The sequence below is a fragment of the Molossus molossus genome, unplaced genomic scaffold, assembly GCF_014108415.1.
Source record: "Molossus molossus isolate mMolMol1 unplaced genomic scaffold, mMolMol1.p scaffold_m16_p_1, whole genome shotgun sequence".
In the NCBI taxonomy this organism is placed as follows: Eukaryota; Metazoa; Chordata; class Mammalia; order Chiroptera; family Molossidae; genus Molossus; species Molossus molossus.
This window is the reverse complement of record NW_023425344.1, coordinates 112,445,939-112,518,027: the sequence shown is the minus strand read 5'-3', so window position 1 is coordinate 112,518,027 and position 72,089 is coordinate 112,445,939. Positions and strand designations below refer to the sequence as shown.

The window sequence follows — 72,089 nt, the reverse complement described above, 5'->3', positions numbered from 1 at the left end:
AACAGAAAAAGACAAACATTATATGACTTCACTTATACATGAATACAGAGAACTTTTTGTTGGTTGCCAGATGTGTGGGGCTTGGGAGGAATGGATGAAAAATGTGAAGTGATTAATAAGTACAAATTGGTTGTTAGACTGATGAACCTCAAAGGGAAGTGGGGAGGTGGAGCAGGAAGAGAGAAACCAAATAACTGATTGTAGATTGTGAGTTTATTCTGCACACAGATGGACTCACGCAAAGGTTAACAAGGTTATTCTGCACACAGATGCCTTGGAGTGCTGCTCAACTCTTAAGAACAATTCAGAGCGTGTCCTGCACACAGGCTCGCTCCTCCTTGCCTGCAACAGAAAGGACCAGTTGTACTTAAGAACAGCGCTAACCTTTGAATGGAGGTTGATAAGAACCAGCGGGGTGATAATTAGATTAGTTATCTTGAAAGGAACTGGAACCAAGGCGGCCTATCTCCTTGGCTATAAAAGTAAACTGCTGCAGAACCTTGGGGCTGCAGTCTTGTCTGTCTTTGTGTGTGTTTGTGTTTTTTGTTCATTTCACAGACCCTCACCGCAACAATTGATATGAATATATGCATAATTAATGAACACAGACAATAGTGTAGGGGAAGGCAGGAGGGATATCTGTAATACATTCAACAATAAAGATAAGTTTAAAAATAAAAATAAAATTTATTTTGGAATTAAACAGTTTCAATTTATTTTTGATTACCAAAACAAAGATAGGCTACATTTGAAGGAGACAAAATTTTATATATACTAGTTATAAATTTTTTGAAGGATAGTAAATAATGCTTGTGTTACCTTTTCTGATTTAAAAATAGTGTTTTTCTTATCAAGAGAGGGATGGGGGAATTGTTACAGGACAGGAGGAAGAGGACAACAGACAGGAAAGTTACAACAAGGCCAAACAGTGTGAGCCTGGCCTGCCAATAACAAGCCATTATCTTCCCAGCCAAGGACACTTGAGAGCAAATGGTTAAAAGCTTCCCTATAAAAAGAATGCAGGAGAGAATAAGGGAGTATTTTTTACCTTCTAAAGTTTAGTGACTAAACAAGAAAATTAGCTGATTTTAGGGAAGAGGAAAGAAAAAAAAAAGGCAGTTATATTTTTCTTACTTCCTAAGTAGAAAAGCCAGCAGTCTCAACACTTGACAAGATAAAATTTACAGATGTTTCTCATGAATTCTGGGAAGGCCACAACAAAGTAAAAAGGGACTTTGAAAATTAAGCTGTACCAAAATATTTAGCAGAGGAATTTTGAAACCTATAGGTGGGGGCATATAACACCTCAGATTCCCACGCAACTTGCTCTTCAGATGAGCTGAAAGCCCATCTGTGCTTCATAAGCCAGATGTGTAGATTTGCTCGCTTCTTTAATAGAATTTGTTGGCTTTCATTGCTTTAATCGGTTGGTGTAATCACAATGTAGTCATCTGGAGTTTTCTCATTTAAATTATTTTATAGGAAAAGCCAAGAATCTAGGTTGGGGACAACCCTCTCCCTGACTCAGGGGCTATCCAATAACACCTCTCTGGTATGTTTCAAATTGACAATAATTTTCTTAAAATGAAATGGTATCACATTTTACACCCCCCCAAAAAAAACCCCAACAAATTAAGACAGCATTAATGCATTAATGCAACAAACCTGGAAAAAAGTTTATTATGGTCAAATGACTTATCAATAGAAAATATGTTGCGAGAAAACATTTACAGTAAGCAGATTAATTTGTTCTTTTACACAAATTCAGTTTTTGACAGAGTGTCCAAGTGTGTAATCTCTGAACTATTTCACAAGCTAAATGACACTCTTAGAATACTAAATTAATCACAGATGTGCCGCTATCATGCAGTGTTTATTCCTAACTGTGTCTGGCTTAAAGTAGGTCTTTACTAAACAGGAAGGAAGGAAGGGAGGAAGGAAGGAAGGAAGGAAGGAAGGAAGGAAGGAAGGAAGGAAGGAAGGAAGGAAGGAAGGAAAGAAGGAAGGAAGGAAGGAAGGGGAGAGGGAGAAAGGGAGGGAGAAAAAAAGGAGCAGTTCTCTAGCTCTGTCTGCTTCCACTCTCCCTGAATCTATTACCAAGCTCATTTCCTGAAAAATACAATGTTCACACTTAGCTGAGGGATTTAATTTACATTCCAATGGTTGAGAGAGAGAAACTTGGGTAATGCAACTCTTTTTATTTGAAATACCTACCTAAGTACGGGTTTATCACAAAGTGCAAATTACTTTTTCTAGACTTTTAAAGTAGTGAGAAAAGTGTCTGTTTTCTAATGCTGATATTTATATAAATTGCTTTAAGGTTTATTTAGTGTGATCAGTAATGAGGTAAAAAAAAAAAAACTCTAAAATGAACTTGGATATAAGACACCAAAAACTATTTATCATACAGTTAAAATCTAAACTTGACATGGCATAATATAGACAATATGAAAAGCTGAAAGTGTGAAAATAATACATTTGGAAATAAGAATTGCTGAAATAGGGGTAAAATTGATAAGAAGCTGCAAGTAACCTGGGATATTATCTATGTATAATAGGACATGGCTTATATCAGAAACATAGCAAGCTACTAACTCACTAAAATCTGGAAAACCATAAACTCAGATTATTATGGCATCCATTTCTGATAAAGTCAAGAAGTACAGATTTTGCAGAGCTAAATTTATTTATAGATTCAATGCAATTCCAATCAAAATCCTTGCCATGTAATTGTGGAGCTTGATGAGTTGAGAATAAAAGAGTTTTAGAACCCTTTCTTGCTTTCCTCTCTCTCTTTATAATTATTTTTGTTCAAAGGCATGGGGACAAAAACAGGGAGGTGTGGTGGGCCAGAGTGAGATGTTGGAACCTGAATGAAATGAGGAATGTGTACATCTGGGAGGGCCTCCCTCCACAGTGTTAGAGCTCAAGTCAGAGCATCCTTGGAAGGTGGATGACATAGGATGAGCTATCAAAGACTGAACACGGTCAGGAGGCATCCATGCAGGGGCAGAAAGGTAGCCATCTTCAGCTGTCAGTGTCTGATGGAGGTAAATTATCTGCAGAAGAGGGGGCCTAGAACAAGGTGTCTGAGAAAAGATGGGATGAAGAGGACATACACTTGGAAGAAACAGCAGTAGAGACAACCGAAAGGGAATGTTGGAATCCAAGTGGGAGTGAGGAGATCATGTACATAGGGGCAGAGGCAACAGGACTAGTTACAAACAAGAAGACTGAACCAATAACTAAAGATACTGATGATGAAAGCCCACTTACTGTCAGAAAAGGAGTTAAAAATTGAAAGGAAAAACTAAAATGAACCATGTGGGATTAAATTAAAATGAAAGTATGAACAAGAACTCCAGATTTATAATACATTTTGATACAGAACTACAAATTAATGTATGCGTGCATGTATATTTATGTAATTCCCTGCAGCTCACTGCGGGTGCCTGTGAGCCATGACAACCCCACTAGCAATATGTGCACCCACCACAACTACTGCTGGAATCTTGTTTTCTAAATATCACTTACCCCTAAATGGAATCATGGCTTTTTTAAAAATAATAATGATAATAATAATAATAATAATAATAATAATAATAAAAATAGCTGACTCCAGGGCTGGAGCAGAAAACTACAGGATGAGGTTGGAACATCTTGGGGACAGGTCAAAAAGATATGAAGTCAGTTTGAATTGGCTACCACTGGCCACATTTGGGTGAAATTAAGCACCAAAAAGTAACCTTCTCCTTCTCCCTTATTTGTTTGTTTGTTTGGTGTGTTTGACTTTATGTATGTATCAATGCAGAAGGAAGGACAGAATAAGAATATAATCATTTGGCCACCAACGTAAGAACTGATACAAACAAGAATCATCAATGGATGCTAAATCTACTGGGAAAAGTAACCAGATATTTACAGACACTCAAAGTACCTCCACCCAAAATATTTGTGAAATACAAAAGGTAAATAGTAATTTTACTGTGGACAAACCTGGCAGACACTTTCTAACCACATGACCAAAGTCAACCTCACCAGTCACGAAACCACACATGTGCCTCCAGATCAGCTGCCCTGGGAAGAACTCAGCATCACTGAGTGACGTTCCCACCAAATGGCATCACCTAAGGACACATGAAGAAACTTTATACAAAACTCAACTAAGAGAAAGTCCACAAAACAACTGACTTATGCCCCCTCAAATGTAAATGTCATGAAAAGCAAAGGAGCCTAAAGAAATGTCCCAGATTAAAGGAGACCAAAGAAACAAGACAATTGGATACAACACATCGTCTTGGATTTACTCTGATTTTAAAGGATATTATTGAGACAACAGAAAAAAATCTGAATAAGATCCACGATTCTATATTAATACTGACCCAATTTACATTCTTTGATTTTCATAACTATAATACAGTTAAGTAAGACAATTTCTTTTTCTTAGAAAATGCCCAGTAAAGTATTTAGGAGTAAATAGGCATCATGTCTTCACCTTACAAATGGTTCATATATTATATATAACAAACCTACATTTCTATTCATCTAGGTAATAGAGAAGGAGGGAGAAAAGATAAAGCAAGGATAGTAAAATGTTAAAACTTAGGGAATGACTTCCAGGCATTCTATGTACTATTCTTGTCACTTTTCTATAGGACTGAAACTGCCAATACAGACTATTTCTAAAAAATAATAATAATAAGTTTTTAAAAATGATTTTAACAAATTATAACCCAGTGAATAAAATAAACCATGAATCTATATTGATAAATGAATAAATCAAAAGTTCAATGCAGAAGAAATATTTACATAGTCTACAAATCTTTCCTATAAAACAGCAATTGATTGTAAAGTAAAAAAGGAAACATTACAGAGGAGAAACCCAGCAGATACCACCTTCAGTGACCAACACTAACATCATCAAGACTAGCACCAATCCAAATTGTAGGTCACATCACAGAATACAATTAGAAGAATACAGAATCACGTCTGTGATGCTCTTGCTAAAAATGTATGATCTAAATCTTATCATAAGGAAACGTCAGAAAAATCCACATTGAATGACTCAACATTACTGGAACTTATTCCTCAGAAGTTTCAAGGTCATGAAAGTCAAGGAAAGACTAAGGACCTGTTCCAGACTGAAGGAGACAAATACACAGCACAGCTAAATGGAATTCATGGATCTGAACAGGATTGTTTTGCTATCAGATTCTATAGACAAGTGGCAAAAATCAAAAAGCATATGAGAATGAAATAATAGAATGCATTAGTGTTAATTTTCTGATTGTGAAGGTGGTGTGGGAGGCAAGTGCAATGTACTGACTGGTAGGATAGAAACACTAAAGGAATCAGGGATGTTGGCACAGTGTCAGCAATTTACTCTCAAATGATTAAGGGCAAGAAAGTTCTTTGTACAAAACTTGGGAGTTCCTCTACCTTTAAGACTTTCTGAAAACTATATAAAAAAATCAATCAATCAATAGAAAAGTGGAAAAACCTTAAACAAGTTTTATTGCCCAATGAGAAAAGAATGGCAACTTGGTTGTTTGGGTGTTGAACAACTGGTATTGGAGCAGTTTGATCATTTACAACTCAATAGCTCTGGCTTTCATTTACAAAATCTGCTCAAAACTCAGTCAGATACCAAAAAACCCAGTTTAAAATACTATATAAATTTGCATCACACATGTGACCCCAAAATATTTTTTAAGAAAGATTTCATGACATGTGTTTACTAGAAAAAAATTGTTGTATAGTCCAGTAAATAAATTATAATCATATATATATGAGAGACATTGATGTGAGTGAGACACACTGATGCAACTGAAGGATATGCCCTTGACTGTGAACTGAACTCTTTGGTCTGGACAACACTCTAATCACTGAATCAAATCTACCAGAGCATATATTGTTTCTTCAAACACTCGGTATATTCTTGTTTTGCTTCCAAATATAGTTCGTGAGATGATTTTGACAGATAAATTGATGTTGCAAGATGAGCTTCATGACGTTCATATGCAAATTCAGCCACTTCTGGAAAGAAAAAAAATGCTATTTTTTATCTAAACTACAAATAAGCAAGTGTTAAGAAGAATTAAAACATTTATATACAACTACAGACACAACACAAGAATAATGTAAAATAATTTGCCCCTGGTTGCCCACTGAATTAACTGGTATTGTGGCTAAATATCAGAGCTTCTGGCTTTCTCGTCCTTCGTTCATGTATTCACCACCATGCGCTAAGGTGGGGTGACAAGCACTGGGGTTACCAGAAGAAGCTGACACCATCCTCCCCTGAACCACTGTACACTATAAACTGAGGAAAACAAATGAACATGCAGTTTCCACTCAGAGTCATGTGGACCATGACAAAAATATAATAGGGTACTGGTGGAGCACTCAGAGGGGACATCCCAGTTTTGTGTCAATATTGTGAGTTTTTGGTGGAGGTGACATGAAAATTGATACCTGAAGGACAAATCAAAAGTAGTATGCCAGAAAGAGGAACGAAGCAGATGCCAGGAGAGGAGTGAGGAAGGACACGGTGGGAATGGAAGTCGGCTGGTTTGGCCAGGTCTAGTGCAAAGGGGCAGAGCAGGGTAAGGAGCAAAGACAAGGCTGAGCTATTGGCAAGAACTAAGTGGATTTCAGTGTTTTTATTCCATGTAAAGAAATTTGGAGATTTTCCTGAGGTTCAAAGGTAAAAAGACTACAAAGTCAATGACTGGTGTTTTAGATATCGCCCCTCTGGTGACAGCTATATGAACTGTAACTACTTGACTAAGGATTACTAGGTGCATCTGGTTAGTTGGCCTTCTATCCCCCACGAAAACCTGAGAAGCGGGGAAGCCCAGTTTTCTGGCAGCAGTTTCAGTGTGCAGGCTGACAGAGCCTGGAGAGAAAAGGAAGGAAAAAGCCAGAAATAAAAAAGACATGTGGACTTCTGAGGCTTTTAAAAAGCTATGGAACATGATGAACTGTGGAATAAGTGTATTCTTCCCTATGAATGTCTATGCTGTCACGTTTTTTATTGGCTATGTATAAGAAAATATTTAATGCAGCATCTATTATCCAAAGATGAAAGTGGATGATGTTTATTATTTACAGTTTATTTTAAAACATCAATGATATCTAAATGTAATTAATAACTTTTGGCAACATACCGTCTTTTAGTGCTTCCTCTACTTTTTTGTCAAACTCCTGCCACAAATGAAATAAGTCAAACATTACTTTTAGTGTTTAAGTGAAACAAGAGACATTGTTATAGGAATGATATACAGCTTATAAAATGTGTCCTTTACATAACACTTTTATTAGAGAGTAGACCTAACTTAAGGACTATGTAAATAGAATAATCACACAAATAAAATCAATTCATACTTATTTTAATTTTAAATAATAGAGAACATGCACATGTAATACTACTTAGATTAATCGGATAAAAAGTACAGTTAGCTTTAGTCTACTGAATAAACATAAATTCAGAAAAGTTAAACTTGATCCCATTGGTTCAAAGACAGTAAAACAAGTCATCATATATTTCACTGAATGCATTTCTTTGCCCTTTATAAAAGTTTTTTTTTCTTTTTTTACTTAAATGGATTTTTCTTAAAATTAGCTTTCTATTCTTATACTTTGAGAAAATTAAAATCTTAGCTTTGTTCTATGCTATTAACGTTTCAACCTAAAGTGACAAAATTGGAACTATCATAAGGTCATTTACAAATTTTACTGGCAAAAAATAAGTAAAACTATTTTGCTTTCTGTATTATGATTGAACCATTTCTTTAGTCATATGGACACAACTATTTCAAAAAGTCTTTGATTTGAGGACCAAAAAAATCTATATATAATTCTTTAATTGTAACTTTGTTTCCTTTCTAGAAATTAGGGCTAAATTTGGGACATTCAACTAATTTTAATTATAGTCTACTTATGAAATTGTGGGAATATTTCAAATTGTACTATTGGTGTTTCAATCTAGAGTGTTCTGACTTAAACCTTTCTGATACTCAGTATGTTCTCACTAAATGCCTGAAACAGGGTTCAAAATAGTATACTGAATATAAAATACTGTGGTGATAATGATAATGTGATACCCAATGCCTTTGTAAATTTGAGGCACAAAGACAAATCTGTTAACTAAAGTGTTCTCCAGTATTTTCAGAGGCTGTTTTCCATAACACCTTTTTGACAATAGCATGATAGACAGGTCTTATAGAATGAATAACGTGACAACAAAATTACTAGATAGGCCTTGTAATAACTCAATACGAGGTAAAGGGAAAGGCCTTTATTGAATCAATTGTATGTTGCCATTCATAAAATACATATTATGTAAATGACATTTTTACTCAACTTGAATTAAGAAATGACCCATGTAACATTAATATATTTTCCCAAAAAGCTCTTTTCCTAAATATTTATTTCTGTGATGTTTATGCTTAATTTTAGGTGAGGACTGTGTTCAGATGGTGGAAGTAGCTTGAAGTCCAATCTTAATAAGAACACATCTTACTTTTATTTAATCATACCATTTTTAAAAACATAGAAAGTTGAGAAAATTATACACATAAAAACAATGTATCAGCAACTTTCAGTTCAAAGGATTTGTCACTGGAAGGATTCCCTCAGAACTGGTGGTTCTCTGACTATGTCCCACAGGAGGCTCTTCCCCTGGGGACACCTGCAGGGCTGCAGCGCTTCAGAGGCTCCACCCCTCCTTCCCCTCCGTGGCTCTAGTCACCTCTGTTTATGTAAGACAGTTTCATGCAAAACTAGAAAAAATTCTAGTGTTTGAAAAAATATTTAAGGTATAAAATTCACTGATTTGGTCCAATTCTCTAATTTTACCTAAGAGGCAACAAAGCTCAAAGAGATTGTAGATGGCCTGAGGTCACAAACCAATCAGCTGCAGGCCACCAGCGGGCTTTCAGTCCTCCTACTGAGGCTGGGCTTCCGTCCCAGCTACTCCCTCACATTCAGGATAAGCACATAGGTTTCTAAGTATAACTCAGAGGAAATGAATATGTAAAACTTTGTATATATATATTCACTCATTTAACACTAATTTATTGACCAGCTACCATTTGATTAAAAGTGAGATTACAGGTTGAAATGTTGCATTCTCTTTTCAGAGTAATTTAATAAACACATACAAAGCGCACACACATACTTATTTCCAAATTTAATATATTTTTAGTAACTATTAAAACTTAAGAAAATTTTTTCTTTATTTATTTGAGAGAGAGAGGAATGGAGAGGGAAAGAGAAATAGAAACATTGATGAGTAAGAACATTGATTGGCTGTCTTCTGCATGCCCCCCCCCCATTGGTGATTTGGCCCACAACCTGGACATGTGCCTGACCAGGAATCAAACTGGCAACCTCTGGTAGCATTGGTTGATTCTCAACCACTGAGCCACACTGGAAGGGCAACTATTAAAACTTTTAAGTTAAAATTGATATGATTCTTATATTATTTCTTTTTCAAATCCTCACCAGAGGGTATTTTTTTATTTACCTTCAGATATAGTACAAGGAAGGGAAAGACAGAGAAAGGGAAAAAAGAAGCGAGAGAGAGAGAGAGAGAGAAAGATAGAGAGAGATGTGAGAGAGACACATCGATTAGTTGCCTCATGTACAACCCCAACCTGAGCTGAGACTTAACTGCAACTGAAGTATGTGCCCTTGACCAGAATCACACATGTGACTCTTTGGTTTACAAGCCAATGCTCTAACCACTTAGCCAAACCAGCCAGGGCTCATTTTGAATGTTCTAGAAATAAATGTAATATAATACAATAAAATAAAGCACATTTGCCCATTTACACAATTGAAATTCATCATCCAAATGTAAATAGTTCAGTCTGTGAAGGAAATACAGTGATCAGTTGGTAAATATTAAAAACCTGTATTTTGCTGCAGAAAAAGGAATTAAAGAAAAAATTGTTGATCAAGGAGCTGAAAAGGTAAGTACAGAATAAAATTAATGAAAAAAGAATATGAAGAAACTGAGTAATTATCTGTATTCTTCAAAAGATAAAATGACTATGGGGCTATTGTCTAAGTGGACAAAATAAAGTGAAGACAGGAGGAATTATACCAAGTGTATAACAAACAACAAACGCATTTATTAAACTTGTCTCTGCCTAATGAGAAACTAGCATAACACTGATAGTTTGATTAGGGCTAACATACAGAGTGAAAAGGAACTGCCTTGGTGATGTAAACATGAGGCCTGTTTTTATTGGGGAAGAAACATGACTCAAAATCTCACTGAGACACAGTGCTCTGTCTGCCATGGACAGAGTTAAAGTCTTAGGAACATTAACTGTTTCAGCTCTCATGTCTTTGTATACAAAGATTTGCTAAACTGAAAACACATTTGAGAAATGTAAAAAAGAAAGTTTCTAAAAGTGTCAGAAATGGTACAAATGTCCAAAATTGATTAATGTAAATTTGCGGATTCCTGTTTATGTAACACAGATGTAAGGAACACAGAGGGTCTATCATGCCATGCATTGTGTTAGGAACACAAAAAAATTTGAAATCAGAAAAATTCCATCTGTTATAAAATTTGTCTGGAATAATTTTTAAGTGTTTGGTTAAAATAAATCCCATGTGCCAGAAAATCTAGTCATGTATCTGTTTAAGCTAATTTTAGCATTTTTATTTTATTTTTAAATTTCTAAAAAATATGTTTTTATTGATTTTTTTTAGAGAGAGAGGAAGAGAGATACAGAGAAAGGAATAGAACCATTCATGTGAGAGGAAAATATCTAATCAGCTGCCTCCCACCTACCACATACTGGGGATCAAGTCTGCAACCCAGGCATGTGCCCCAACAAAAAACTGAACTGGGGCCTCCCTGTCCATAGGAACATGCTCAATCGACTGAGCCATGCCAGTCAGGTAATATATGTTTTTATAATATTATCATTAAATAATGCAGTTGAATGAATCTGTAAAATAACACAGTTGAATGAAACTGTAAAATCACTTCTGATGTCTAGGACAAACATCCCAGAATTAAACTAGCAAGGAAAAACTGAGGGTAAATTTAGTGAAACAGACAAGTGTTAATCTACAAGTGGGCAAGGCAACCCTTCATGCAATGGTGGAAAAGGCAACAGATGTAAATATTATGAACCTGGAGAAAACTGAAATCATAGATTAAAGCGATACTTGATTACTCAAAACATTGTCCTTAAGGTAGTAAAACAATGCTGAATAAGAGAGAACTTCACAGGAGGAATATCCAAAATGTTGAAACCTTGCAAATAAAGGGGACTGATGAATTCAAAATTAATGCTAGTTTTAACATTTTACTCTCTAGGTTCATAGCTTAAAAAATCTTTAGAGGCTGTTGATTTGCAATGTCCCACACCAAAACATACCCCTTTCTATCATTTTAGACAGCATGCTGTCACCTCTCATAGAATTAGTTTATGTTTTCCTAGTGGCAATAATGAAATTCCCAGCAACTCTAGAAGGTGCCTTCTTTATGTAAGTTTAATAATTCTGTGAACAAAACTGTATAGTAAATCTTCCCAGGCACTCTGCAGAGATTTTGGTAACCCATCTCTGTATCATGATACTGATTCTTATTAAGTATAGAATGATTTTGTTCCCACCAGGGAATTATGTATACCTTGGAACCAACATTGAGTTTAAAATACATTTTTTTTTTAATTTTTCTGGGAATACTAAAAAATAAACACCTTTTTTATGCCCAACATATTAATGAAAGGGGAAAAAAATCCACATAAATCTTTTCTTTCACTGCCTCTGCATTTACATGTTTTCATCTTCATCTTGTAAATGAGACATTATCTGGTTTTTCTGATGAGAACAAAGAAGAACACTTCAAGTTTGCTTAACAATTCACAGAAGTATTTGACATTCATTTTCTTTTTGTATCCAGTAGTCCAGTTTCACAACATGGAAGCACTCAGACTTCATTTGGCCAAAATACTCTCTGAAAATCTTTAGCTTTACTCTTCTGTGATGTGTTACAATGAACCCAAATAAAAACAAGGATGAAGCCTCAGTCAGCATGGGCCTATGCTAACTTTCTCTGCATTAAGAAAACCATACAAACCTCATCAAAACCACATACCAATGTACACAAATAGAAATAGGTATTTCAGCATGTGACTTCAGCATCACGGCAAAGTGAGACAACTCTTTTGTATCTCCCCTTAAGTCTCCAACTAGTTGGACATCTAGAATCCAACAGAGGTTCCTCTGCTCAGTATAAAGTAGGTCCATGCACCAGTTCCTGGGAAGAGGTCAGATTGGAATGTGGAGCGAGGCCAGGATGGGGGAAGCACAGGGACAGAACCATTGCTGCAGTTCTCCAAGGCCAAGGCTGTACCTGCAGCCCCAGCAAACACAGTAGTGGAGGAGGAGTGTGGGTGCAGCCCCCACACCACAGCCCAGCAGCACTCTGACTGCCCCAAATCAGATCCCTCCCAGCTGCAGTGGTGCTCACACCACAGACCACAGGCAGCAGCAGGGCCAAGTCTTCGGACTCCAGACCATAGCTCAGTGCTGCCAGGGGCCATAGGGACTGGGGCAGCAGCTCAGTGGGCTCACAAACTGGTTCCCTCAACTGACCACACTGCCCTGGCCAGGGTGGTGGTGCCCTGAGACCCAGGTGTCCTGGATACAGCACCAGCACCCATGATCCTGCTCACCCAGGCTGCTATTCTCATGTTCAAAGTTAAGTTTTCCACACCTTGACTCACCCCCATTCTCTCCCCAAGCTTAAGTAGCACAGGTAAGAGAAGACGAAGATAGCACCATCTACTGGAAAGCAAAAGACTTAAATTATCAACCTGCCGAGTTGAAAAAATCAAAACTTTCTGAAGTAAGAAAAGTGTTCAATACTTCCAATGTGCCAGCAGATGAACCACCCATTCAGCAGCATGACCACCACAGTGACACTAACACAGAAAGAAGTGACAATTCTCCAGAAAGAAACCCAAAGTAACAGTAGATTGTGATCTAGATAACAGAAAAATCAAAATAGCAATCACCAAGAAACTCAACAAGATACAAGGAAACTCAAAAGGCAGTTCAATGAGCTCAGGAACCAAAGTAATGAACAGAAGAGTACTTTACCAAAGAGACGAGAACTATAAAGAAACAACCAAACAGCCCTGGCCGGTTTGGCTCAGCAATTAGAGCCTCACCGAGTGGACCAGAGAGACCTAGGTTTGGTTCCCACTAAGGGCATGTACCTTGGTTGCAGTTTGTCCCCAGCCCTGGTTGGGGTCCCATGGGTGGCAACCAGTCAATGAGTCTCACATCTATGTTTCTCTCTTTCTCTTCTGTCCTCTCTCCCTCCAGGTCTATCTGAACATAAATGCAAAAATGTCCTCTGGTGAGGATAAAAAAGAAAAAAGAACCAAACATAAATTCTGGAGGTGAGGAACTCAATAACTGAGATGAAGAAGGGACATATTACTAACAATGACACATGTGACAGCTAGTTGCTATTTCAGAATTCCTGTCATGCTGTTTAGTCATCAGTCATTGAAGTGCAGGCCAAAAGATGCATACACAAGTGACTCATTTTAAAAATTTATATATAAAAATTAAATTAGCCTGGCCCATGTGGCTCAGTGGCTATTCATTGACATATGCAACAAGAGGTCATAAGTTTGATTCCCAGTCAGAGCACATGCCCAGGTTGTGGGCCAAATCTCTAGTGGAGAGCATGTAGAAGGCAGCCAATTGATGTTCTCTTTTACCGATGTTTCTGTCTCTCTCTCCCTCTCCCTTCCTTTCTCTATAAAATTCAATAAAGAAAAAAAAATTTTTAATTAAAATTTAAGCATTTGCTTAATTTAGTTATTTAGGAAATGTCCAATTGCCCAGGAGGACATTTTATAAAAATTGAAATCATAATACTGCAATAAGACAATTGAGCACATTATCTCATGTAAAAAGATAAAGAAAATTATTTCTTGAAGACAAAAATTACTTCTTTTAAGGCTATAGGTTGATTAATGCATACTAAGGATTGATCTCACTTTTATTTAAATAACACACATTTATATATGGTAAGTGTTTAGATGTCAATCATTCATTTACACTTAGGGGTAGAAAAATCGGGGTGTGGCACTACCTCAAAATTGTCATGAACCATCACCAAACTGAAATCCATCAGAAAATAAGCCAAAGCATCTCCAAATATACCATTAGTATTAGGCATTAATATTTAATTTCTAAAATCAAATTGTAAAGCAGCTTTGAAAGAAAATTTAATGTGTGTCACTTCAGTCATACAGATTGATTAAAGTTAATGATAGGTGTCTCTTGAAAAGAGATATCCAGGGACTTAAAAGAATTTGAAAAATTTTTGTCTCCTTTCTATATTAGCACAAATAATTAAGTGTGCACTGGTCAGTTAAGTAACTCAGAATTTTACCAAATTAGACATAAGAATTTTGTCAGAAATCTGAAATTCAGAAGAAAAAAAGAAAATATGACTAACCTTCTTCATTTCTTCCATGGTAGGAAAAATCAACGTACTTGGATTACGTTGTGTACTGGGCATGAAGCTAGTATTAGAGTTAGAATTAGTATTGACAGCACAAGGTGTCTGCAGGACTGGTCTCGTCTGAATGGTGCTGAGTAAATCACAGTACTTCTCTGTCAGCTGGAAGAGTTCAGTACGGACCTGAACCATCTTATTTATAGTCCTGTGATGATTATAAAACAAAAGTGCTTAGTATTCATTTTTCCTTAAGCAGACATGCATTTTTTTTAGTTGGCATAATAGTAAGTGGCATTTCCCCTTAAAAAGCCTTTTAACACCAAAAAAATGTCAAAGCAAACCTACTACATAAGCATAGGTTCTGAATTGATGCAAAGTAGTACTTGTGTTTTTAATGGGGGCTGATTTCTAACTAACAAGTAATTTAAAGCAGGGAGGGAGAGAAATGGCTGTCAGTGATATAGATGGCTTATATGGTAATACCTGCTGTCTTCTGGAAGGACTGTGCTTACAAGATTCTTGAGAATGACCTTGGACATGTTTAGTAAACCAGTTTAGAGATTTTAAAAAAAAGAAGGAAAAAAGATCCCTTCAGAACACTGTCAAGCATTTGCTTTCACCACCCTTGTCCAACACACACACTTATTACCTTGGAGATATTAACCGCCTGACACCAAGGCATCCTGTAGACCCAGAGCAACAGCCTCTGAGGAAGAACAAGACAACCTCGCTGGTGCTCAAAATGGACCAATAGAGCTCCCGAGGCCATCAGCTGAGGACACTGTTACCGAGGCATGGAGGTGGGATTTGCCCTTTCAGTCTTCCCCTCCTCAGATACCTCATTCTTTTTAGCCACTTTGTCAGCGATACTGCCCTTCACCCTCATGTTAATCTTTCCCTAATAAACATACATGCCTTTATGTAGAGTAGAAAAACTATAAAGATAGTTTATCTAAAGCCACCGTGTTGTAATAATAACAAAGACCACAACCAGGAAAGAAAATTTGCCAAGTGCCAGAATGTGTTCGAGTAACTTAATCTTTTGTCTTTCAGTTGTTGTCTTAAATATTTGTAGTTAGGGGAAGGCTGACAAACAATTTTTTAATAATATTGCTGTCTAAAGTATAAAATCCCTAGCTTAAAGACTAGGGTATTAAGTTAACTACATGGGAACATTAAGGGGAAGTAAATAGAGGCACATAACACCAAAAATGAGGAGAGATGCAAACTGTCCTGGAGGAACACCAGAAAGGTAAGTTTATTGACTAACATTGTTTTCCACAGTTATACTTTTTAGTTAATGTTCATGCCCTACTAATCTCATTAACCTAGCTTGATAAAAAGCATGCTTTAGAGGCTAATTAATAAGTTATTTCTCTGGTTCTCCATTTTGACTTACTCATTTAGTTCATTTTCCAATAACCTTCTTTTTTCTGATTCTTCTTGGTACAGTGCCACGTAGTTTTCCATTTTTGTGTTGTTGAAATGTAGAGAACTTTGCATTTTGAGGAGTTCTGACTCCAGTTCTTTATTTCGAAGTTCCAAATGACTTTGTACTGAAAAATTATGTTCTTGAGATTCTCTGTGTATCTAAACCAAATAAAAGGATACATTTTTTTTTTATTCCTCACCCATGGACATTTTTCTACTTATTATCAGATAGAGTGAGAGGGAGGGAGAAAGAAAGAGAGAAACATCGATGTGATAGAGCCACATTGACTGGTTGCCTTCTGCACAACCTGACCAGGGCTGGGTTGGGGATGAATAGCAACTGAGGTATGTGCCCTCGACCAGAATCCAACCCACAACTCATCAACATCAACTGAACTGAATCTGAGTTATAAAGTTGAATCATTCTTCTACTAGTACTCATGTAATCTGATAATTCAAATAATAATAGATTCGGTTTAAGATTTCAAAAGTTATACAATTTTTATATCATACTTTTTCTCTTCTTCCTAATAGTCTTGTTTAAATTAACTGTTGTTAAAAATACAATGATCCTCCAGTAAGAATAATTCTGAAAGATCAATTTAGTGATAATAATGGTGGAAGCTGAAACACTGAAAGAGAAAAAGAAATGCCACCTTCCTGCCAGAAATCTACAATACAAGTTGCTATTAAAGGAAGTAGAGGAAACACAAACACTGTATATATAAATGTAATTACAGTAAAATGAACTAAAGCCCATTTAAGGTCAATAAATTAACCTGCATGAGGGATTTGACTTGCTGTAAATGTTCTGCTGCATCCTGTCTGGCTCTTTTTTCAGCCTGTTTGTAGTGTTCTAGTTCACTGTGTTCTACCATGTTTGTTTTCATATGTCTTCTGAGGTTTATTACTTTTTCATTCAACTTTTTGTTTTCATCCTCTAGCATTTTACATTGCATTTCCATTGCTTTCATAGTTAATAATTCTTGTTGAAGAGATTTATTTTCTTTTTCCAGGTACGGGCAGTTTGAAGACACAGCTTCCAGTTTATCTCTAAGGTAATCATTCTGTGTGAATAAAATAATGTAGGTTGGTTATGAAGGTGTTGACTGAGAACAGTCCAATTCAATACCATTATCAAGTTCTGAAATAAATTTAGTTGTAATAAAAAGTTATCTGTCCTGGAGCAGAGTTCTAAAATGTGGAACAATGAATTCTTCAGAATAAGAACAATGTTAGAACCACCAGGAATCACAAAAATCAATTCTTTTTAAAAGATTCTTACCCAAGGACATTTTTCTTTTTATTATGAGGTAAAATGGGGTGCGGGGGGAGAAACATCAATATGAAAGATACAAACCCAATGGTTTCAATATCTACTTTCTGTTTATTGCTTCTCCCACACCCCCAATAGTCAAATAATGCTAAAATAAATAATGGCTTCTTGGCTAACATCAAATTCATCAAATCCATGGTGCTTCCAGGAATACATTGCCTAAGGATGAAGCTCAGACTTCAAACCCTTAAGACCTCAGGATGATTTCAGGTGGTGCCTCAAATTCCTCTAAGAATCTTCAGAATATACAAAATTTAAAGACATACAGCACAGGCAATATAGAAGGTAAAATAAAATTGAAATAAAATTTAAAAAGGAAAAAAGAAAAATAACTTTAAAGGTATGTTCCAAGAAGCCCAAGGTGAATAGGTCATCTCAAAATGATTTGTATCTACAGCGTTTTCTTGGATATAATGCTAGTGCACACTTAATAGACTACAGTGTAGTGCAAACACAATTTTTATGTGCACAGGAAACCAAAAGTGGTGTGACTCCTTTGTTGTGACACTCACATGATCACGATGGTCTAGAACCAAACCTGCAATATTTCTAAGGTTTGCCTGTAATCTCCTTTAAAGTGGGATCTAATGACTGTTGAGGTTAAATTACTAATGACAAACAATGCTTATGAGAAGAGGCAAATAACTAGGAGAAAGACATAAGCAGTTTTTCTATGACTGCCATCAATTACAAACAGGCAGGTATACATCTTTATAATTTTTCCGTAATTTAGGGGAGTAAGGAGGACTCATGAGAACCATAGATTTGAAGTGTAATAGTTGAAAAACAACTACAAATAGTCAATTTAATAACCAAAATCAGACCTTTTACCAGATTTTAATAAAGTGAAATTCTAAAAGAGATAGGAAGCTTTGAATCTGTATAAATCAACCTAATACTTGATCTCCACTTGCCTTTCTTCAGGGAGGAAACAGGATACATTACAGTTCATTTAAAATCTCAGTAGTGAAACAAGTGTAGCACTGCCCTTTGACACTATTTACAATTTCTCCTCTACCTCACCTCAGGCTTGTTTGTAGGGGAAGGTAACACCATCTCATCTTGATGTTACACCTCACTGTTCCTCTGCAGCACACACTCTAGGTTTGGAATTGTGAAACTTAAATGTGGAAAAAAGGGAACTCTCATGCACTGCAGATTGGTGCAGCCACTGTGGAAAACAGTATGGAGGCTCCAAAAAGAATTAAAAATGCAACTGCCTTATGACTCAGCAATTCCACTTCTGGCTATATAGACAAAGAAACCAAAAGACAAAGTTAAAAGAATATATGCACCCCTACATTCACTGCAGTGTTATTTACAATAGCTAAGCTGTGGGAGCAGCCCAAGTGCCCATCAAGAGAAAAGTGGATAAAGTTGCATGTTACTCGACCATAAAGGAAATGAAATAGCACAATTTGCAACAACATGAATAGGCCTAGAAGGTACTATGCTAAGGGAAATTAGATAAATAAAGACAAATACCACAGGATTTCATAAGGGGCAATAGAAAAGAACAGCAAAAACAACCAGAAACAGACTCATAGATCCAGAGAACAGACTGGTGGTGGCCAGAGGAAAGGGGGGTTGGTGGACTGGGTGAAAAGGTGAAAGGATTGAGAAGTACAGATTGGTAGTTACAAAATAGTCATGGGATGTAAAGTACAGCATAGGGAATATACTCAATAATACTGTAATAACTATGTATGACACAAGGTGGGTACTGGAAATGTCAGAGGAGGAAATACTCTGTAAAGTATATGATTGTCTAACCACTATGCTGAATAGCTGAAATGAATACAAAATAATATTGAGTGTAAACTGTAACTAAAAAAATATTTTAAATAAAAAGAAACCTAAGTAAATGAGAGACTTGTAGCTAGCACTCAACAAAATGACATTTCATAAACCCTCTGAAATTAAACAATAATCTATGTTTACCCAATAAAAAGGTTGAAATGAGTATCCTTCTAAAAAAGGGAACTAAAACTAACTTTATGCAAGCATAAGTTCTCAAAAGTTCAAAAATTTAATATAAGTCTATTCATTCTTGAAAGTACACAAAAAAGCAGCAGAGAATTTTTGAGAGTCTCAGAATTGGAAATGCCTTTTTCCAAATCAACCAAAACCCAGAATGCATAAATAAAAAATTAATAACTCTGCATGCACTTAAAAACTGAGTTTACTGTCTGAATATATAGCTACCCCACAGTGAGAGTATTAACACTGCATGTATTAAAATAAATTAAATTTCCTCTTATTTTTTTTATGAAAATATTCCAAATATATTCAACTTTTCTAATATTTTCATGGTCAGTAACAAAAACTAACTCTACTGATGACTGATAATGTTGGCATTGTTCTAAGCACTTCTATACACAAGAATGAACTTATTTTGTTATCGCAATCTGGAACAGAGAGGTTAAAAGGATAAGCAAGTTCAAGATTTCCCAGGTTTTCAGGTTCCACAATTAGCCTGGCACCAATCCACAGTTGTTCTCCAGTGTGAGCATACAAGCCCAGAAGAAACCTTATATTTCAAAAAACAAATGGAAAATAAGGCACAATTCATAGAGCTTTTCTTAGAAATTCATGAGATAATTTGTTGCTGCAATAACATTTATTTTCTCTTCATGATGTTTAAAGTAAAAAAAAAGTGAAATGGGGGAAAATACAATGAACTATTTTAGTTGGAATAAAACACGTATCAGCGTATTATCACCAAGTACACTTTATGGCATATCACTGTCTTCATAAGCTCCTTGTATTAAAATGGGATACTACTTAGAGAAAACTGTTACTTTTCTCAAAAGTAAATGAATGGCATCTAAAATATAATCTATGAACTGGCTATATTTTTCTCCTTCCCATCAGCAGAAGTAAAAAACCCTCTATTAATATATCAAGGAAATGAAATCATTGCCAATAACTAGAACATCTGTTGTTAGTAGCAGTGCCTTTGAGATCATGGAAACTCATCAATTTCTATCAAAAATATTAAAAGCCTCCCTTTTGGATGAGGCCATTGTGAATGTCACTACTAGACTGTTGCAGACTAATGGATTTGAATTAAGAATACCCAGCTGGTGTGGCTAAGCGGCTGAACATCGGCCCATGCACTAAGACATTGTCAGTTCGATTCCTGGTCGGGGCACATGCCCAGGTTGTGGACCCATTCCCCAGTGAGGGGCATGCAGAAGGCAGCTAGTTGATGTTCTCTCTCATTGATGTTTCTATTACTCTCTCCCTGTCCTTTCTTCTCTCTCTAAAAATCAATAAAAATTTTTTTTTTAAAGAGTATCATTTTATCCAATGGACCAAAATTGCCACCCCTATATCACTCTCTAAACATACACATAAACACACACACACACACACACAAACACACACACACACGCACATAGACATATACTTTTAAAATTATCTATCCACAGTATTGACTTTCTTAATATATATACACACATTCTTGAAAATGACTAAATAAAATACTTTATTTCCTTGTAAGCATTTTCTATCTCTGTTTGTTTGCAAAGGAGATTGATCAGATTTTCATCTTGTAATTTTCTGGCATTCTGTTCTTGAAAAAATTGCCTCTGAGATTTATTTTGCTGTTCTACAATCTAGGGAGACATTTTATTCAGTTTTTGGTCTCATATTATTTTTTAAAATGTCCAAAGCTTAAGAACAGAACCTTTAAAAAACTGTCAAAAGAAAGTAGCCTTTTTAGGCACAAGGGTGTTTATCACACATAAAAAACTTAAATTTTAAGTTAAATAACAGCTAAATTTGAAATAGAAAAAAAAATACAGAATTGTAAAATAAAATTTATTTATGAATATTTCACTAGTTTCATCACAGTCTCAAAAAAATTTAGCTTGTATGTTAACATTTAAAAAGCCAAAATTAACATTTATGTTAATGGTAAGCTCAATTTACTTTTAATTTATTCATTTAGAAAACTTAGAGCATCATGTAGATGCCAAGAATAGTAATAATAATTTGTCATAATGGTCACAGTTATTTTGAATGAGATAACATTTTTTTTGCTTTGTTTTAAACCTAGCAATGTACATTAAACCAAAGGGAGATTACAAATATAAATAAAAAACTATTAGAAATAAAAAATTTTTGCCAAACTTAAATTTACCTGATCTGAATTCTCTAATAAAGTCTTCACTGTCAACTCTAGTGTTTCAACAGTGGTTTCAAGTTCTCTCTTCTTTTCAGTCTCTTTAATAAATTCTTCTTCTTTTTTTATTAACTGCTTCTTAGTGTTTTCAGACAATAGATCAGCTTTTTGTCTTTTCTCTTTTTCTTCTTGTAAGGTTAATCTGCAGTTAAATACACTTATCTTAAAATACATTTTGTTAGAAATAAAAAGTTCATTTTATGATTGGGTTCTACGTATCACATATGTTGGTTTATTATTCTTATAAATATTTCTATGTTCTCCAATTTTTTCCTTTCAAGGTCTCATGTTTTTATTTCTCACATCAATCTCTTCCAAAAGACACACACACACACACACACCTGAAAGGCAGCAATGAGAAAACATTTTCTGGTATGTTTTACTCAGTAGTAACTCTGGTAAATATTGTTGTAATGGATTTTGGAATTATTCATTAAAGGTAGAGTAAAAATTATCCTTCTTTCCACAGACCTTATTACTCTTCCATTATGACATATGATTTAGTTACTAATTAGAATGAGAAGTTGTTGTTTATAAACAATTTTATAAATTCACTAGAAGTACAATTTTAGTTTCCAGAATATTCTAAGTATTCCTAAAAATGATTTCTAGTGGAAGTCAGCATGTGCAGGTTCTCTGACACAAGACATAGCTGAGGCCCACTGTAACACAAAGCTAGTCTAGAAAGTCTAATGTTTGTTCTCCTATACTTTTTATGTTTTTTACTTTTTTGTTGCTGTTGTTGTTTTTGTTCAGATAGAGTGAGAGGGAAAGAGAGAGAGAGAGAGATTGACATGAAAGGGACACATCAAGTGGTTGCCACCCGCACAACTCAACCAGGGCTGGGGACACACTGCAATCAAGATATGTATTTTAGCAGGATATGCCCTTAGTGAGAACCAAACTCGGGTCTCTCTGGACCACAGGCTGATGTTCTAATTGCTGAGCCAAACTGGCCAGGGCTATGTTTCTTCTTTGTAACACTTTCAACTTATCTTGTTCATTATTACCTAATGTATTTCTCTCATATGTGGAATCTAATGAACAAAATAAATTAATAATAAAAATATAAAAAGACTCATAAATGCAAAAAACAGACAGACAGCTATCAGAGGAGAAGGGGACTATGGGGCTTGTTGGATTTTTCCCACGTTCCATTGAAGGGATTTAACCAAAAATAAAACATCATAGACACAAACAACATGGAGGTACCAGATGACTGGGGGAGGCAGAAGGTAAAGAGGGGATAAATGGTGATGAAAAAAGTCTTAATTTGGGGTGGTGAACACACTATAATGTACCTATAAAATTTTATTAACCAACATCACCCCAATAAAACCAATTGTAAAAATCCCTTTTGGAACAAGACAAGATCCATATTCATTAAGTCAATAATATGTGCTTTCAGACCTTGGAATTAATTTGATCTATTTCTAAGAGAATAAACTAATCAATTATCACCTTCTGTCTTATTTTTTATTCTGTAAGACTAAAACTGCATAAACTTTCATAAAAATTTGCTGTTGAGAAAAATGGCCATTTTATACAGTGTTGGTGGGAATGTAGATTAATATGAACTTTCTTGAGAACAATTTAGTAATATAAATCAAAGGAGTTTTTGAAATATTCTACTCTAACCAAATAACACTTTATGAATGAATTTGTTCAGCCTGGCCAGTGTGGCTCAGTGGCTGAGCATCAATCCATGAACTAAAAGATTCCAGGTTTGATTCTTAGTCAGGGCACATGCCTGGGTTGTGGGCCCAATCCCCAGTGGGGTAATGCATGAGGCAGCCAATTGATGTTTTCTCTCATTAATGTTTCTCTCTCTCTTTCCCTCTCCCATCCTCTCTCTCTAAAATCAATAAAGAAAAAATACATAAGAGAATTTATTCATAAAGTACAGCATGAGAAATATGGTCAATAGTATTATAGGGACTATGTACGGTGCCAGGTGGGTACTGGAAGTACCAGGGGGAACACTTTGTAAACTATATGATTCTCTAGCCACTATGTTGTACATCTGAAAGTAAATAAAAATAACAGTACATGTAAACTGTGATTGAACAAGAAAAGAATTAATTCATGGTACTGAAGCAGAAATATAGGAACAGATTTATATAAGAAACATTCCTGGAACCCTTCAATATAATACAGAATGGAAAATAACCAAAATTCAATTTGTTAAATAAATAATGAGGTTTCCACATGTTGGATGGCTATATAATCATTTAAATGATGATTTGAAAGAATTTACATTAACTTATTAGTAGAAGTATGCACTGTTAAGATCTTGGTATGTTATTTTCAAGAATTTCATACTCCACAATACTAAAGAAGTGTTCTTCTTTACAAAATCCCCAAAGGTTAGTTAGCAATTTCAAAACATAGCTGCATATCTGTAGAATAAAATTAAATATTCAAATATTTTTTTAAAACCAAGTTGTTCAATACCTCAAATTGGAGAGTTCTCTTTCCAATTCTACTTTTTGATGCTCTAACTGTGATTTTATTTCTCTTGTTTCTGATAGCTCCCTCTGTAGTTTTCTAACAGTCTTTTTTATTATTTTTACTTCTTTTGTAAGTAATTCACATTGATTTTTCCCATGTTCCATTGATCTTTTAAACAAAAAAGCTGCATCCTGGATTTTATACAAACTATGTGAATCTGCATCAGAGAGACAAAAATAGAAATGAAATATATGAGCACTTTCATGTATAAAGAAGACATGTGTTTTCATACTCATTCACATGCTGAACAAACGTATGTTGAGTACCTTGAGTGTGGAAGACATGAGACTTAGCTTTGCAGATAAAGCAGATAACACTTCTGGCTCTAATTCAGCTTGGAGTTTAGTAGAGGAGAAAGACAAATAAGATAATAAATTCAAATGGATACTATAAGAAAACAGAGCGTTAACCATGGCTGGTTTGGCTCGGTGGTTAGAACGTCAGCCTAAAATCCCCATAAAAAAGAAGATTGCCCAGCTGGATGTAAATGCAAAGTGCAACCATATGCCACCTGTCAGAAATGCACTGTAAATATAAAGACAAGTTTTTAAAAGCACAGAAATATGATATACACCACTAACACCAAACCAAAAGAGCTGAGCTAAAGTGGCTATATTAATATTAAACAAAGTAGATTTCAGAGTAATGAAATAGTATCAGTAATCAGCAAGGTCACTGCATAATGACAAGTCAATAACCAGTATAACAATCCTAAATGATCCTACACTGAATAACCGCTTCAAAATACATGAAGCAAAAACTGATAGAACTGCAAAGAGAAATAGACAAATTCACAATGAATTTCTGAGGTTTCGATACCAGCCAATCAATAAGTGACAGAACAAGTAGCCAGAAAATCATTCAGGATATGGTACACTTGAATACCACCATTCTCTCAAGTACCCATGAAGCAATGAGAAGTAGTAGCTGGATCTTAAACATGATGAGATCTGAATTTTTAAAATATATAATAATTATGGTTGCAATGTAGAGTACAGTGAAAACTATCGTAGCTCTTTGGCTGAGAGCATATGATCGCTCTCATTTTATTTGAACACAAAAAGAATTTCCCAGATAAATAGCTCAACAGTACATCCCCTGTGGTGCAGAACTAGACAAGGTATCCATATATTACTACAGTATACACAAAAGGGCTTTATATCATATATAGTTGCTACCTTTACAATTCTTGCAAAGTTCTCCAATTAGCAATATGAAATTTTTACAGTTGGAGTAAGGATCTGAAACTGTTTCAGTTGACTGAGTTAGGTCATCAAGGTCATCCATGGAATTAATGTTCTCTTTGACCTAAAAATAAATAATACTGTTTTTCAAAGTGTCCCCAAAATATATTTAATATATACTAAATGTACAGTGGTGATAAATATCCACCTTTCCATAAAAGCAAAACCATAGCTATTCTTAAAAGAACTGATTTCAGTAAAAAAGTACCTTTCTCAATAACCAGTGTTTCTAAATTACTTTTTCAAAGTCAATGTCTCTACAAAAACAGAAGGTTTTCTATTTTTTCATTGTATAATGTATTTTTTTACTATAGATAATATTTTTCAAAATATATTTTTTATATTACCTTGTATTCTTCAGAACATATTTCTTCTGAGGTCCTAAAAGAAAAGAACCAAACAATTTCTTTCAGGCAAATATAAACACTTAAAATACAAACAATATCTAAAGCTATTGTTTTTTGTATAAAATCTCTGCATTTATAATTAATTTTCTATAAGAAAAATTTAACAATAAATAAAAAGAATAACTAACAGCCAGCCAGTGTGGCTCAGTGGTTGAGCATCAACCCATGCACCAAGAGGTCACCAGTTTGATTCCTGGTCATGCACATGCCCAGCTTGTGGGCCAAATCCCCAGTGGGGCATGCAGGAGGCAGTTAATTGATGTTCTCTCTCATCGATGTTTCTTGCTCTCTTTTTAGAATCAATGAAAAGAAAAGTTAAAAAAAAAGTGTATGAGAATGTCTTTTTCCTCCCATCTGCCAATTCTGATTGTTATTTTTTAAATAAAATATTCATTATTATGACTTCAAAGTATCTCAGTGTTCATTAATTTTTATTTTTCTTATTACCAGGCAAGATTCAATCTCCCTAGTAAAAATATAAAACTTGTTAATTATAAACATTAGCTCAAATTTGAATTTGTTTTGTAAAAAAATTACAGTAACCTACTGTTGAATATTGCCAGAGGCTTACCTATCAGAATTGTCATTTTCCATAAAAGCAAATGGCTGGTTATCAGTTTGTTTACAATCTCTTGGCTTAATTAATCCATGGCCGTCTTCACCAGCAGCTTGATGTATCTTTTTGGTTACTTCCATTTTACTAACGTTCTGTTTCTTTCTTTCTTCTTCAATCTTTGATGAAAGTTTGATATTAAAAATAATGTTATTACTTTATTCATTAAAAAGAACTGTAGTGTTTTTGTTCATTTTATCATTTGGCTCTTAGTTTAATTGCCATAACTTTAATTAATAAAAATATTTTTGTATTTTCTTTAATTTTATTATAACAGGTTATTGAATTTGTTGTAAATTCTGCTTCATTTTCTTTTCGGGAAAGAAGAATTTGTCAAGATTTCGAAAAGGGTCTTCTTAATTTTGTGCTCTTATTCACAGCACATTGGCTCTTTGCTACCTCACATTCCCTGGACCCATCCACATTGGTCCAGCAGAGTCAGAGACATAAAAAGACCGATGCTGAATACGTTTTCCCCTGTCTTCCCACCTGGGTTTTGCATTCCACAGCCATAGCCAGAGGATGCAACACTGTACTTCAGAAACAAATAGGGAGCTTTCTTCTCTACGCACAAAGCTATCCATTCCCCTGCTGCCTTTACAATTTATTTTTTCTTTAAGATTTTTGAGGGTATCAAAAAAGTGATGGAATTCATAAAATATATAAACCAAATTTAACCACAACACAGGAGCAGAATGAAACTAATGAACTGTCAGTTACTGTAGAATTGTGAAGAATGAGTAATGCTGCCCAAATTGTTTGTACAATACCTGTATAATTTTATAGCTAGAAGATATAAAAGTAATTATTTACTTTAGCCCTGTATTTACTGATAATAGAAATAAAACCAAGGTTAAATTATCTGTCCAAAGTTCTAAAGATGTATCACTAGCATTTATGGCACCAAAAGAGATGGTACATTCTATAATGCTGAGTCAGATAAATGAACAGAAAATCCATCCATCAGATAAATTTAGTATGACTTTGGGAAAATAATTTAATGCTTTAGGTAATGGGAGGGCTCATATACTTTTTCTTTTAAAGGAGAATAGTATCTCCAATTTTTCTATCTTTGAGTCAATGCACCTAAAAACTCAGTTTTCTTCTTTAGAGATAACTACTGATTTTATTGCAAATAATTTATGCAACCTATATGATAAAAATTCTGCATATCAAAATTTAAAATGCTTTTGCTTTTAGAAGTTATTCCATGTTTAATTTTTTTTAATTTTTAGTTACAGTTTACATTTAATATTAATTTTGCTGTGCAGTATAATGGTTAGGCATTCATATATTTACAAAGTGATCCCTCTGCTATCTCAAGTAACCCCTGGCATCACATATATTTATTACTATACTATTGACTATATTCTTTGTGTTGCACTTTACATCCCCATGACTATTTTGTGACTCCCAATTTGTACTTCTTAATGCCTTGACCTTCTTTCCCCAGTCCCCTAAACTTTCTTTCCTCTGGCCACCATCAATCTGATCTCTGTTGTCTATGAGTCTGTTTTAACTTTGTCTATTTTGCTCTGGAGAATGCATTGGACCCATCATCCTGACTTCATGTTCCCTGCCATGCTACCTTACATCCTGCAAAAAAGTTAGCTACCTTGGTCCATGGTGAAGACTTTCTAGAAAGTCTCTTGAGAAGGTCCAAGAAGACATAGGGAGTGTTAGGGGGCTCTGGCTTGGGGTCATGGGTCATTTTTTCCTTGCAGGTTGGAGTGAGGCTACCATTCCTGTGCACAGAGCTCTAGTAATATGACAAAATCTTGGTCTTTTTGGGACTGATGAAGTCTGTTTCCCATACCCTCATGATTTCATGAAGCCCCACCTCACCACAAAGGTCCATGCATACCTGGTTGGTGGTGCCAGGCATTGGTGTAAACTGGAACTGCTGACAAGTGGCCTCACACCCAGCAATAAAGCCAAATTTGAATCTATATCAATGTGGTGAACATCACTTGCACCTACCTGATGACTCACTGAAAACTTACCTCAGGCAACTTGCATACAGCCAGAAGGTTTTTCAGAGACTGATCCCAACACATACCAGCAGGTGGAGGTGGCTCTCTGAGTGACTTGGGCCTTTTGCTCGCCTGTCTTTAAGCTCAGTGTTGGTGGAAGGAGGTGTTGATGTGCAGCTTGGATCTTCTTAGGCACATCCAGGCCCAACAGAAGCAGCCACAAACACTAGATCATCTTATAGCTCCACACAGGTAGCCCAGGGCCAGTAAAAGGCAGTGCCTGAAATTGACTTGCACCAGAGTTGATCCCAAGAGGCTTCATAATCAACACACCAAGTTGGAGTCTTCAGAGTATTACACAATTAGCTTTACAAGCAGAACACTCAAATGGAGATCTTGGAATGCACCAGACCATGGTTGTCTGAATTGCCCAACGTGGGGTTAGTCTACATGTGCAGTAGCTGGTGCACTATGGTAGGAGTCAATGCTCATAGCCAGACAGCCGAAGGGTAAACTGCATCCATGAACAAGTCAACAACAATCACTTTTCTACAAAAGGATTGCTCACATAACATACACTAGTGACATGTCGTGTGTGTGATCAGAAAGTCTGTGCCACTGAGCCTCACAAGACACCTACTACATAAAGCCATCCTAAAAAGGCTGGAAGGCATAGCAGATCTACCTAACACACAGAAATAAGTACAATGAGGCAGCCAAAATGAGGAGACAAAGAAACATGCATCAAATAAAAAATATAGGAGAAAACTCCAGAAATGAAATAAATGTCAAGGAGGCAAGATATCTATGAGATATAGAGTTCAAGAGAATGGTTATAAGGATGCACAAGGAACATAGTGAGAATTTCATCAAATAGATAGCAAGCATAAAAAACTACAAAAAAAAAAAAAACACAGAAGTAAAGAACACAATAAATGAATTAAATACCCTAGAAGAAATCAAGAACAGATTAGATGTAGCAGAGAATCAAATTATTGATTTAGAAGACAAAGTAGTAGAAAACTCCCAATTAAAGAAGCAAAAAGAGAAAAGAATTGTTTTTTTTAAGAGTGTCAGTTTAAGGGACTTCTGGGATAAGCATGAAGCATAGCAACATCCACATCATAAAGGTACCAGAAGAAGAACAGAGAGAGCAAAAAAAATTATAAACTCATTTGAAGTAAGAATGGCTGAAAAGTTTCCTAACCTGTTGAGGAGAAAAAACACATAAAAGCAGCACAGAGTCCCCCCAAAAATGAACCCAAAGAGACCTACATCATAATTGCAGTGGCAAAGACTGAAAACAAAGAGGGGATCTCAAAAGCAGCAAGAGAAATACAGATAGTTGCCAATAAGAGAACTCCTATAAGACTGTCAGATACCGTCTCAACAAAAACATTTCAGGCCAGAAAAGAATTGGCACAAATATCTAAAGTGATAAAAAAATAAAAAATAAAAAGCCTATAATCAAAACTACTCTACCCAGCAGGGCCATCAGAAAGGCAAGCTAAAGGAGTTCAATTACCAACAAACACATATTACAATAAATGTTAAAGGGACTTTTATAGATAGAAAAAGAAAAAGTGGGAGACAGAAAACTTAATCATAAAATATAAAATGGCATAAGTGTGTACCAATCAATAATCACTTTAAAAGTAAATGGCTTATGTCCTTGCTGGTTTTGCTCAGTGATTAGAGCATCAGCCCCCAAAGAGTGACAAGTTCAATTCTAGTCAAGGGCATCTACCTTGGTTGAGGTTTGGTTTCTGGCCCTGATTGGGTCCTGCAGGAAGCAACCAGTCAGTGTGTTTCTCTTACATTGATGTTTCTCTCTGTTTCTATCCCTCCCACTCTATCTGAATATATATGGAAAAATATATATACTTGGGGGAGGATTTAAATAAAACAAGTAAATGTCTAAACCATCCAATTAAAAGACATAGGTAGATGAATGGATAAAAAAATAAGACCTCTACATGTGCTGTGTACAAAAGACCATCTCAGAATGAAAAATACACACAGATGAAAAGAAAAGCAATAAAAAATAGTATTTCATGCATATGCAAACAAACAAACAAAGCCAGTATAGCAATATTTATATAAGACAAAGGAATTTTAAAACAAGAGAAAAAGAATGTCATTACATAGTGATATTAGGATCAATCCAACAAGAGAAAATAACCCTGTAAACATTTATTCACCCAACATAGGAGCCCCAATATATAAGGCAAATATTAAAACAATCATAATAAAAGATTTTACTACCACATTGACATCAATGGATTAATCTTCCAAAAAAAAATTAAAAACAATAAACTTCAATACGTTTAATACCTGGTAAAATGTGATATTTTGTGATAAAATGTATAAAATTTGATATTTCAGAGCATTTCAGAGAATTTATTTGGTATTTTCAAAGCATTATACCCCAAAACTGCAGGATACACATATTTTTAAGTGTATATAGAACATTTTCCAGGATAGACCACATGTTAGGCCATAACACAAACCTGAATAAATTTACAAACTTAAATAATTTCACATATCTTCTCCAACAACAATGGTATTAAACTAGAAATCAATGACAAAAAATACCTGAAAAAAACACAAACGCATGGAGACTAAATAACATGCTACTAAATAATGAGTGAGTTAACAGTAAGATCAAGAAAAAATCAAAAGACATCTTGAGAGAAATGAAAATGAGAACATGACAACTTAATAAATGTATGAAACACAGCAAAAGCAGTTTTAAGAGGAAAACTCATGGCAATATAAGCCTACCTCAAGAAACCAGATAAATCTCAAATTAACCATCTAAACTTTCACCAGATGACATGTTTTAAATGAACCCAATTGGATTATCTTAAAATGTGTACCATGATCTTTATTTGATCATTTTATGTATTGATTATTATGAGTGTTCTTTTTTTTTTTTTTTTTTTTTTTTTAGTGAGTACAGTTCACCAACATAAGATTAATCATTTTAAACTAAAAAATTCAGTAGCATTTGGTACATTTATAATACTGTGTAATGATCATCTGTCTCTAGTTCCAAAACGTTCCATCACCCTAAAAGGCAACCCCATTCTCATGATAAAGTCATTCCTTCTTCCTTCTACCAGTTTCTGGCATCTACTAATCTGATATGTATCTCTACAGATTCACTTATTCTCACATTTTCATATAAAAGAGATTATACAATAACAAAAATAGATATTTTCTGTTACAAACAAAGCAATGACAGGTAGACCAGTACTAAATTTTAAGAGTAAGTGCTACACAAAACTAAATTAAGAACAGGAAAATTAATTTCACAAGGGAGTGCTTTACCTTGAAACCTTTGTCATTTGATGTATGCCTTTAAAGTAAAAATAGTAACAAAAATGAGTGAGTTTATTTCTTTAATAAAGCAACAAAACATTTAATCGAAACATCAACCAACTGCATATTAAATAAAATTTCCTGATATAATTAAAATTTGGGCTGTTTAATAAAAACTTTTAGTTATCTATTTCTGCTTCTACTCCCAACCTGTGAACTATTTAATGAAAACACACTTTAAGATGCTACGAGAAAGTGACAGCCAAAATATTTGCACAGCTTGAAATTAACTAGTTTTCTCAAAAATTCCTAAAGGCTGAAGTGAAAATCCAATTAATGGCAGACATAACATTTGTTACTTGAACTGAAACAACTCTTATCATCTAAATAAATCAAGGGAGAAAGAGACACTGTCCTTTGCCTATCATCTGTCCCTGCTTCAAAAACTAATCTATGGCAGTCTGGTCCTTTAGCATGAAAACCTCTTACTAAGGTGAATCAATGTCTTCCTTTTGCCCTAAAGCTATACAGAAAGTTGCCTGAAATGATTGAAAGTTAAATGTTCAAACATCAAAGAACAAATGTATATGCTGTTTGCAATCCCACTTCCAGATCAGTCCCCTACCAGTAAATCTTCAGCTTATAAAGACACAGACTCCTGAAACAAGGATGTGTTCGAATGACCAAGAGTAGAAACTCTCTATTTTCCTGCTTCTGAAAAACAAGCTACATGAAGTCTCAGTCATCCACTCTGAAATAGGCATGTTACCAGCTATCCAACTCCCACACTAATTTGACAGCTCAGTGCCTCCTATACATGGAAGGTCATCACCTAACTGGGAAAAGAGGTAGAGTTGAGGAGCTACCTGCATTGGGCCATAGATCTATGTAGTTTAGCAATCTTCAGTCCCCTAGGACTCGAGAAGATCTAAGCCCTAGTCTGTAAATTGTGGTTCAGATAGATGATACCACAGACCTGTTTCTGATAAAAAAAATCTTTCCAGTGGCTCAATTTTTTAAACATCTTTCTACAGAAACTTAGAAGTTTGCTAGTTTTTCCAATTTAACAAATAAACAAAAAAGCAGAAACCTCTTCAGTACTTTCTTGAGATCCTAATTTTAATCTACCTTTTCAGACAGCTCCCAACATCCTGTGGTCTTCCTTCTTAGAATTTATTTTTAACTTGCCATAAGCCCCAATATTCTGATCTTTTTCTATAACTCTCATTTCTATCCCAAATCAGTGTTATTCCTCTTAAAACTTTAGGATTCCCCTGCTAAATCCATTCTTATCTCCCCCACTGTGTTCATGTGACCCACTCCTCATTTTTCTATTATTAAAACACTCACACACAAGGTGATCAAAAAGGAAAAGCATTAGGCTTTCAAACCTGAGTTTACATCTCCTTTCCACCACTTACTATATCCAAACGAATCACTTTAATTTGATTTTCAGATTCTTCATGTGAACAACTACTGATTGGGCCAGGATGTTAAACATAGGTTGAAGTACTAGAGAGTATTTTGATTAATTAATTGCTAAGATTCCTCAAACTGTTAAATTCTATGTGCCTCTGATTCTGTCTATATAAATATGGAAAGAATACACAGCTGGAAGAAGTGGAAAAAATAGCACAATGAGAGAAACACCAAAAAAAAATGAAGAGAGAAAAGAGGATTAAAAAAAAAATTTAGAAAAGTCATGGAAGATGGAAAAAGGACTCTAGGAAATACAAAACAAAACAACAACACAATACAATTAGGCAAAGGTACTAGCCTGAAAGGAAAACCAGACTAGAAAGTCAGTTATTGAGAAATCAATTAGCAATATCCTCTAAACAGATGCTGAATTTATTTAACATTAAATGGCCTATACAGAGATATTCTTTACTTATAGATAAGTATTGAAAAGTAAATGTCATTATACCTAAGAAACACTTGTATGACTAGGTCTTGCTTAGATAAAACCTTGGGTTCCATGGCCATAGCTAACTGGGCTGTGGCCTAAAATCTTTGATGGAAAAAACAAGGCATTATTTTTGTCACTGCAATAGTCAAGTATATGAAGACAAATGCTTGGACTAACTGGGCTTCCTAGGAAAACTCTAAATCAGAGTCAACACACAAGTAGAATTGACTTTCTCAGTTGATCTGATTTGCATCTCTATCTCAATTCCATTGCCACACAGGAACTTATCAGTGTATGTTGAGGGACAACAGAATGCATTTGGGAGCCAAGCAGGTTGATGGTCAAATAGAGGTTCAACCACTTGTTAAATATAGCATCATAAATCAATTAAATCACTATCTCTGAATCAGTTGCCTTGGGGTACAGATCTGGCAACAAACAACAACAACAACAACAACAACAAACAGAGAAGTCTGATCTTTACCTGCAGCATTATTGGAATCTTTCTGACAGCTTAGAATGGTTCTAACTAACACCTGCTAGCCAAAAACCCCAAACAAGATGCTCAAAGCTTATTTAGAATGTCTTTTTTTACCACTCCATCTGACTTGTGAAAGAGGATTGTCTCCCTTGGACTCAGGGAACCCTTTAAGTTCTTAAAAAATTCAAGGGTGGGAGAGTATAGGAGATAGCTCCCAGCAAGTACAGATTTTCCTGCTTAATTGAAGACCTCAAGATCCCAAATAACTAGTTAGAAAAATCAGATATAGAACTTTATTTGTACCCCATGCATAGGGGTTGTGCTTGGAATGAAATGGATAAAGTTGGAATCCTCGATGATAAAGACCTTAAAAGCTCTGAGATAAAGAATCAGGCCCATTGCTACTTCTAACTAGCCCTTGCTTGATTTCTGGTTTATGACACAGACTAATTCACTGCCAATCCAAACTGCCTGACCCAGACTATGAAATCTCATCTGTTAAATAAGAAGTAATAATTAAATTGTTTTACACCGCAGTTTAGTGATAACTAACATTTTAATATAAATGCTTACAAATTAAAACCACTAACAAATGAATATTCTTTTGCAGTCCACCCACAGTTATCTTGAAAAAGACATCAGTACCTTGCTGAAGAAGTCTGACACTATTTGTGGTCTTATCATTTACAGCAAGCGTGACAGCTGTTCATATATAGCACAGACAGAATTTTACCATCAGAACTCTAAGCTATTTAATCTGCTAATTTGATATACCAAGTTAATATCCAGTTTGTCTGTGTAGAATTTGCCATTTGCATGCTGAAGTGTTCACCTGTGTAAATTACCCCCAAGGCTAAAATGAATGGACTAAAAGTAAGCCTCTTCTCCCACTTGGGTATTACATAGAAGTTGCTAATTTAAAGTCCTCTAACAGATAAAGACTATGCAGAAGTCACTAATCTGAAGTGACTTTAACTCTGAACTAGGTGAGGATTTAAATGAAGAATTTGTTCTGTTATTCTTAGTCTAACATATTGTACTTTAAAGTCAGCTAGAAGTTAGGTTAAGTACAATCTATTTGGCCGGCTTAAAACAATGATGTTGATAATCATTATGATAATAGTAGTTGTGGTACTCATGCTGATAAGCATGTGCTAGGCACTAAGTTAAATGCTAGATAGTCTTACACATAATCACCCTTGAAGGATAGATTATCTTCCCTTTCATATCAGAAAACACATTTGGAAATGATAAATAATATTCCCAAGGTCACACACCTGGCAAGCAGAAAGCTAGGCATTAAACCCAGTCTCATGTGAGTTAAAAGCCACATTTATTTATCAACTACCTATAACTTGTCTTCATTATAGAAAATATTTAATCAGTTAAAGTTATATTTCTTCCTTCTACCCATACCAATTGAAAAGAACACATGAAAATATACAATACATGAAATAGGAATAACAACTGATAAGCCTACCACAGCCCAGGTCAGGGTCATGCAGTAGGCAAATGTTGATGTGTCTCTCTCACATCGATGTTTCTCTCTTTCTCGCCCCCCTCAACTTCCACTCTATCTAAAACATCAATGGAAAAATATCCTCGAGTGAAGATTAACAAAACAAACAAACAAACAAACAAACAGAAAAGCAACAACACATTCAAAGAACTTATGAGCTCCATTATCTCATAGCAGTTATTCACAGCCACTTAGGAATAACCTAATAACATCAGTACTCATGAAAGAAAGTAATTTAAAGCAAAAGTGATCCAAAAGACAAAATCAACTTGTATTTAACATGCATCTTTTAAGGAAAAAACTATGTACCAAGTAAAAGTTAAAAAACTATAAGAAAGAGTAAGTCATCTATTATATCATAAATTAACAGAGTCTATTCTATATAAAATGAATATAAAATCCCTCCAGCAAATATAAAATCACATGACCAAAAAGACCATATTGCAAATGATATCAGTCAATTTTATAAAGAAATACAAATCCTTCAGCAAACTGTTCTTCCAGTTGCCCATTCAGAATAATTGCTTTTCTACTTAACTGGTGATGTGTTGATATTTTTCACTACCCTCTTCTTATTAATTCAATATTTCTGACTTGAATGATTGTTACCACTCTAGGTCAATACTAAGGTTGAAAAAAAAAGGGAGGGGGGGCAAACAAGTGCACCTGTTCGTCCTTTTCATGTTTTCAAATTCTCTGCCTTTCTTTACTAGAAGTGCCATCATTTGCTCTTTCTGTTCACTTTCAGCAAGTAAAAGTGGTGTGAGATTGTCCTGTGAAGCAGCAAAAACAATTTGTAATTAATACAGTTACATATATCCAAACTAAATTTTAACACTTGTAAGAGATCCTTAGAAGTTAAACGTATAATATAGAAAGTAAATACAAAGCTGCCACTGGCTGCTCCTTTCTTTCTTTTTTTTTTATTTCATTTTATTTTTTTGCTCCTTCTTTTACAATGCCCTCCTCTTCCCCTTCAACAGATCAATTGCAACACTATTCTCCAAAACTCACTTCAAACATTTACAGGACTGGTTCAAAGAATCTTTGTTCCTATCATAGCGTCTCTTGTGGGGTGGGGTACTGTCCTTATTGTCTGGACTGCTGCTTTTCCTTTCTATTTGTGCTCACCCAGCTCCCCCTGCTGGGGCCTGGGTCTCCTCCTCCCACCATGCCCTGCAGTGCCCAGTTTCTAAGCCCCTGCCTGCACAGTAGCCAGCCAACACCATCACTAAACTCCCCCAGGCCTTCAGTACTTTGGGGCTCTGAGCCTATCACCCACTCCCAGGCACCAAGAGGAAGTTCTTCCTCCTGGGGTGGAAGGGTAGCTGGGGGACAGGGCTCTGCCCTTCACATGGTCACCACAGTTCTCCAACCCTCCCTGACTTGGCTTTGGAGCTGTTTCCATGGTGACAGGGCCTGATATATTGTATTCAGTATATATATATAAAATGAGAAAGAACATGCTTGTGGTTAAAATAAAAACATGTATTTCCAGTATTTTGTAAATAAATTGCTTGATCTATACCTTATTTCTTACTTCCATATTCGCATTGCTCAATAGTAGCTTTGCAAGTATAGCTACGCTTTCACCAAGGACAGCATGGTGCAGAGCGCTGTTGCCGTCAATGTCCCTGATGTCTGGGTTAGCCCCACGGTCCAGCAGAGCAGCCACGCACTCCTCCTGCTGGCACTGCACCGCCTGTCAGTATCATGCCAAGAAACAGAATGTCAATTCTAAGATTCAAAGTAAGCATTCCACAAGTTTCACCAATTACTTAGAGTTGAATGAGATATACTCATTCATATTTTTAGTAATTAAATCAAATTTATCTCATCTTGACATAATTGGCTACTGCATACCTTAATTAGAGGTGTTCTGTTATCAAGGTCACAAAGGTCCAGCAGGCATTTGCTGTCCGCAAGGAGACTGACCACTGCCGGATGGCCAAAGACACAGGCCAGATGTAGAGCAGTCCTGCGAAAGGGAGAGGCCTCTTTAAGAACTTCGATCTCAAAACATTCAATTATTTATGTAATTCTAAACATTAAATGTGATCTCCATGCTTTCCAAGCAAATATTTAGTTTCCTCCTGTAAACAGTACAATATTTATTAGTTCTTGTTACTGTCACATTAATAAAGGAACAGCCTATTTGAATAGAGAAAGCCTGGCCTGGGTTTTCAGCTCAACTTGGGTCTGATCCTATTTTAACTCTGTCATGCGTTAGCTATTACTTAGCCTTCCTGTGCCTCAATGTCTTCATAAACAAAATGGGGTCCAAAATGGCAGCAGAGTGAATGGAAGCTACACAGACCATCTCTCAGGACAAACTGGAATTAAAATTAAAATTAAAATTAAGACAAATCCTCAGGGAAAAGCTACCGAAAAGCAGCTTGCAAGGATCATATAACCAAGGACACTGAATCAATCCTGGTAAGATTGTGGAGGCCTGATAGTGGGGCTGGGAGCCCACGGACAGCAGTCATCTTAGCCATGAGCAGTGCCCTAGGGTTAGTTAATTTTCAAGAAACTTTAAGCCAAAGAAAACTCAGGATTCAAATAAATAGGGATGGCTCATTGTGCTTAATATTTAGATTCCTAGATTATATGAAAATCAGATATTTCCAATGATCAAAATTAGTATTTAATACTATTATACATTTTCAAAAGGGCGCATAAAGGTTATCTTTTATTATTTTCCACCTTTAGAAATATTTTTGTTTGAAGGAGAAAAAGCTTTAACTGTGGTGAGGTTCTAATACTTCCATTTTAAATTTCTCATTTTCCCATACTGGGCAACATGAAGATTTTAAGAATGAAAAAGGCCTGAAATATTGATTGAAAAGGTCCTAAGTAGAATATGTCTGCTACATAATAGCCATTCAGGTTATATTTCATGTATAAATGGATGAAAGAATGAGTAAACATAGTGAAAAAGTTCAATATTTGTTTAGAGAAAACTTTTATAAGGTAAAGTGACACTTTTGCAATAGTAATAAATCACTTATATTTGCTCTTTTTTTTTTCTTTATTGATTTGAAAGTGAGAGGAAGAGAGAGGGATCGAGAGATGAAAACATTGATGAGAGAGAACATTGGCCACCTTCTGCCAGCCCCCCGCTGGTGATTTGGCCCACAACCTTGGCATGTGCCCTGACCAGAATCAAACCAGTGACCTTTCAGTGCATAGGTCGATGTTCAACTGCTGAGCCCTTCCAGCAGGCATTAATTTTGTTTTTGTTTTTTTGTTTGTTTGTTTGTTTTATCCTCACTCGAGGACATTTTTGCACATCTCTTCAGACAGAGTGAAAGGGAGGGCGGGACAAAGAGAGAGAGAGAGAGAAACATTGATGTGAGAGAGACACATTGAGTGGTTGCCACCCACTTGACCTTAACCAGACCAGGGACAAACTGCACCTGAGGTACATGAACTTAGCAGGAAGCAAACTTATGACTCTCCAGTTGGTGGGCCAATGCTCTAACCGCTGAGCCAAAATGGCCAGGGCTACAGTGAAAATATTTTACAAGTACATTTTCTTAATAATATTTTCTGATAGAGAGAAGGTTTTTATTTTTTATATTTCTCAATTTACCTCCAGAAATCTTGCTTTTGAAGTCAATGATAACATTGAAAAAAGTATAAATAGACATTTGTGTTTTCTTCTGGTATTTTTCTCATTTTGTATATTTAAACCTTTAATCTGTGGGAGGATAGAAATATAGCTAGTTTTCTCCAAACACTGAACAGGTATTTCTCCACCACTTGTGTGTAATTCACCTTTCCTACAAACATGAAATATCACCAGTATCCAGTTCTAATGTCTTACACATATTTAGGTGTTTGTTCATTATCTTTTCTGTTCCAATCGTTTATCGGTCTTTTCAGCTTAGTAAAGAAATACTTTGTGGAAATTTATAGAACATGTTGATATTTAGAAGGGTAAGCCTTTTTTTTACTATACAAAAATGTTCTTCATTTCATAACAACAATAAAATATTACATGTGTAAGTCAAAATATTAAGCTGTATTTTATTTGGTTTATAACACAAATCATTATAAGAAGAAAATGAGTCTTTAAGAAAATGAATCTTCCTGTTCAAGACCACAGCCATTTTCCCACTTCAAAGTTCCTCTCTGAGGTCCCTCAGTAAAGAACATATGTAGAACTTCCGGTCAAGATGGCAGGTAGGTAAACGCGGTATCGCATCCTCCCACAACCACATCAAAGTTACAACTAAACTACAGAACAACCATCATTCAAAACTGCCTGAAATCAAGCTGAATGAAAGTCGTACAACTACGGAACTAAGAAAAAAAAAGCAGCTATATCCAGACCGGTAGGACAAGCAGCGAGCGGCGTTGGGCGGCGGTGAGACGGGCTGGTCCCACACCCAAGCATGGTGGATAAAAATCAGGAGGCTCCCGCAGCTGGGAAGGTCCTTCCTGAGGACTGAGGGGTCCCCGTCCCACACCAGGTGCCCCGCTCAGGGTTCCAGTGCCAGGAAGAGAAGTCCCCATAACTTCAGGCTGGAAAAACCAGCGGGAACTGAGGCTCAGGGAAGCTGAGGCGGCTGGAGCCCCAGGCAGCTCCTTAAAGGGCCCGCGCACGGACTTATCGGACTCTCTCCCTCTAAGCTCGGAGGGGAGGCAGCTCGATGGGTGCCAGAGACATACAGGGAAGAACTGAGCTGTTTGGCACTGGAGCGAGTGCTGGAGAGGGGGCGTCCTCGGGGACAAACGTGCTGTCAGAGGCCTTTGTTCCTTTGGTGAGCCCTTCCCGGGGGCGGCAGACAGAAGCCATATCTGGGACTCCAGCAACCTGGCTCACACTGGTAGCCCCGCCCTGCTGACTCCCTGAAGCCCAGCCCCGCCCCACCCAACTTTCAAGCCCACCCAAGCTGTTGCCACTTGCTTAACCATAGGATTGGCCGGTCTTGGATCCTGCTTCAGGTTTTTCCTAAATTCTTTCAAACGAGCAGCACCGGGTCTCAGCAAGCCCCATACCTCTCATTAAGTAATACACAGAAACAAACACAGGGAGGCAGCCAAAATGAGGATGCAAAGAAACAGGTCCCAAATGAAAGAACAGAACAAAACCCCAATAAAAGAACTAAGTGAAAGGGAGATAAGCAACCTAACAGATACTGAGTTCAAAATACTGCTTATAAGGATGCTCAATGAACTTAGTGAGAACCTCAGTGAACTTAGGGAGGGCCTCAAGAGCATAAAAAAGGACCAGTTAGAAATCATGGATACACAGCTAGAATTAAAGGAGGCATTAACTGAAATAAAGAATAATTTACACAGCTTCAATAATAGAGTATTTAAATCCAAGGAGCAAACCATCGATTTGGAATATAAGGAAGCAAAAAATCCCCAATCAGAACAGCAAAAAGAAAAAAAAAATCCAAAAAAATGAGGATACTGTAAGGAGCCTCTGGAACAACTTCAAGCGCGCCAACATTCGCATCTTGGGGGTGCCCGAAGGAGAAGAGTGAGAACAAGAAATCGAAAACCTGTTTGAAACAATAATGGCAGAAAACGTTCCTAACTTGGTGAAGGAAATAGACATACAAGTCCAGGAAGCACAGAGAGTCCCAAACAAGATGAACCCCAAGAGGCACACACCAAGACACATCATCATCAAAATGCAAAAGGTTCAAGACAAAGAGAGAATATTAAAAGCAGCAAGAGAAAAGCAGATAATTACCTACAAGGGAGTACCCATAAGGCTGTCAGCTGATTTCTCAAAAGAAACTTTGCAGGCGAGAAGGGAGTGGCAAGAAATATTCAGAGCGATGAAAACCAAGAACCTACAACCAAAATTACTCTATCCTGCAAAGCTGTCATTTAGAATTGATGGACATATAAAAACTTTAGCAGACAAGAAAAAGTTAAAGGAGTTCATCACTACCAAACCGTTATTATATGAAATGATGAAGGGTCTTTTTGAAGAAAAAGAGAAAATGTATGAACAAACAAAATGGCAATGAATACATATCTATCAACAATGGCATCTACAAACAAAATGAACAGGAAGAACAGAAACATTCTCATAGATACAGAGAACATTGTGTTGGTTGCCAGTTGGGAAGGGGGTTGGGGGAATGGGTGAAAAAGGTGAAGGGATTAAGAAGCACAAATTCATTGCTAGACTGACAAACCTCAAAGGGAAAGGGGTTGGGGGGGTGGGAAGAAATAAACCAAAGAACTTACAGTGATACCTCGGTTCTCGAACATAATTCGTTCCAGGAAAACGGTCGAGAACCAAATTGTTCGAGAACCGAAGCAATGAAACCCAATATGAAATAATGGAAACTGGATTAATTCGTTCCAAGCCCCAGAAAATGCCTATTTACTGGCCTAATTTGTATATAATATGTAGAAAAACATAAGTCTCAACAAGAAATAAAAGTGTACAGTATGTCTAAGGGTTAAATTCAGTGTAAAGCGTGACTCTCTTCACAAAGCGTGACTCTCTCTCTGCACTCACACTGATGACGCAAGCAAGGCACGCTGGGCCGAATGAACGCCATTCGGCTCAACTCGGCTCATCTCGGAAGTTCGAGTTCCAAATATTTGTTCGGATTCCAAGACAAAAGTTTCTCGAATCTCCTGGTCGAATACCGATTTGGTCGAAATCCGAGGCGTTCGAGAACCGAGGTATCACTGTATATGCATAACCAATGGACACAGACAATAGTGTGGGAAAAGTTGGGAGGGGGGCGGGAGTGGGGCGGAGGGGGTCAATGGGGGAAAAATGTGGAACATCTGTAATACATTTTACATCCAACAATAAAGATTTGGAAAAAAAAAAAAAAAAGAATATATGTACATCAGTGTATAATGATATAAAGTGATTATTGGATTTTATCCAAAGAAATTTTAGTCCAGAAATTGATCTGTGATGAGAATTATTTCTCTCATTATGCACTTTCCTATAGTATATAACATTACAGTGTAAAAGGTGTACATCAAGCCCTGGCCAGTTTGGCTCAGCAGTTAGAGCATTGGCCCTGTGGAGCAGAGTCACCGGTTTGACTCCAGTCAAGGGCATGTACCTTGGCTGCAGTTTGACTTTGGCCCTGGTCACAGTCATGTGGAAGGCAACTAGTTGACGTGTCCCTCTCATGTTGATGTCTCTCTCTCTCTCTTTCTCTCTCTCTCCAACCCTCTTTCCTACTCTATCTGAAGAGAAATAGAAAAATATCCTCAGGTGAGGATTAAAAAAACAACTGAATATCAAAAATAAAAAGCTGTATATATTTAATTTTGTTTTTACTATTGATATTTAGTTACATCACTTTAAAATGATCAGTAAAGATGTTCTATCAGGGAGTAATGAGTGGGTCCCTAAGTTTCTGTTTTGGCTGCTCATAAAGTTGGCCTGTGTGCTAGATACCACCTGAGGTCTCCAGCACAGGGTGCTTCTGGGCCACTGCAGGAAAGACTGCCTGAAGGAAGGCTGAGCTCCACCCGGCTGAGCCCAGGCAGGTGAGCATGTTTCCCAGGTCCCCCCACTCCCTCCAGGCTGACCCAGGGCCGCAGGCCTCCAGGGCCCTATTACCTGTTCTTCTTGTCTCTGTAATTCACATCATTTCTCCTGGGCAACAGAATCTGCTTTATTTTTTTTATGTTGCCCTCAGTGGCAGCCTTGTGGATCTTCCCTAGATCCTTCCTTCGGATGTGGTATCCGAGCTCTCTGTCTCCAACTCTGCTCCTCTCTATACTGGTGGAGGAGCCTGAGGATGAGGACTCCTGCCTCCTCCAAGTAAATATCTTCTTCATGGCAGAGGCTTAGGGGCTTCAGAGAAGCCTCACCTTCCCCTCTGCTTTTTGCTTTTTATGCCTCTTGAGCACAGCACTCTGTAGATAAGCCAACCACTCCACCACCACAACATCTCAGCAGGGCAGTTCAACAGTTTAGAATCTCTAGGCTCGGAATGTTGGTTACCAAGCAGCGCTGCCTCAGCTGCTGACATCACTGTTCCTGTGCACAGATGCTCACTGGCCAAGGGCACTCAAAGAATATAAATATAAATGCTCTACAAAATATAAAGTGGATTTGGGGTACACATCTGGTAAGAAAGAAGAAAGAAAAATCTAACTTTTTTCTGCAGAATTATTTCAATTTCTTGACACCTTGATATTCTAAGCTAACAGCTGCTAACAGAAAAAAAGACACAAACAAGTTGCTCAAAGCACATCTCACCCACAAAATGTCTGGGCTAATATGTGAGCTCCACACAGGTTTTCCAGTGTGGGAGAAAAATCTGTGGGTGGATAAAGCTAGGAGGCCCGGCTGCCAGAACAGAGTACTGGCAATTGAAATAGTGGCTGAGCCCTGGCTGGCTTGGCTCAGTGGTAAGAGCATTGGCCTGCAACCAATGAGTCACGGGTTCAATTCTGGTCAAGGACATGTACCTTGGTTGTGGTTTGTTCCCAGCCCTGGTCTGGTCATGCAGAAAGCAGTCAGTTTATGCTCACTGGCCATATGTGTTTCTCTCTCCCTCTCTCTTTATCTAATGATAAATGGAAAAATATCCTCGGGTGAGGATTGAAAAAAGAAAAAAAAAAAGTAATAGTGGCTGAGCATACAAGTATATGTATCTAAACTAAAAAAGGTGTTTTCAAGTCCAAGTGTAAATCAACATGAAAACTGTAAATCAACATAAAAACTCAGCAATCTGGATCAGCCCAGGCAACCTGGTAGCAAAGTCTATCATAATGAACTAGGCTACTTGACTCCATTCTGACCAATTGTTCTGGCACATACACACCAGAGAGGTTTCAAAAACCTGGGACTGACACCAGAGGAACCATAAAGATAAGGGGATTAATGATGGCCTTACCCTGACCTCTGTAACAGCTCCTCTTGCCTCCTCATGTACCAGTTTCTTCCTTCCTCTCCTATCAGTTCCTCCCTTGCCCTGACCTCTGTAACAGCTTCTCTCATATCTGTTCTTCCCTTAACAGCATGAAGAGAATGTAGTTTGAGTCTTTATAAGCAGGCAGCAAAGAAGGCTCAGGGTTGTGATTTGGGAAGATTATGTCCCCACAGCCTGCCAGTGAATAAACTGCTCCTTTCATTTACAATTCAGCTGTGCATCTCTGGTTGTCTCTCTGGCTCATTGTAACAATAACTACAAGATCAATTTTTATAGTAACTCATCAGCAATAGACTCAATGAAAACAACAGAATAATTAGAATGTCTTTTGTTACCTCTCCACCTGACTTGTGATCAGGGTTATTTTCCTTGACTCAGAAACCATTTAGGTTCTTGAAAAATTCAATGCGGAGAGTATGAGAGATATGTCCCAGAAAGTACAGATTTTTCTGCTAAAAACTTCAAGACTTCAAATAACTAGTTGGAAAAATCAGAGATACAACTTTATTTGTACCCCATGAATACTTGGAATGAAATAGATAACATGATATGATGATAAAGATCTTAAAAGTTCTGAGATAAAGAATCTGGCCCATTGCTTTTTCTAACTAGTCCAACCGTTTGCTTGCATTCTGATTGATGACACAGACTAACTCAAGGCCATTCTCAAACTGCCTGAACCTAACTATGTAATCTTATCTGTTACAGAAAAAGTAATACGTAAATTATTTTAAACCTCAGTTTAGTGATAACTAGCATTTTTATGTAAACATTCACAAATTAAAACCACTAACCAAAGCATATTCTTCTACAGTCCACCCATAGTTATCTTGAAAAAGACATCAATACCTTGCTGAAGAAGTCTGACTCTGCAGTTTCATCATTTACAGCAAGAATGTGGACTGTTCAAATATAGCAGAGAGAATTTTACCCTCAGAAGTTTAAATTATTTAAACCATTAAGTTGATATGCATTACCTAGTTAATTCCCTGCTTGCCTGTGTAAAATGGGCCATTTACATGCTGAAGTGTTTGTCTGATAGCCTGGGGACTGGCGCCAGGCAACTTGCTCGACCATTACCATGCTTACCCAACCTTAAGCCCCGCCCTGTTTCAGGAACTATTTGCCTTGGGCCTATAGATTATCCCCTGCCCTATTCCAGGAACTGTTTGCCCTGAGCTTATAGACCCACACCCTCTTACACATCAGGCAGATAAAAAAATCGCAGACCCAAGCACTGGGTGGGCTTCTAGGACTCGACCCCCGGAGTCTGTGAACCCGCTCAGAGTGTACCCAATAAAGCCTGATCTGGTTATTTGGCTGTTTGGCTCTCCAGTCTCACCTCATCTTTTCGGCAGCGCCCCAATTCCTTACATTTGGTGCCGAAACTCGGGAGGAGGGTTTTGTGACCCATCCCGGCCTTTTTGGTCGGGACGAGAGTCCCCCTTCTCTCTATGTACTGCCACCCATCTTCTGGATTTGGAATTTCCCTCGACCCAGCACTGGCTCCGGAGCCAGTCTCCAAAATCGTAAATCATTTCACTTTCTTCGCGGTTTTGATCTGTAGCCGGGGCTCGGGTCTCCTGTCCAAAACTTGGCCAAGTCAGGACGCCCCCACCTCTCTGCCAGAGTTCCAGAAACTCTCCGGTCTGAAGCTGCTTCCAGGGACGCCTGAGGCTTCTTCACGACCCCCGTCCATCCGGGGATGAGCATCCAAAAGGGACGCCTTTTGTATGTCCGTTCTCCCGACACTCAAGACCCCTCTAATCTGTTGCAATGGACAATTCCGAATCCAGAATTGACCCTAAGAGCCCCCTCAGGTATTTCCTCAAAAATTTTTCCAAATTGGGATATTCTCAGAGTCTACACAAGAAAAAACTTATCTTCTTGTCCCAGGTTGCCTGGCCTACAATTTTTGCCGGTGCACCAGGAAAGATTCTAAAGTCCTTAATATTCATGCTTTCTGGGACCTCCGTTTCCACCCCGACCTCTGCTCCCATTGCTCCACCCTTCAAATCCTCCTTGCCCAAACTGCTCCAACCCCTCCTAAGGCTTCCTCCATTAAACCCCCTCCTTACACCCTTCCCGATGACCTCCCAGACGATTTAGCCTCCCCTCGGATTTGACCCCCTCCAGAAGAACGATACGCCCCCAACTGCTCCCCCCGAAGATAATCCCCTTAGTTCCCCTGTCACTGCCCACACCCGGTCCCGCTCACCCACAGGGCTCACTGTCCTTGCTCCCTTTCATGAGGTTGCAGGGGCTGAGGGCTTAGTTAGGGGTCCATATTTCTTTCTCTCTACGAGATCTCTCTCAAATCGAAAGACGTCTGGGCTCTTTCTCGGCTGACGCCTCCCTATACATCAGGGAATTCCGATATCTGAGTCAGACATATGATCTGACCTGGCAAGATATTCGGGTTATCTGTACCTCCACCCTAAACCCTGAAAAACACGAATGTATCTTTGCGACGGCTCAACAGCAGGCAGATAGGGATCACGTAGTAGACAATACCGTCCCCCTCGGCAACAAAGCAGTTCCCCAGGACAATCCTGCATGAAACTATCAGGTCGGCCCTGGATCTAATATTCCACGCCAGAACCTCATGCTCCAATACCTTCTTTGGGGTATGGACGCAGTCTCCAACAAGGTAATGAACTATGATAAGATGAGAGAAATCACCCAGCACCTTGACGAAAACCCAGCCCTCTTCCTCAACCAACTTCAGGATGCCCTAATCAAATACACTTGCCTAGACCAGGGGTCCCCAAATGGGGCCACTGTCTTTGCTTCCCACTTCATCTCCCAGTCTGCCCCTGATATCAGAAAGAAACTCAAAAAGGTTGAGAAGGGCCCTGAAACTCCCAACCAAGACCTCATAAAAATGGCCTTTAAGGTTTTTAATGCCTGGGAGGAGATGGCTGAGGTGGCCTGCCAGGCCAGGTTCCAACAGAAGGTAAGCCTCCAAAGCCAGGCTTGGTTGCTGCCCTATGGCCGTCAGGGAACCCGAAAAAACACCAGGCCCCTAAGGGGGGACTCTGCTCACCTCCGGGCGTCTGTTTCAAATGTGGCAAAGCAGGCCACTGGGCCAATGCTTGCCCACAGCCCAGGCTCCCTACTAAGCCTTGCCCCCAATGCAACATGATGGGACACTGGAAGTCAGACCACCCAACCCTGGCTCAGTCCTTGGCACCTCAATGCAGGGGATATGAGAACCAGAATTTCCCAGCATTGGAGCTACTGAGGCTCATGGATGACTGAGGCAGCCCTGGTTCTGTGACTCCGGTTACCCTTGCTGAGCCCAGGGTCATGCTCCAGGTAGCGGGTAAATCTATTTCTTTTTTGATAGACACAAGGGCTACCTACTCTGTCCTCCCCTCCCATTCGGGCCTCACTCTTTCTTCCCAGATTTTGGTTATGGGAATTGATGGATTCCCTACCACCTCCAGACGGACTGCCCCACTTAATTGTATCTTCAAGGGCCATCCATTCTCTCATTCCTTCTTAGTAATGCCTGCCTGTCCAGTTCCACTCTTAGGGAGAGACATCTTATCTAAACTCCATACAACCATCTCTTTCCTCCCCCAGCAGCCGCATATAATAGCATTGCTCTCTGGCCCTACCCAAACTACTACCTCAAACCCCGCCAGCTCTTACCAGCAGCCCACCCTAGGGTATGGGACACGGACATGCCCTCATTGCCTCACACCACACACCCATCCTTGTCAAATTTTAAAAAACCCTCATCTTACCCCCATCACCCTCAGTTTTCCATCTCTCAGGCTCACCGACTAGGACTCCATCCCATTATATCTAAACTCAGAAGCCAGGGCCTCCTCATCCCCACCAACTACAGCTCAGCGGAGTCCCTGGCCTCCCTTCAAAGACAAATAACCTCTCTAGCCCAACTTTCTATGCAGAACCGAAGGGCTCTGGACCTCCTCACAGCAGAACATGGAGGAACCTGTCTATTTCTTGGGGAAGAATGTTGCTATTATATCAACGTATCAGGTTTGGTAGAAACTCGCATTGAAACCCTCCACCAGCTAAGCTCAGAACTTAAAAAACAAAAATTCTCAGCAGACGCCTCCTCCTGGTGGAATTCCTCCATGTACTCCTTACTCTCCCCCTCCTTGGCCCAGTCATCATCATAGGAATTATACTGCTAATTGCCCCCTGTTTTCTCCGCTTCATCCAGGACCAATTTGCACAGCTCACACGGACAATAAAGGTCCACCAAATAATGCTACAACAATACTAGCCCTTGACCAGTCCCTCAGACTCGGACCACGCCGACTTGGGCCCCCTCCCCTGACGTTGCCCTTGTTAAGCAGGAAGTAGCCAGAAAGACAACCTCGCCCCTATTCCTATACCACAGAGTCGAGAATGTCCGATAGCCTGGGGACTGGTGCCAGGCAACTTGCTCAACCATTACCACACTTACCCAACCTTAACCCCCACCCTGTTTCAGGAACTATTTGTCTTGGGCCTATAGATTAACCCCTGCCCTGTTCCAGGAACTGTTTGCCCCAGACTTATAGATTCACACCCTCTTAAGCATCAGGCAGATATAAAAATCGCAGACCCCAGCATTGGGCATGGCTTCTAGGACTCAACCCCCGGAGTCGGTGAACCCGCCCAGAGTATACTCAATAAAGCCTGATCTGGTTATTAGACTGTATGGCTCTCCAGTCTCTTCTCATCTTTTCTGTGGTGACCCGATTCCTTACAGTGTTCACCTTTGTAACTTACCTCCAAGACTAAAATGAAGAAACCAAAAGGAAGCCTCTTGTCTCATTTGGGGACATAGGAGAAGTTGCTAATTTAGTCTGCTAACAGAAAAGAAACTACATTGAGGTCACTAATCTTAAATAGGTGAAGATTTAAATGAGAAATTTTCTGTTTCATTCTTAAATTTATATATTATACTTCAAAGTCAGCTAGAAGTTAGGTAAATAAACCCATTTGATAGGCTGAAAACAATATTGTTAATAATAATTTTGATAATAGTAGTTGTGGTACTCATGCTGATAAGCATGTACTAGGCACTGAATTAAATGCTATATAGTCTTACACATAATCACCCTTGAAGGATAGATTATTATCTTTCTTTTCATATCAGGAAACACATTTGGAAATGATAAGTAATGTTCCCAACACCTGGCAAGCAAGAAAGCTAGGCATTAAACTCAGGCTGGTGAGAATTGAAAGCCCATCTCTGTTTTTTTTATCACTCACTATGACTTGACTTTGTTTAAGCAAATGTTTATTCAGTTAAAGCTATATTTCTTCCTTCTACCCATACCAATTAAAAATAAATACATAGACTTCCAATCAAGATGATAGTGTAGGTAAATGTGGTATCGTCTCATCCCACAACCACATCAAAGTTACAACTAAACTACAAAACAACCATCATTCAAAATTGCCTAAAATCAAGCTGAATGGAAGTCCTACAACTACAAAATTAAAGCAGCAGCCACATGGAGACTGGTAGAAGGGGCAGAGGTGCGATGGGCTGGTCCCACACCCATATGTGGAAGATAAAAATCAGGAGGAAATGGCTGGGAAGGTCTTCTCTGAGGACTGAGGGGTCCCCGTCCCACACCAAACACCCCGCTCAGGCTTCCAGTGCCAGGAAGAGAGGTCCCCATAACTTCTGGCTGGAAAAACCAGTGGGAACTGAGGCTCAGAGAAGCTGATGCAGCTGGAGCCCCAAGCAGATTTTCAAAGGACCTGCACAGGGACTTAATCAGACTCATTCCCTCTAAGCTTGGGGTGAGGCAGCTCTAGGGGCACCAGAGACATACAGGGAAGAACTGAGCTGTTTGACACTGGAGTGAAGGCTGGAGGGGGGTTTTCTCAGGGACAAACATGCTGTCAGAGGCTTTTGTTCCTTTGGTGAGCCCTTCCCTGGGGTGACAGCAACCTGGCTCACACTGGTTGCCCCACCCTGGTGATTCCCTGAGGCCCTGCCCCACCCAACTTTTAGGCCCACCCAAGCTGTTGCCAGTTGTTTTACCAAAGGATTGGCCTGTCTTGGATCCTGCTTCAGTTTTCCTAAATTCTTTCAAGCAAGGAGCATCTGGTCTCAGCTAGCCACATACCTCTCATAAAGTAATACTCAAAAACAAACACAGGGAGGCAACCAAAATGAGGAGACAAAGAAACAGGTCCCACATGAAAGAACAGAACAAAACCATAAGAAAAGAACTAAGTGAAATGGAGATAAGCAACCTAACAGATGCTGAGTTCAAAATACTGCTTATAAGGATGCTCAATGAACTTAGTGAGAACCTCAATGAACTTAGTGAGGGTCTCAAGAGCATAAAAAGGACCAGTCAGAAATTATGGATGCACAGTCAGAAATGATGGATGTACAGTCAGAAATGAAGGAGGCATTAACTGAAATGAAGAATAATTTACACAGATTCAATAGTAGAGTACATAAATCCAAGAAGCAAACCATTGATTTGGAATATAAGGAAGCAAGAAACACCCAATCAGAACAGCAAAAAGAAAAAAGAATCCAAAATATGAGGATAGTGTAAGGAGCCTCTGGAACAACTTCAAGTGTGCCAATATTTGCATCTTGGGGGTGCCAGAAGGAAAAGAGTGAGAACAAGAAATTGAAAACCTGTTTGAAACAATAATGGCAGAAAACTTTCCTAACTTGGTGAAGGAAATAGACATACAAATCCAGGAAGCACAGAGAGTCCCAAACAAGATGAACCCCAAGAGGCCCACACCAAGACACATCATCATCAAAATGCAAAAGGTTCAAGACAAAGATAGAATCTTAAAAGCAGCAAGAGAAAAGCAGTTTGTTACCTACAAGGGAGTTCCCATAAGGCTGTCAGCTGATTTCTCAAAAGAAACTTTGCAGGCGAGAAGGGAGTGGCAAGAAATAGGGTGATGAAAAGCAAGAACCTACAACCAAGATTACTTTATCCTGCAAAGCTGTCATTTAGAATTGATGGCCATATAGAGAGTTTCCCAGACAAGAAAAAGTTAAAGAAGTTCATCACCACCAAACCATTATTATATGAAATGATGAAGGGTCTTTTTGAAGAAAAAGATAAAATATGTGAACAAACAAAATGGCAATGAATACATATCTATCAACAATGGAATCTACAAACAAAATAAACAGGCAGAACAGAAACATTCTCATAGATACAGAGAACATTGTGTTGGTTGCCAGATGGGAGGGGGGTTGGGAAAATGGGTGAAAAGGGTGAAGGAATTAAGAAGTACAAATTCATTACTAGACTGACAAACCTCAAAGGGAAAGGGGTTGGGGGGGTGGGAAGAAATAAACCAAAGAACTTATATGCATAACCAATGGACACAGACAATAGTATGGGAAAAGGCAGAAGAAGGGCAGAAGTGGGGAGGAGGGGGTCAATGGGGGAAAAATGAGGAACATCTGTAATACATTCAACAATAATGATTTTTTTAAAATACATAAAAATATATTAGAAATGAAAAAGGATAAAAAGTGATGAGCCCCACTATCTCATCGTAGTTACTCACAGTCACTTAGGGATAACTTAATAACATCAGTGTTCATCAAAGAAAGCAATTTAAAGCAAAATGTCACCCAGAAGCCAAAAACAATCTCTATTTATGTTTAACATGCATTTTTAAATAAAGCTATGTACGAAGTTAAGATCTAAAAAGACTGTAGGAGAGACTAAGTCCACTATAAAGTAAACTAGACATTAGAGTTTGTGCTATATGAAATGAATATGAAACCCCTCTAGCTAATATACAATTATATGACCAAAAAGAGCAAATTGCAAATGACATCAGTCAGTATTATATATGAATACGAATCCTGCAGTATACTGTTCTTCCAGTTGCTCGGTCAGAATAGTTGCCTTTCTACCTGATGTGTTGATATTTTCTACTATATAATTATAAATGAATCTTCTTATTGTTAACTTAACCTTTCTGACTTGAATGATTGTTACCACTCTAAAACCATACTAAGTTTTAAAAAAACTAAAAAGTACAAAAAACTACCTGTCCATCCAATGGACTTGTGCACATCTATTTAATAAAAATTGCACCATTTGATTTTTGTTTTTAATTTTAGCAAGTGAAAGTGGTGTGAGGTCATTCTGTACAGCAGGATTTCCCTGGTGTCTTGCAGAGCTAGGGGAATTTTAGCCCAAGTCCTGTAAGGCCCCTGGGGACCAGAGAGCAACAGAGGAGGCGAAGGAGCCAGAAATTCAGCAGCCGGCAGCAGCCTCTGGTGGTCGCTCTGTATCAGTGATGATTCCATTAAACAGGTCCTCTGGCTGGGCAGGGGTGAACAGCAGGGTTTGCAAGGCACAGCTGCCAAGGTCCCCAGCCAGGGTGGAGGCAAAAAGGAATGCAAGAAGAGTAGAGCTGAGATCCGCTGGGCACCACACCTTCCTTTAGGCCAGGTTAGAGGTGCGAGCTTAGCCCCTGGGCAGCTCCCTGGAGCTCTTGCAACTGTAAATGGGGATGAGGATCTGGGGGTGCCCAGGGTCTTGTGCGCATAGAGCAGAAAAGCTAGGGCATCAGCCAGCCAGAGGGTGCCTCCCTCATCCTGAGTCTCCTGGGCCCATCAGCCCCCCCAGGTGGATCGGACATCACTGCACACTGGGAAGAAATGGGAAATACCAGGCTGTAGAGCTTAGATGCAGGGCACTGAGAACAAGGGGCCCAATATCATTGCAAGATCATTTCTCTCTGCCTGGTCCCTGAAGACAGGCATTTGGAGGATTTATTGCTCATTTCTGTCCTTCCTTCTTTCCATTTGGTTTTTGTATCTTAATGGTTAATGTTGACTGTTTTTTTGTGTTCTTCCCTATTTATTGTGTAGTTCTAGAGTTGAGTTTTTTAAATCTTCCAAATGAGTGAATCCAATATCAAACTAGGAGTCTGTCCTTGTTGTTTTGAAATCCCGACTCACTGAAGGAGCCACTCCAATTGTTTAAATATTCTATTTTCTGTTTTCCATCGATTTTCTTTCCTAGTTTTTATTTATGACAGTACAAACAAGTCAGAACACTCATTACTTTAAATTTTCCCCCTGACATTCCTGAATTGGTAACAAATATGTTTCTGTGGCCCATCCAGTCAGCCCAGCCTTCTTCCTTTTAGTTCTCAGAGTTTCTTATAGTCTTTTCCAACTTTCTTTTAATAGATGTTCACAAATGATGACTCCACTAGAAATTCCAGATATCTCAACAGTAATGAATATACATGATATAGTGATATTTTGACCTCGTGACCTAATCTTCCAAAGGCTCACCTTCAAATACCATCATATAGGGGGAGCACACACATTCAGCCCACAACCCCAAGTGAGTTGAAAACTTATGTCCATGCAAAAAATCTGCTCATGAACACTTATAGAAGTTTTATTTATATTTGCAAAATATTTAAAATGACAGAGATATCCTTCCATAAGTGAAAGAATAAACAAATTGTGGTACATTCTTACAAAAGAATATTATTTAGTGATAAAAAGAAATGAGCTATCAAACCACAGAAACAAAGATGGATCTCAAGTGTGTTGTTAAATGAAAAAATTTAGCCTATAAAGGCTACAAACTATATGATTCCAATTATATGACATTCTAGAAAAAGCAAAAGTATAGTGATGGTATGAAGATCAGTGTTTACCGTGGGCCTGGGAGGAGAGGAGAATTTAACAGGTGAAGCACAGGTTTTTAAAAGTTTTGCTTTTCAGGGTGGTAAAACATTTCTGTATTATATAATTGTGAATATGTGATGTTGTATTACATAAGATTTTGGGATGAAATGCATACTGTGTTGACAAGAGAATCTAACTTTATTATTAATGTACTAATGACTTTCACCAAAGGTGCTGGGAGTACAAAGTTAGAGATCTTAGTAATTTTGGAAATGAAAAGACTTGGTTAGACTAAAGGCAAAGAAAACTATATAAAACACTGTACTCTAGCTGTTAAAAGCTTTTCCTAAGGAATTACAGTTAATTATGGTGCCACAGTATACATGGATACTGGAATTAAGTAAAGTAAGTAAGTGTCAAATGGTTGAAACCTGATTTCTCACTGGTGGAGAGGGAGCATAGCGATAAGCAATGAGGAGGCTAGAACCGTCTGTGTGGTAATGGATTAGAGTAGGGAAAACAGAATGAGCTCATGTTTAGGTTAATACACATACAAATAGTCACACAGACACACACACACACACACACACACACACACACACAGACTTATATACACTTATATAATCAGTTCCTTGTTTTGTCAGCTGAGAAAGCCTAGAAATATCATCCTGTACCAAGAAGCACACATAGTGCCAGACCTTGGTTTCTGGTACCATTCTCTAAATAAGGAAAACACTGTATTCTAATATGGAAGATATGATTCTGCCACCATGAGTTTGACAGAGACTCTGTGAAGCAATAGTTTCTAAATCATCAAAACATAGTATCATGTTATCATTCATGCCTAAAAGTTAAAAGTTCCAATGGATGTGTAAACTAAAGCAATAGATTTTAATGTTACAAAGTCATTAAAAAATCTTGATTTTTATTGTTTCAGAGTTCCTATTGTAACTAATTTTTAAGACATCAATTATAAAATTTTGGTATATAATGAAATAAAAATATTCATAATTATTTGAAAAGAATAAACAAATACTAATATTGCCTATGCTTTCAATTTCCATAACTGTATGGGGTTGGGTTTCTTTCCTATAATTCAAACCAGCACAATATATTGCAAGAGACGAAACGCAGAATCACATGTAAGATATCAATTCGATATCATTAATCTAGATGTTGAAGTGTTTACAAAAATGTAAAACAATGCCACTTTTCTTACTGCATTTATTTTTGTTTTAGAAAATACAGTGAATTTTCATAAAAATATGTCAACATGTGATGGACTACATGTTAAGACCTAGTCACTCCCACACTTTCAAAATATTAGTTGAATTTAAAAGAATCATTGATAGTTTAGTCCACAAAAGCAAACGCTTGTGGTACACCTACTAATTTTTAAGAATCAAAGTATTCTGAAGACCAGAAAAAACATGAGAACTGCTACATGAAGCTCAAGACACTGAAACGAAGTCCATGAATCCTGGCTAGGTTCTGCCTTTAATAAACTGAGCTGTGTAAATGAGCTCCATGGGAAGTGCAGTGTCTGCGATAAAGCTAGAGCTTTGAAGGTCTTGTTTGTGGTGTGAGTTTGAGTTACATTTGGGATGAAAGGACCAGGGGTAAAACTCAAGAGACATGCTAGGGTCTGTTTAGTCAGGTTTTCTATTGGCTCAATTAGTTTTCTGGTTTTGAAGATTTGATCTTCAATAAGGAATTCATGTATAAATAGAGCTAATGTTAGTACTTCATTTTTCATGATAATTTTTATTAGCATTTAATAAAATACATATAATACAAAAAACATTTTATATATTCTCCAGTAGATACACCCACCAACTTACACCTTTAACATAATCTGATAACTACTTGCACAGGAATTAGTCTAATAGCTTTTCTTCATAAGAAGAGGAAGTAGGTCCAGGCAGGTTTGGCTCAACGGTAGAGCATTTACCCATAGACCAAAGAGTCTCATGTTGGATTCCAGTCAAGGGCACGTGCCTCAATTGCAGTTTGTTTCTGGGCCTGATCAGGGTCATGTAGGAGGCAGCCAGTCAATCTCTCTCTCTCTCTCTCTCCTCTTCCCACTCTCTCTAAGGATATTTGAAAAAATATCCTCGAGTGAGTATTAAAAAAAAATGAAGAGGAAGTAGCACATTATCAGATAAAAATTTAGTAACAGCTTTTACTGAGAGAGCTAGGACTCAATGCTAATGTTGCTATTTAGCAGTATATTGCACTATAAGAAACACTGTCATTTTAAGACTGTGTGTGTGTGTGTGTATTTTATGAGAGGTATTTATAATTTTTGTTTGCATAAAATATAACATGAAAAACCTCAAAGAAAAGAATACTTAGAATGTTAAGCATATTCAAAATAAAGTAAGTATAACTTTCTGGCAAAAGAAATGACAAAAGTTGGAAATTTTCAGTTTTTATCATAATGTTTGTTAAGTTCTCAAACTACTTTATTCTACTCAAATCTTATGTGATAGAAGTCAGCTACTGATGAATAAGCATGAGATGCAAAGAGAAAGGCCTTGACCTAGTAAACTGTTACTAATTTGTTTGATTTGGTTAAACACTGTCACCATCAATAATGGCTATAACAAATTGGGAGGAATAAATGAGCAGCTGAGAAGCCACCATATGTTTATACCACACTCTTAATTAATAATAATCAAGTAATGATGGAATGAGAAAGAATGCAAACGCCTACAGCATTTACATGCCTGTTTACAAAATTGCATCAGGTATAATGGATATTGTTTCACTTGGTCACTGAATTAGCCAAAAGTAGTAAAGGCTAGGGAAAGAAATCACTTCAGTGTTGCCTAACCTGTCCTCATGCAACAAACACATTTATTAAATATTTTTAATATGCAGGCCCAATGGGCCAAAATGGAATTAAAATAAACATAAACTTTACCTATATTTTTTACTCTTGGCCCCAAGACCACAGGATATGGTCATTGTCACGGGGCATTAACTACTGAGAGGCTGTGGATGGTGACAGAGCAATGTTAACAGCACTTCTTGGAACACAGCTTGATTACTTTTGGTCCTCAGTTTTTAGTTGTAGTTCAAACAGGGAAGCTTAGGAATTAGGTTGGTTTCAAAACATCATTTGCACTCAAGCCAGGGGTGAACAGGTTCTGACCAGAGAGTTAGACGTGTTCCTTTTTCTTTCTTTTTATGTTCTCACTTTTAATTTTTTTTTTTATTAATTTTTTTTAAGAGAGAGTGGAAGGGAGTGAGGGAGGAAGGGGGAAGCGGAGGGGGAAAAACATCCATGTGAGAGAGACACATTGATTAGTTGTGTCCCTAACATGCCCTGACTGGAGCCAGGGATCGAACCTGCAACCCAGGTACATGCCCTTGACTGGGAACCAAACCTGTGACCCTTTGGTGTATAAGCTGATGCTCTGAGAAACACTGGCCAGGGCTAGACTTGTTTCTTTTTTCCCTCAGCCTACTCTTCTATTATTAGATGCATATTAGAAAACTATTTCCTTTTGGTTTATTCATCCTAGTGGTCAATGATTAAAAATATCAGCTTTTTCTTGCCTCAACTAGTTTTCTTCTTTTAGCAAAAGACAAATGAAAAAAGAAGCCATTTAACAACTAAAAATTGCAGTGATCTTTAAAATGTTACTTTTACTGTCATTTTACTTTATTATTATAGTACCCACCTTGCATACAACAAATTTGACATTGATCTTCTTTAATCATTTTTATGGTGTGCTAATTAATTAGATTAAAATTTAAATAACTTTCTACTCAAATGTGGTATTGATTTTTCAGACTACCTGAAGTGAGTTTCCAGTACTGAAAAAGAAAAAAAGGTTAAACACATAGTATCAAAGAATATCACTGTCTACTCTCATTAAAACAGGTAAATAAACTATATTTTTAATACCACAAAATGTGCCTTTCAGACAGAAAAATGACTAGCCTCCCTCACCTGAATTTTATCAAGAAATTTAAAACTTTATGACAGATAATATATTATCCAATAAACAAGTTTAAGGGAATAATGTTTAAGCATTAGTTTTCTGAAGCTTCCTTAACAAAGTACTATAGACTAAATGGTTTAAACAGAAACTTATTTTCCCACAGTTCTGGAGGATATATGTCCTAGAGTCTAGCATATAGACTGAGGTATTAGCAGGGTTGCTTTTTTCTAAGGCCCCTCTCCTTGCTTTGTGGATGGCTCTCTTCTCTTTGTGTCTTTTTCACATGGTGTTGGCTCTGTGTCTATAAGTCTGTGTCCAAATTTCCTCTTCTTACAAGGATACCAGTCATACTGGATTAGAGTCCACCCTAATGACCTCTTTCTGACTTAACTTCTTTAGAGATCCTATCTCCAAATGCAATCACAAGTTGAGGTATCAGAAGTTAATACTTCTACAAATCAATTAGTTTGGGAGCAAAATTCAGCCCACAACATATCCTAAAAGATTAAAACACTTTAGTAAATTATTTTTACTTTAAAATATTCTTATCTACAACTAGTTTTAGGCATATGCAAAGAAACAAACAAACAAAAAAACAAACACAACAAAAACACACAGATAAATAGTAATCTCACTCGTGTGAACTGTTACTATGATACACAACCTGGGAGAGAGGTTACTTGTAGATGACAATTAATTTCATGGGATGCACACACATCTGGGGAAGTGAATTTGTTCATGTTATACTATTAATGCTCTGTATTTTATGGTTACTTGTCAATGCAGAATTTCCCCATACACTTGTCTGACCTCCACCCTGTGTGGCTGATGAGGGGTGGTCAATGCCTTGCTTGCTAGGATTCACCTGACTCACCAGTACCGAGGCTGCTCAGCTACATTTACAAATCACAACTTGAACTTTTTCAATTAAGCAATATGACAGCAAAACTATGAATATATCGCTTTGAGAAACAAAAGCAAAAACAAAACTTGCTTAATTCTTATATATTGATATCTTTAACTCCCTTTCTCTCGGATTTTTCCCAAATCTGCCTAAGATTCAGTAAAAACTATTCTAAGTAACATGTTGACCACTAATGATATGCCAGGTACCAAACTAAGTATTTTATTATATTTTAAAAATACAACTTGTGAAAGCAGTGTTTATATTATTTCTTTTATTAAAAAATGAATCTAAAACTTAGAAAGCTACATAATTTTCCAAAGATTGACAGAAAGCAGTAAGTATAAAACTTAATTTAAACCCAGTTAGTCTGACTCCACTTTTTTTCTTTTTTTTTTAATACTACTCTCTACTGTTTAATAATCTTATGAGGTTTGAAATTCTGAGACAAAATTAAAATCTCATCAAAAATTGGAGAAAGCATTCAATTTTAAATATAATGTTTTATTACTATTTTGCTGAGAGGTTTTTTGCATAAAAAATGTTGAACTTTTTCAAAAGTTGTTTTTTGTCTATTGAAATAATCACATTTATTTATTTATTTATTTATTTATTGGATTTTGACATAGTAGATTCTATTGGTTGGTTTTAAAATCCCAATCCCACCTTGCATTCCTCTGATAAATTCCACTGTCAAAACACATTATCAAATTTATATTATTATTTTATCATCATATTCAAATTGCTTGCCTTTTAAAATAAATTTTTGCATCTACATTTGTGAGGAATAGTAATCTAAACATTCTTTTGTTTTTTCTGTCATGTAATGTTTTGTCTGGTTTTGGTATCCAAATAATGCTGGCTTCATGAAATAAATGGAAACTGTTTTTTGTTTTTTGTTTTTTTCTCTAAATGAGTTTGCATACTTTCTTAATATCTGATAGAATTTATCATGGAGGCACTAGACCTGGAGATTACTTGACCATCTTCTCTCTCAACCACTATATTTAACTTGCCTATTTATTCATTTTTCTTGGTAAATTTTTCAAATCTAAGCAATTCAGGAATCCAGTAGTAAAGCTAATTTCAACAAAAGTTTTTTTTCTTAAAAACTACAATGAGTTCCTGAATGCTGTATAGCTCAAACTAATATAATCTATGTCAACTGTATTTTAAAAATTAATGAAAGTAGGCTTCATTTGCTTAAAAAAAACTAGTGGAATATTATCGAATCAAATATCAGTACATAATTAATGGGTTTGCTTTGTGTTGAACCTATTATAATGCTTCACATAAATTTTCTATTTACATTTTTCTTATTCCTTACCTGAGGATACTTCTCCACCCATCATCAGGTTAAGTGGGAGGGAGAGAGAGAGAGTGACAGAGAGAAACATCCATGTTATAGAGCCACATGGATTGGTTGCCTCCTGCACGACCCCGACCAGGGCCGGGAACAAACTGCAACTGAGGTGTGTGCCCTTGACCAGAATCAAACCTGGGACTCATTGGTCCACAGGCTGACACTCTATCAATGAGCCAAACTGGCCAGGGCTGAATTACCTATATAATTATTACATTTACCAAATTAAAAACTTGAACAAAACCATTGCATACTAAGAAGTAGGCTCATTGATTTTAATACGGTGTTTGTTCATTATTTTTATGTGGTTTATACTGTGGAAAATATATATAAGTTTGCATTTTCATGTTAAATCACTTCAGAGCATTTTAACATCAAAGAACACTATTGACAAAAATAGGATCTTTCTTTAGAAATGCATATGCTATTAAACAAAAAAATGCTATTTTCAACATCTTTTATTTTTATTTTTCTTATTTTTTTATCTTTTGAGCTGCTCTGCATCTTATTTTTTTGTTTTTTGAACATCTTTTATTTTGGTAAAAGAATTTCTTCTCAGTTTAAATATTCTCACATAAATTAACTGATATAATATTTAAAATTCAAGCTTATAATTTCTTGTATATTGCTAGAACTAGCTTCCCTGTCAGTAAAAAGTGAGTTGTCAGAATTTCATAAAAATCTGAGTTAAGCAAAAAACAGATAATATTTATTTGTTTCTTGTTCTTTTATGTTTATAAATGTGAGCTAAATACACATATGTTATTAGGGAAATGCAAATTAAAGCAACAATGAGATACCACTACATACTGATGAAAATGGCCAGAGTCCAATACACTGACAACACCAAGTGCTGGAGAGAATGGTAAGCAACAGAAACTCATTCACTGCTGGTGGGCATGCAAAATGGTTCAGCTACCTGGTGGTTTTGTACAAAACCAAACATGCTTGTACCATGCAATCCAACAATCACACTCCTTAGTTTTGATTTACCCAAATAAATAAAAACTTTATGGCCATGCAAAAACCCACACATGGATGTTTGTAGCAGCTTTATTTGTAACTGCCAAAACTTGGAAGTGACCAAAATGTCCTTCAGTAGGTGGTATATCCAGACAATGAAAAATAATTCAGCACTAAAAAAGAGAAGAGTTACTGAGCCATGAAAAGGCATAAAGAAACCTTAAATGCATATTGTTAAGTGAGGGAAGACAATTCTGAAAAACTACATACTGTATGATTCCAATTATATGACATTCTGGAGAAGGCTAAACTATAAAGATGGTAAAGAGATCAGTGGTTGCCAGGGGGTTAGAGGAAGGAAGAAATGAATAGGTGGAGCACAAAGGATTATTCTGGGCAGCGAAACTACTTTGTATGATACCATAATGATGGATACATGTCACTTATACATTTGTCTAAACACATAAAACATATGCCAAGAGTGAACCCTAATGTTAACTATGAACTTTGGCTGACTGTAATGTGTCAAAGTAGGTTCATCAACTGTAACAAGGGTTCCACTCTGGTGAGGGATGTTGATAATGGGGGGCTATGCATATGTGAGGAAAGGGGTATATAAAAAGGAATTCTGTATCGTTGCCTAAATTTTGCTGTAAAGCTAAAACTTCTCTAAAACATAATTATTAATTTTAAGAAAAACAAAACAGCTGAGCCCTGGAATTTAAATAACTGTTTAAAATTATATCTTTCTGAACCTAAGAATTAACCCCAAAACTAAAAATAAATTACATGTTAACTTAAGAGTTCAATTGTACATTACAGCATATCAGATTGTCCATATCAATTTGTCTTTCCTTGTGTCATGAATTGCTCTTTCTTTTAGTTCACATCTCAGTCTTGTCCTTTTGCCAAATTCCTACCATCTTACACCCAGTTATTTATGATCATGCCTGGATCATGCTGTTTTCTTTTTCTGTGAACCATCCCCCCACTCTCATGTCTCCTTTATAGTTTGCATTCTAGGGCCCCAAAGAGATACTGGCAGAAAAGAGTAGATAGTTCAGAATATAAATACTAAACCAGACACTGTTTTTAAAATATCTGAGTCTAACGAAGGAGTTATGATAGAGTAACTAAACTGCAGAATAGGTTTGAAGATGAAGAGTTTTGACCAACATTGTTTTTGGATCTTTTCAGCCAGGGAAGAAAAAATGAGTAGTGCATTTCAATAGAATAAGGACTAAGCTCCTGAGAACTCATCTCCAAGTAAGTGGATTTAAATGCTTACTAAGGCTTATAAAAGGATGTTTGTGGAATGTGAAGTTGCTCATAGATAATTGACATACAGGGGTTTATCAGTATAATATGAAAGTTACATTGGTTTCTCTCATGATAGGTTTTGTACCACAAACTGATAATAGCTAAACACCACAGCTGGGTGAAGTAAGGTCTGGAAGAATGCAGCATGGCCACATGTGCTGTATACGTGTTAATTGCATGGTTCTGATACTAGGCACCTCTCTCAGACACCAGAGGTGTTACTGGACAGCCCTCTGAGTCATGGGAGAGGACTGTCCCCAAATGTTATCTTTGTTCTCTCATATGAATAAATTTATATGAGAAAACTCTAGATGACTGCATTGTGAAAAAAAATTATTAAAGCAATGAAAGCAACCAAATTTTATTAAAGAAGCGAGCAAATCTCTACATCTGGCTTATGAAGCACAGACAGGCTCTCAGCTCATCTGAAGAGCAAGCTGGGAGAGAGTCTGAGGTGTTCTATATCCCTCCTGTGTATAGGTTTCAAAATTCCACCGCTGAATATTTTGGTACAGATTAGTTCTCAAGGTCCATTTTGCTTTGTTGTGGCCTTCCCAGAATTCATGAGAAGCACCTGGCAACTTTTTCTTGTCAAGCATTGAGACTGCTGGCTTTTCCGCTTAGGAAGTAAAAAATAAAACTGGCCTTTTCTGCTTCCCCTTCCCTAAAATGGCTAATTTGTTTAGTGGGTGAGAAAGACTCCCTCCTTCTTTTCTGCATTCTCTCTGTTAGGGAGGTTTTTAACCATTTGCTCTCAAGTGTCCTTGGCTGGGGAAGATAATGGCTTATTTGCTGGCCAGTTGCAAATTGCCTACACTGTTTGGCCTTGTGTTAACTTTTCTGTTTCAGTTTCCCTATTTCTTCTGCCCCAGAATTTCCATAGAATCTTTTCACCCTGTAACGTTTCTATTACCTTGTTCCACTACTAAGTTAAATATTTTTTTTATCTTATCCTAACCCAAGGACATTTTTTTCATATAGAGTGGGAAGGAAAGAGAGGAATAGAGAGAGAGAGTAACATTGACTTCAGCATCATGGCAAAGTGAGACACCCCTGTGAATTTCCCCCAAAATCTACAACTACTCAGAGACCCAGAACCCAACAAAGGTTCCTCTGCTCAGCACACGGAAAGGTCTGCACACAGTACCTTGGAAGGAGGGCCTACTGGACTGTGCAGGAGAGGCAGGCTGCAGGAAGAACAGGGACAGGCTCATCACTGCAGCAAGGCTGAACCTACAGGCCTAGAAAAAACAGTGGCCGTGGAGGAATTAAGGTGCAGCCCGCACACCATGGACCAGTTCCCTCTTCAGCTGCAGTGGTGCTCACACCACAGACCAGTGGCAGCAACAGAGTCAAGTCTCCAGCCTCCTGGCCACAGCTCAGTGCTGCCAGTGGCCATAGGAAATGAGGCAGCAGCTCAGTGGGCTCAGAAACTGGATCCCCTCAACTGGCCACCAACCTGCCACGATAGTGGTGCCCTGAGACCCAGGCCACCCAGATACAGCACCGGCACCCAGCACCCTGCTCACCCAGGCTGCCTCTCCCATGTCCAAAGCTAAGCCTCCCACACTTTGACTCACCCCTCACCCCAAGCTTTAGTAGTACAGGTAAGAGAAGACAAAGATAGCACCATCTACTGGAAAGCAAAAGAAAGACCTAAATTATCAACCTGCTGAGTTGTGAAAATCAAAACCTTCCTAAGTAAGAAAAGTATTCACTACTTTCAATGCACCAGCAGAGGAACGACCCATCCAGCAGCATGACCACCACAGTGACACTAACACAGAAAGAAGTGACAATTCTTATGTCTTCAGGGGGTGGGAGAGGGGTTTCTAACTAACAAGTAATTCAAGGAGGGAGGGAGAGGAATGGCTGTCAGTGATGCAGACAGTTTATCAGGTAATACTTGCTGTCTTCTGGAAGGGCTGTGCTTACATGATTCTTGAGGATGACCTTGGACATATTTACTGAAGCACTTTAGAGATTTTAAAAAGTCCCTCAAAGACATTGTCAAGCATTTGCTTGCACCACCCTTATACAACACACTCAACCTTGGAGATTTTAACCATTTCAAATTGAGGCATAATTCAGAGCAACAGCCTCTGAGGAAGAACAAGATATCCTAGCTGGTGATCCAAGTGAACTGAAACAGCTCCAGAGGCCATCAGCTTATAACACTGTTACCAAGGCACAGGATGGGGGGACCAGCCCCTTCTGTCTTTCACACACCCCATCAGACAAACCACCTTATTATTTTTAGCCACTTTGTCAGGTATAATGCCCTTCACCACCAGGTTAATCTTTCCCTATTTAACATGTACATCTCTATGTGGAGTAGAAAAATTACAAAGGAGAGTGTTCTCAAGGCGCCCTCTAGTGATTATAACAAAGATCACAACCAAGAAAGTAAATTTAGGAAGTGCTAGGTCTAGTACTTAACCCTGTGGGTTTCCATTGTTATCTTCCAAAACATAGTTAAACCAGTTAATATTTGTATTTAGGGTAATTAAAACTAGCAATTTTATAATAATATTGCTGTCTAAATTATAATGCTTCAAAAACACGACTTGCTTTTTTTTATCCTCCCCAAGGACATTTTTTCATTTTTTGTTCAGATAGAGTGCAAGGGAGAGAGAGAAAAAGAGAGATAGAGCGAGAAACATCGACATGAAAGAAACACATCGAGTGGCTGCCTCCCACATGACCCAACCAGGGCCGGGGACAGACTGCAACCGAGGTACGTGCCCCTAGCGGGAACCGAACCTGGGACTCTCTGGACCGCAGGCCTATGCTTTAACCTCTGAGCCAAACCAGCCAGGGCCAAAAACATGACTTAAAGATGAGTAGATCATATAGATTAACTTAAAAAAACATTAAGGGGAGAAAAAATAAAGTCATGTAAAACCAAAAATGGAGTTGAGATGCAAACTGTCCTGAACAAACAGTTTAAAGATAAGTTCATTTACTAACATCATTTTTCAAAATTTCACTACTTAGTGAGCTTCCACTTCCTAACAATCTCATGAATCTGGCTTGATAAAAATTATGCTTTATAAACTAAGCAATGAGGTAAATTTATTTTCTCTGGTGCTATGTTTTGACTTACTTGTTAAGTTTTATTGTCAATGACTTTCTACCCTCTATTTCTTCTAGGTAGAGTTGCTTATATTTTTCCAATTGACAATCTTGGGATGTTTTCATTCTGGAGAGTTCAAATTCCAGTTCTTTAATTCTGAATTTTAACTGACTTATTGAAGTATTATGATTCTCTCTTAATGGCTCCAGATTTTCTTGAGATAGTGCTTGTGTCTAAAGCAAATCAGAGGGATACATTTTGTTGTTTTTTTTTAAATTAATTAATTTATTTTTGTTACAGATGTTTCTCCTCCCCCCCCCCCACTGATTCCCCCTTCCCCTCCCTCTCTGCCCTGTCCCCAGCCCCTTGTTTATGTCTATTGTTCATGCACACATGCACACAAGTTCTGTGGTTTATTCCTCCCCCACCACCTCCCCTTCTGGGGATTGTCAGTCTGCACCCCACTTTCACATCTCTGCGACTACCCAATTCCTCAGACTGTTATGTTCATTATATTCCACAAATAAGTGAGATCATATACTTGTCTTTCTCTGTTTGGTTTGTTCACTTAAGATGATACTTTCCAGGTCCCTCCATGTCATCTCAAAGGATAAAAGAACTTTCTTTCTTATAGCTGCATAGTAAACCATTGTAAATATGTACCACTCCTTTTTTATTTGTTTGTCTACTGATGGACATTTGGGCTATTTCCAGTTCTTAGCTATTGTAAATAGTGCTGCTACAAACATGGGGGTACATATATTCTTTCTGATTGATGTGTCAGGCTTCTTAGGGTATATTCCTAAAAGTAAGATCACTGGGTCAAATGGGAGTTCAATTTTTAATTTTTTGAGGTAACACCATATTGTTTTTCATAGTGGCTGCACCAGTCTGCATTCCCACCAGCAGTGTACTAGAGTCCCCTTTTCTCCACACCCTTGCCAACACTTGTTGTTTGATGATTTGTTGATGGCGGCCATTCTGACAGGTGTGAGGTGATACCTCATTGTTGTTTTAATTTGCATTTTTCTGATGATTAGTGATGTTGAGCATTTCTTCATATGTCTCTTAGCCATTTGTATGTCCTGTTAGGAGAGGTGTTTAGTTCCTATGCCCATTTTTTAATTGGGTTCTTTGTCTTTCTTTTGTTGAGTTGTATGAGCACTCTCTATATATCAAAAAAGTAACCTCTTATCTGATATATCATTGGCAGCTATGCTCTCCCATATGGTAGGTTGCCTTTCCATTTTGGAGGTTGTACTTTTTGCTGTGCAGAAGCTTTTGAGTTTGATGTAGTTCTATGTGTTCATTTTCTCCTTTGTTTCTGTTGCCTTACGTGATGTATCAGTGAAAATTCTGCTGTGTATAATGTCTGAAACTTTATTGCCTACAGTTTCTCCAAAAATTTTTATGAATTCATGAGTCACATTTAAGTTTTTCATCCATTTTGAGTTTATTTTTGTGTATGGTGTAAGTTGATGGTCTAGTTTCATTTATTTTGCATGTAGCTGTCTAATTTTCCCAACACCATTTATTTAAAAAGCTGTCTTTACTCCACTGTATGCTCTTGCCACCTTTACCAAATATTAATTGAGCATATTGCCTTGGGTCCATTTCTGGGTTCTCTGTTCTGTTCCACTGATCTATATGCCTGTTCTTGTGCCAGTACCAAGCTGTTTTGATTAGAGTGGCTTTGTAGTATAACCTGAAATCTGGTAATGTGATCCCTTCTACTTTGTTCTTCTTTTTCAAGATTGCTGTGGGTATTTGAGGTTTTTTTTTTGGTTCCATATAAATTTTTTAAGTATTTGTTCTAGTTCTGTGAAGTATGTCATTGGTATTTTGATGGGGATGGCATTGAATCTATAGATTGCTATGGATAGTATGGACATTTTATTTTATTTTTATTTTTTTTTATCCTCACCCAAGGACATTTTTTTCCATTTTTTGTTCAGATAGAGTGGGAGGGAGAGAGAGGAAGAGAGAGAAGAGAGAAACATCGACATGAAGGGACACATCGAGTGGCTGCCACCCGCACAACCAACCAGGGCCGGGGACAAACTGCAACCGAGGTACGTGCCCTTAGCGGGAACCGAACCCGGGTCTCTTTGTACCGCAGGCCGACGCTCCAACTGCTGAGCCAAACCGGCCAGGGCAGTATGGACATTTTAATGATGTTAATTCTTCCAATCCATGAACAAGGTATGTGCTTCCACTTTTTTATATCTTCCTCTATTTCTTTTTTCAAGACCTGTAGTTTCTGCAAATAACTCCTTTATTTTTTTGGTTAAGCTTATTCCTAGGTATCTTAATTTTTTGCTGCAATGGTAAATGGAATTGTTTTCTTAGTTTCTCCTTCTATGAGTTCATCATTGGTGTATAAGAATGCCATCGATTTCTTTACGTTAATTTTGTATCCCACTACTTTGCCAAATTCATTAAGTCTAGTAAATTTTTGATGGAGTCTTTGGGGTTTTCTATGCATAGTATCATGTCATCTGCAAATAATAACAGTTTCACTTCCTCCTTTACAATTTAGATCCCTTTTATTGTTTCTTCCTGTCTGATTGCTGTGGCTAAAATTTCCAGTACTCTGTTAAATAAGAGTGGCAAAAGTGGGCATCTTTGCCTTGTTCCTGTTCTGTTAATTTTTGCCCATCGAGTATGATGTTGGCTGTAGGTCTTGCATATATGGCCTTTATTATATCAAAATATGACCCCTCTATTCCCACATTGCTTAGCGTTTTTATCAGAAATGGATGCTGGATTTTGTCGAAGGCTTTTTTGGCATCTATTGATATGATCATGTGGTTTTTGTTCTTCATTTTACTTATGTGGTGTATAACATTAATTGATTTATGAATATTTTACCAGCCTTGCATCCCTGGGATGAATCCCACTTGGTCATGGTGGATAATTTTTTTTGGTTTATTGCTGGGTCCAATTTGCCAGTATTTTGCTCAGGATTTTGGCATCTATGTTCATCAGGGATATTGGCCTGTAGTTTTCTTTCTTTGTAGTGTCTTTTTCTGGTTTTGGAGTTAGAATTATGTTGGCTTCATAAACTGAGTTTGGAAGTCTTCCTTCTTCTTGCATTTTTTGAAATAGTTTGAGGAGAATGGGTGTTAGTTCTTCTTTGAATGTTTGGTAAAACTCCCCCGTGAAGCCATCCAGGCCTGGGCTTTTGTTTGCTGAGAAAGTCTTGATTACATCTTCAATTTTTTCTGTTGTTATTGGTCTGTTCAAGTTTTTTATCTCTTCCTGGTCCAGTTTTGGGAGACTACAAGTTTCTAGAAATTTGTACATTTTGCTTAGATTGTCAAATTTGTTGCCATATAATTGTTCATAGTAGTTGTATTCATATTGTTCCTAGTCTTTTATATTTCTCTGGTGTCAGTTGTTACTTCTCCTCTTTTATTTCTGATTTTGTGTATTTGGGTTCTCTCCCTTTGTTTCTTGGTGAGTCTAGCTAAAGGTCCATCAATCTTGTTTATCTTTTAAAAAAAACAGGTCTTTCTTTTATTGATCCTTTGAATTGTTTTTTTGGACTCTGTCATTTATTTTGCTCTGATCTTTACTATTTCCTTCCTTCTACTTGCTCTGGAGTTTTTGTTTGTTGGTTTGCTAGCTCTCTAGTTGCATGGGTCAGTGCTTAACCACTAAGCCACACTGGCTGGACCAGTTATTTTGTTTTTAAGGCAAGAAGAGGTTGAATTTTCAAACTGTACACTGTGCAGGGTCCTTATCTCATAGAATTTGCCTCACTTGGTTTGTAGGTACCAACTGATCCTGGAAATTATTTTTGAAATAGGACAAGACATCCCTTAAATTGTAGAAAATCTTTTTTTCTAATACAGTATCAAACAATAATATCTCAGTGGTTAGCACTGTTTAGTGGGCTTTATGTTTTATTGGGAATGGGAAAATTACAGCTTCTTCTGTAACTGCAAAACTGCAGGAATGGGTGGTGAGACAACATGAGGTTCCTTCATAGCCCTCCTGTTTCCTCCCATCATGCATTGGAAACACCACTGAGTCACTGAAGTAATAGACAATTCAATGTAATTAACTAAAGCATTTCAATTTGGCAAACATTTCTTTCTACTTAATATTTGAGGGCTGCAGAGAAACAGAAGCAGTCCTCGCTTCAGGAGATCTAGTTCATGAAAGGGTATGTTTAGGTGGAGGAGGGTATAGTGAACTGTGGTGGTATGACAAGGACGATTAAAAGGGAAAGTACATAAATAAACAGAATGCAAAAAAAATAGACTAGGGTTCTATTAAAGGCAAGAATCCTCAGAGGAGACAGACATAGCATCTGGTGGGGAAGATCATTTTATTCACAATAGCTAAGATATGGAAACAACCTAAGTGTCAACAGATGAATGGATAAAGAATGTGTCTCATGTCATTTATATATGATGCAATACATATTATTTAGCTATGAGAAAAATGAAATCCTACCACTTGTGACATCATGAATGGATCTTGTGGGTATTAGGCCAAGTGAAATAAGTCATATAAAGACAAATACTGTACAATCTCACTTATTTGTGGAATCTAAAAAAGCTAAGGTCATAGAAGCAAAGAGTGGATGGTAGCTACTAGGACTGGGGGATGAAGAAAATGGGGAGATGGTCAAAGGGTACACATTTCTGGTTATAAGAGGAATATGTTTTAGAGGTCTAATGTACAGCATGGTAATCACAGTTAATACTACTGCATTATATACTTGAAATTTTCTGAAAGAGATATTAAATATTCTCAGTACAAAAATGAAAGACAATTACGTCATGTTATGGCAGTGCTAGCAACCACTAAGGTGGTAATCATTTTGCAATAAATGAGTGTATCAAATCAACACATTGCACACCTAAACTCACACAATGTTTTATGTTAGTTGTATCTCAATAAAGCTAAAAAATGAAGAAAAAGAAAAAAGAGAGAGAGAAAAAGCTTGCCACCACTGGTTGGTATTTGAAAATTGACAGGACTCTCAATACCCTGTGGTTGTAATACAATCCGACCAAGTTGCTTGTTCACTATTCATTCCCCGTGCCTAGTATGATGCCAGTTCATAGCAAGTGCTCAGAAATATTTTTCTGGTTGAATAAAATAAAATACTTTTTGAGAAATGTAGATATTTCAGATGTTAATAATGAAAAGCCTTAAAATTTCCTGTAGCCTTATAGTGATATGAATTTCTGCAATAATATCTACAGGGAAGAGGACACTGTGCTCCTTTAAATAATGACTAATATTTTGATTTTTGATATTTAAAAATGTTGACCTGTCTTGTAGGAAGTCAGGAACCTTGAATGCTCAGGCTCCTTAATTTAATTACTTACTGGATTTTGCCAGTGTATTTTGTCAACAAGAGGAAACTTAATAATGAGTCACACCTAAGAAGCAGGAACTTGATAGTCTACATACATAGTTCTTCATCATTATTAGAGATCCAAAAGTGACATTTAACAATTATTCCATTTCTATAACTTGGCAACTCTTTAAAATAAGAGGATGATGTGTGTGGAATGATGTGCACCCACATGATAATTTATGTCAACCATGCACTTACTACAAACTCTCAAATGTATCCTGAAATAAATCAGTTGAGACCTAAAAATCTAACTCATTAAATTTTATTTGAGGTTCCTGTAACCTTTTCTCAGGAAGCAACAGCAGGTATAAAATGTGCAGGATTTTTTTGGTTTGTTTTTTAATGTGTGCAAAGCTTTAATTCTAGTCTATAAAAGAAAAACTTTTTTTGTGGGTAGTTGAAAAGCCTGGCAGAAGGTGGGCAGAAAAGTCATGAAATTTTGTAAGTATGACATAGTAGATCACAATAAGTTAGAAATTTGTCACAGAACGGTGATGGAGGAGTTGCCAGGCTGAGTCAGATTTTCCCAGTGCCTAGGTGACGATCTGGTTATAAATCAGGTTCCTTTGAAAACTGCACTGACATTTTTGTCCTCTAGGCCATTAGAATTCACTTCTCCTAAATGTAGTAACAATAATAGCGTGAGTCAGTCTCCACATGCTGTAGCTGTATTGTACATTGCTAGTGATAATTTCATAGTCTGTGCGTCAGATGTTTGGAGAAATCTCACGTCATTCTCTTGCTTAGTGGCTATCAAGGGCTTTATCTCAATTTCTGAATAAAGAAAAACTTCCTTAGTAGGACATACAAGGCTGTCTGTGATCTATCTGCTAGGTCTCATCATCTTATGCTACTGCTCACCTAATCCTTCAATGAGATTCTGACCCATCTCTCCCTGCTTCATACCACCACTGTGCCTTAGAGTTTCTGTTTACTCGTCACAGTAAAGATCTATTCCTAAGTCAAGCTCCTGAAGGACAGGGGCTATGGTTAATTAACCTTTGTGTGAACAGCACTGGGTACATAGTTGGAGTGCCATAAATGTTTATTGAATTAATAAATATGTGCTCAATCTTTTTTAAAAAACAAAGTATAACTACTCAGTAATACACTGGACATATGTGAGAGGCAGATTCTAAGAAACCCCAATGAT

At 37.3% G+C, this 72,089-nt stretch overlaps 1 protein-coding gene across 1 annotated transcript; it reads right to left on the bottom strand.

Moving 5' to 3' along the window:
* Positions 1-11,802: 11,802 nt before the first annotated feature.
* Positions 11,803-45,757, bottom strand: LOC118636101 (ankyrin repeat domain-containing protein 26-like). Its single transcript, XM_036271172.1, has 13 exons — positions 45,686-45,757; positions 37,316-37,465; positions 36,981-37,154; positions 36,119-36,225; positions 31,553-31,580; positions 26,205-26,365; positions 25,574-25,607; positions 25,161-25,290; positions 24,249-24,316; positions 16,726-17,013; positions 15,915-16,105; positions 14,513-14,720; positions 11,803-11,850 (listed from the first exon to the last, which is right to left on the bottom strand). Exons 1-13 carry the CDS (start codon positions 45,755-45,757, stop codon positions 11,803-11,805), a joined length of 1,659 nt encoding a protein of 552 aa, XP_036127065.1.
* Positions 45,758-72,089: the final 26,332 nt, after the last annotated feature.

What these genes read in the sequence shown, in the direction of transcription:
- LOC118636101 (XM_036271172.1), bottom strand. Translation starts at nt 45,757, where the DNA reads ATGGGTCACAAAACCCTCCTCCCGAGTTTCGGCACCAAATGTAAGGAA. An exon ending in ACAGAACACCTCTAATTAAG is followed by an intron (nt 37,155 to 37,315) that starts GTATGCAGTAGC and finishes TGATACTGACAG; the next exon opens with GCGGTGCAGTGCCAGCAGGA. An exon ending in ACTTTGCAAGAATTGTAAAG is followed by an intron (nt 24,317 to 25,160) that starts GTAGCAACTATA and finishes CTAAACTCCAAG; the next exon opens with CTGAATTAGAGCCAGAAGTG.